We start from the raw sequence: 72,089 nt of genomic DNA, 5'->3' as shown, positions 1-72,089 counted from the left end.
AATACAGCTTTTTTTTCATCAGTCGACTGTCCAAAGACGTCGTAGAAACAAATTAGCTTAAATTAGGAATGAGGAAGGCATTTGGCAGATGGGTCTAAATGGGGTTAGAATGACTGTGGAAGATCACTTTAAAAGATTATTTCAGTTTGATGGTAATCGGGACTAGGGGATATCCTGGGCTGCCTGGAACCGATAGTAACGAGGGATATGAATGAAATTTTATGTGGTCCTATTTCTGAAGACGAGATAAAAGAGGCAGTTTTCAACATGTGTGGTTCAAAAGTGCCTGGACCTGATGGCTTTTAGGGTTTATTCTTCCAATCGTATTGGGATATTATTGCGGCAGATGTGAAAGGAATTGTTGCTGATTGTCTGGAAGGAGTTGGTTGTCCCTCTACTATAAATTCCACTCATATTGCCTTGATTCCCAAAGTCCCCAATCCTGAGGGAGTCAATCAGTTCAGGCCCATTAGTCTGTGCAATTATTCATATAAGGTGCTGTCAAAAATTTTGGCAAATCGGTTAAAGCCAATGTTGGAGAAAATCATTTTGCCAAGTCAAAATGCGTTCATTCAAGGACGTCAAATACAAGATAACATCATCTTGGCCCATGAAATTTTTCATTTTCTTAAGTTGAGGAAGGCTAAGACCAAATTTGAAATGGGGATCAAATTGGATATGAACAAGGCTTATGATCGGGTGGAATGGGACTTCCTGGAGACAGTTATGGAGCACTTGGGTTTCCAGCGAAGGTGGATTGCTATGGTTATGCGATGTGTTAAAACTGTGGAGTTTTCTATCTTAATAAATGGGAGGCCGGGGAGAGCTTTCAAACCATCTAGGGGTCTACGCCAAGGGGATCCAATATCTCCATATTTGTTTCTCATTATTAGTGAGGTTCTCTCTCTACTAATTAGCAAGGCGGTGCAGCAGGGGTTTTTGGAAGGACTCAAAATATCTGCTTTGGGACCGGTGATTTCGCATTTATTGTTCGCTGATGATACTCTAATATTTCTTATGGCTACAAAGCAGAATTGCATAAATTTATCCTCCCTTCTTCAGGTGTTTTGTCGTGCTTCGAGGTAGCAGGTTAGCCTTCAGAAATCGGTGATTTATTTCGAGGTAAATACCCCGACCCAGCTCGCTGCAGAGCTTTGTAACATTCTGGATATGCCTAAGGTGGATGACCCAGGAAAGTACTTGGGACTACCAACAATATGGGGAAGATCGAAGCGGGAGACCCTTCAGTTTATTAAGGACAGAATCTTGGCTAAGATTGCAGGCTGGAAACCAAGGTTTCTTACTCAAGCTGGAAAAGAAGTCCTCATTAAAGTGGTGACCCAGGCTATCCCTATGTACCCAATGTGTGTCTTCAGATTGCCGATGAGTTTGTGCAATGATATTGATGCCGCTGTGGCGCGTTTTTGGTGGGCGGGAGCTGATAAAGATCAAGGAATCCATTGGGTAAATTGGAAAGATTTGGGTCGAACAAAAAAGGAAGGTGGTATGGGTTTCCGTAATCTTTCTGATTTTAATATTGCCTTGCTTGCGAAACAATGCTGACGATTGATTCATGATCCTCACTCCTTGTGGGCTCGTGTTTTAAAAGAGTGATACTTCCCTAATGTATCTTTCCTTAAGGCTAAGAAGGACAGGAGAGCTTCGTGGACGTGGGCAAGCCTTCTTGAGGGGAGAGATCTTATTCTCAAGGGGGCTAGATGGCAGATTATGGGTGGGTAGGAAGTTCGATTTTGGGAGGACAATTGGGTCCCGAGTTTAGTAGGGGGGCACCCCACTCCTCTTCATCACTCGGGTCTAAATGGGGAGTGCAAAGTTGCGGATTTCATCGATCCAAGCTCGAGGGAATGGAAAGTTGACCTTCTTTCCAATCTTATCTCGGAGAATGAGAGGGAAGTCATCGCTCAATTATATGTGGGGCCGGCTATGGAACCCGATAAACTTATATGGTCGTTTGATCGAAAATGATGTTACTCTGTCAGGTCGGGATATTGGAGATGTCATAGTGGTCATCCAATTTTGAGAAGTGATCGCCCTTCCTCATCTACATTTGTTGATCCTAAGGTTTGGACGTGGATTTGGAGTTGTAAAGCCCCCTCCCCCGAAGATGAGAAACTTTATGTGGAGAGCTCTAAGGGATGCTTGTGCCAACAAGTTTAATCTGTTTCGACGTCGATGTGCTGCATTCCCTCTTTGCCCCATCTGTGTCGAGAGTGAGGAGACTATGAAGCATATTCTTTTCCTATGCCCTTGGGTTACTAATGTGTGGAAGGATGGTCCGTTGTGTATAAAAATTAATCGTAGTTCTATCACTACTCTGGCAGATTGGGTGTGTACTGTTGGGAGTCAAAACTTGGGTAATAAGGAGGTCTTCAATAAAACCATGGAGTATTTAGCTTTCACTTTCTGGTTTATTTGGAGGGCCCGGTGTGATGCCGTGTTTAACGAACTTAAACCATCTACTTCCAGGACTACCCACATCATCTTCCGTGCGTTGGATTCTTTTAAGCTGGCTTCATCTTCCTTGTGGGGATCACCTGCTACCCGAGGTATTATTTCTCCCAATGTGCATTGTTCCGTTGTGTGGTCTCCTCCCCCAGTTAATTTGGTTAAGGTTAATGTTGATGCATGTTGGAATCATGCCTCTCATTACGGTCAAGTCGGGATTGTGGTTAAAGATTGTTTTTCGGGTTGCCTTGCAGTGAGTAGTGTTTGGGGGCAGGCGTCCTCGGTGTTAATGGCAGAAGCTATCACTGTTTTGGAAGGTTGTTTATTGGCAAAGAATTTACATGTGCAGGAGGTGGTTATTGAGTCGGATGCATAATCTATTATGCGGTCCCTCAATGCCCGTGCACTGAGCAGTGATTAGGATCTTCTTCAATCCTTAGTCATGTTTTGGAGATGGGGAGAAGCTTTCAATCTTGCTCCTGGTCGTGGATTCCACGATCAGTAAATATGGCAGCAGATTTTGTCGTAAGGTCTATTTCTCCGGAGATGTGTGGCTTTGGCTAGGTTGACAGACCACCATCTTCGTTAGTTGGCATTCTGAACAAAGACGGGCTACCATGTCCTCATTCATAAGGGTTGAAGATTTTTTGCTTGGGTGGCGGTACGTTTAAGCCCTATGGATGGTGTCTTTAGGGTCTTGTTCTTTGTTTCTGTTTTTTATGGCTTGCGGGACTGTCCTCTGTGTGTTTGTTAGGCCTCTGTGCCTTTCTGGTTTCTATGAAGCTTTTCTTATCCAAAAAAATAAATAAATAATTTCTCCTTTTGCACGTGATAGGCACTTGAACACTATTAGCCTGACTTTTATAAAGGCTACAAAATGGCAAGCTCTTTAGCCCTTCAGCCTCTAAATCTCTTTTTGGAAATTCATTTTGTCCCTCTATTGTAAATGGGTATTTTATTTTATCAATGTGTGCTAACATTTAACACTCCATTGGACACTACATTGAAGATGGCCTAACATTTTATGCTTCTGTCATTTATAACTACAGTCTGTTGATATTTCTTTTCACTTGTGAGTAAGATGTCTTAGGTTTGAATCTCACATATGGTGCATAACTAATTTATTTATGAAATTACATCACAGGATTTCACTATTTAAATTTCGTATTTTATAGTTGTTATGACTCATCTTAATTTTTGGCGTAAATTTTTTTTCAAAATTTGCAAAAGAACAAAAATGCTCCAATTAGGCTAAGCGTAGTTCTACGTGGAAGTTTAAACTCCTTTATTGTTTTGCCTCATTTTTTTGGCATATTTGAGTACTACGTGTCGATACGAATGCGTGGGTGCAAGCAAAGCAAAATTTGGAGCTAAAGCGAAGATTCTACAAGACTCGGAAGTCAAGGATATTTTGGTAATTTTGCCAATAATTGGTCCCATTTTGTTTCTCCTTTCTAGCCTTAGCGTTTGCGCCACATGGGGACCATTCCCCATTTTTCTGGACTTTTCTTCTCTCTTTTCTCTCAATCTCACTTCTCTTTCTATCTCTTTCTATGTCCTTCTTCTTCCCGAGCTATACACGACGGCAAGCCGTCTTTTTGCAGGCGATTTGGAATGGAAACATCATCACCATGTTCACTCAGCACCCTGATCATCCCCACACTCGTTGTTTGCCTAGATTCATGGAGACGTTGTCTAGCCCACGAGCCCAATAACGTGCTAGTTTCTTCAACGAGGTTTCAACCTTTTCCCATTGGTTTTGAACAAGATCGTGGTCAAAAGTCGACCCATCATCATCCTAGAAGCAATATTAGAGTTTTAGGTCATCTTCAATCATTTTTTGGACACATGAATAAAAAATTTATGTATCTCTCTAGCGTCATTTTTATATAAGGATCATCAATTATGGTTGAGAATTGAGCAACTTATAGCTTCGTGAATTTTTTCGGCCATTTGTGCAGTTTTTTTTTTTTTGAGATTGATGGCAATGCCGGTGACTAGAGGAAAGTGGAAAAATGATAATATTTTGCTAACTGTAATAGAATATTCTAACGGCGTCAGGTAACGACTTTAACTTTTTTTTATTAAGTTTAATAGAATATTCTGTTACAATGATAGAATATTCCAGTTAATTCCTGCCCAAATGTATGGGCGTGTGGTCATTGCCTGTGGTGGCGCATGGTGGCGCTTAGCAATGGCCCCTGACCGGTGACCCAAAATGTCTTTCTATGCTAATTTCGATGCCTGAAATCCATTTTTGGCATCCATTTAGCGTAATTCCACTATTTTAGCCTAGTTTCTTAGATTGCCACCACTTATCTTACGACTTGCGGATCGTCATGAATTTCTGGTATGTTGTTGTGGAAGTATAATGAGGCTATTAAGAAGTTACGGATCACATATCTAATGTTCCAATCTTCTGGATTGATTTACTAAGGTTATGGACCCAACCATTAACTGCATTCACTGAGGATTGACTTTTGGTCAACATGTACTGAATCTATCTAGAATGTTGTAGACAACATGTACAACCTAGAATTGAATGTTTTATCACTATAATTCTAAGATAAAACTTGTTCTTTGTTTAGGCACTAATTGTGTAGGAGTGCTTTGATTTTTGTGTTAGGGTGTTGTTGCGTGGACTCTAGATGATTGATTTTAATATATGTGACATTGGTTATTACCCTGAAATTCCCATGTGAATATACTTAGTGGATATGGCATGGATTTACAAAATGTATCTTCTACTAAATATGGCTTTTTAAATTCAGTCATCGATCTATTTTTATGAACTGTGATTGCTATACACATTTCAAACTTTTATGATCATGAAGGCTAGTAGATGGTCTGTTAACTCATTGTTAGGGGGAGTTGTGACATCAAACTTGTATCATGTCTAGTTTCGTTAAGTGGTCTAGAACTGTCTTCCACTTGAATTTCGTTGAGTGGTCCGGAACCCTGCTATGTATGGATTTCGTTAAGTGATCTAGAATTCCTCTTCTTGCACAGTTTTGTTAAGTGGTCTGGAATTGTATTTCGTTTGATTTATGTTAAGTGGTCGTTAAGTGGCCCAGAATCCTATCTTCGTTGGATTTCATTTAGTGATTTGGAATCCTTTTTTAGTTTCAAGGCCGTTGAGTGGTCCATAATCCCTCTTCCTTTCCAAGTTCCTTTGAGTTGGTCTAGAATGTGAAAACTTATGAGTAAGTTTTAGCCGACCTATGTCATTCTAGCCCTAGTTTTCAGCGTATTTATGAACTATAGGTTTGAAAACCTTTATGGTTTGATTTAAAAAATCGGATGGGAATCTACGAGCTCCTTCGAGTTTTCTAGTAAATTGTTTCTAAATTGTGACCGATGAATTGTTTTATTAGTATCATGTACGTTGGATTATTGTCACTCATATGAGTTTCACATCTTATCTGGGTTATTGCTTTTCCCAATGCATGATTCTCACTGTGTAGGGGCGATTGTGCAAGTGACAGAGCTTAGTAGATGCGGGGAGCTGTTGGGTAACAGTCAAAGGTTAGAGTGTTGTGAGTGACTAGGTTAACCTTGTACATTTCCTTGTATTTCTTTTGGATTACCATTTTTGGGAGTCTACAAGCATTGTATCTAGTGAGGGTTATGAACTTTTGTTATATACCTTTCGTAAATCTTTATGGCAGAAACTCCACCATCTTACTTTATTGTGAATTTCATTATGGCTTCTTTTGCATATCTTGTTCGTATTTCCTTGCACCCACTACACACGAGCGTCGTGCGCCAATCTTGGACGTATGTCGGGATTGAGGTGTGACATTATTTTCCTCATACATTACATAAAAAAAAAAAAAATTGTGATATTAAGGAGTCACTTAAGAGGTATATGAAATAACACATTAGTTGGAAGAAAAATTCACTACCAGATATTTGCTCGATGAAACCAATTTTTGTGTAGTAAATGGACTTTACCCGATACATTTTTCAGTTGGAAGGGCAAAGATGGTCAACAGGGTTTACTTAAAACTTATATGCGATGGAAGGTAATCGTAGGCAAATCATAATTCGTCGGGCAACATTTTGGCTTGAACAGGGGAAATATGGCATGCAATATTAGGGGGTTTGCCTGATGAATCCGGTCTTCATCGACTAGGTAGGATTTTCCCAACAACAATGTTCATTGGCTAAGTCTATTGTCGGTGTCAAAAGCCCAGAATGACGTATAATAATTATCCACAGACACAATCTTTGCTCGACCTTTTCCTTGTACTTACCTAACGAAGTGATTCGTCGGTAAATCCCTATTCATCAATTATAAATATGTGCCTTCCTCTTTTGTTTTTTCCTCAATATTTTCCTTTGCCTCTTTCTCCTTCGTGCTTTCCTCTTTCTTTTTCTCCCCTCCTTCTTTGCTTCAATACCCATTTTTCCATTATCCAAACCCTACCCTTTTACCACTTTGCACAAAGTCCCCATGTATCCAAGAAAAACAGCAGTAGCAAAAGCATGACTATGGTGGCCTAAGTCCACAACCAGAAGATGATGATGCCTTGGCCCGAACGGCTAGTTAAGGATAGGAGGTGCACTGTCAATTATAGAGGTTTAGGGAGTAGTATTGGTGGTAAAACTTAGAGTAGTAAATACGATTAGAGTAAAGAGGGGAAGCTAATTGTGGGGGTTTGCATCAACTATAATAATTCTAGTATAATATTCAAACTAGTAGTTTGAAAGGATATAAGGATCATCATGTGGAGTATTTAGTAATTTCTCCGTGGCGAAGAAGATGATAACCAAAATTTAGTCAGATGTTTTGCATGTGGAAGTACAGGGAGAAAATACCACCGTCATGGGTTTCAAAGCTCTAAACCTTATGGCTGAGCCTTTTTTCATAAATGACTACATTGTACTTAATGAAACTATAGAATAAACTCTAAGCGTTTTGGAATCCCCAACAAATGTAGGAGGTAGTGCGAAATCGGGTTTGTCTTGTATCACATCATTAGCTGATATGATTTAAATTTCTCTTATTTTTTTAATTTTTTGTAATGGGTTCTAAAGCTCTAAACTTTATGGCTGAGCATTTATTCACAATAGATTACATTGTACTCAATGGAAGTATTAAATAAACTCTAAGTGTTTTGGAATCTATTCTTTACAAGGGGACACACATTCTACGAAACTAGTTTCCATGAACCTTCCGTCGGGCAAATGATTAAAATGTTATAACCTTAAAACCTTCTTCTTTCTTACACTTCACTCAGTGCAAAGTCTCTACAAGCTCTCTCTCTCTCTCTCTCTCTCTCTCTCTCTCCCCCTCATTCTTTCAAATCCTCTCGCTCAACCCTCTTTCTCTCTCCTATTTTTTTTTTCAATTCAAAGTTGTTGGAATTGTTAAGAAATTGTGATTAGCGGATTGATTATGTTAGAATTTCAGTTGAAATTGTGATTGTTTATTGTGTGATTTGATTTGAAATATTTTGTGATTTGTGGGTGGGGTGGGTATGGGGATGTGTACAGTGGTGAGGGTGAAGGCACGATGATGTTTGGCACGGGGTAGTCGTGGTGAATGGGCACAAAGGTAGTGGTGTGAACATGGGGTAGTGATGGTGATGGTGGTAGTGTGGTGGGGGGTGGGTTAGGTGAGGTGAGGTGGGGTGGGGTAGGGTGAAGTGGTGAGCAGGAATAAGAAGTTGACTACATAGACCGGGTGTGGAGCGAGTAAGACAAAGCTTATGTCGACTGCATAGACCGGGTGTGGAGCGGCTGGTATAAGAAGTTGAAGTACAAGCTGCACAAGTATTATGATAGTATTTCGACCCTTGAGGTAGCTCTTACAGAATCACCCCATGAGTTTTTGGAGAAGGTGGGCAAGTGGTAGTGGCTTTGCGAGCATTTTCGGGGTAAAAAATATTTAGGTAATCAAAATTTATTTATATTTTAATTTCAGTGTAGCTTTTATACTTTTTTGGTTAAGTTAAATTAATATATTTTAATGGCCATAAAAAGCTAGTAGCAAATAAAGGTAACCTGGATAAGAAGTCATATCTTAATTGTGACAACCCGTCCCAAATTTTACATTTATATTAATTCTAAAAGCATGATTTTACGAAAATGCCCTTAGAGGCAGGGGTATTGACTTTCGTTGATCAACGTATAGTGAGGTGTACGAATTAATCATTTAACGTTTTCTTAAAGTACTTGACATTAAGGAACTGTAAACTCGAGAAGTACTATTGTCTCAGTCACTAATTATATTTTATATGTATTTTATAATGTTGATATTATTTATCAATTAATTATTTTAAAGAGGAAGAGGAAGGCTACTTGATGGTAGCAAAATGGAGAGGAAGAAAAAGATGAAGGGCACTACCCAATCAGAAAGAAAGGAAAGAACAGGGGCCGAATCAGAGGGAAGGAGAAAGAGAAAGGGGACGAATCAAAGGGAGAGGGGTAGACTACCCGGGTCCCCCTCGACCCGTTTCTCCTTTGAAACTGGAACCTGCGAGAATACATGAAACCCGAGGCTTTCTTCGGTCAAATTCTGGTGAATTGCACCGGGCCAACAAATGGGAACTTGTCCTTGGTCCTTCTTCTTCAATTTCCTACACAAATTGGATGGGATTTGGCCCTGTTTCGTGGGATATGGCGATGGCGACTCCGAGGACACCCGACAGTGATTCACCATTTTCTACAACTCTTCCATTCGATTCCCACCATCAACCAACTTCCCTTGAGGCCTAGAACAATGCACAATCAATGGTTGGAGCGTCGGAGTTGAATTGAGGACAAATCAAGGTACACCCTTTATAGGGTTTCCCTGCCAAATTGGCCTTGGCCGCAGGTATAAAGTTTGCTCTACTCTTTAGATATTCATTTCTATAATTTTTGAGAATTTTTAGAAATAGTTGAATTTTCCGGCGTGTGGCCAGGGGGCTGTCGATGTTATTCTTAGGCCAATTAGATGCCTTAAGTTCAGTTTTGGTAGTTATATGACGTAGGTTGATTATTGGAATCTAAATTCTCTACATTAAGTTAATAGGTCGTTATATGAATTGACGATCTGACCGTTGGATCATCACCAAACTTTAGTACATTATAGTGCATAATATTTAAGGATCATAGGAACTTACGGATTGGGAATCCGACGTACGGATCTTCCCAAATTGGATTTGTAAGTTTATAAAATAAATGTTAACCGTCAATTAGTTTTGGGAAATTGACAAAAATCCGACTGTTAGATCGTAATGAAATTTTAGGATGTTGTTCTAGAAGCGTAATGTGGATCTTTGGAATTAACGGATCGGAGATCCGTAATGCGGATCTTTCGGATCAAATCTTAAGGGTGTGTTTTATGTAAATTATGTATTTGTATCGGTCAGAATTCTAAGATGTGATTTGATAATTGGCTGCAGGCGACGATGGTTCGTGATGTCTCGGTATGCATACTAGGGAGTCGTAGCGCAAGTGGGTTATATATATGTATGATTGACAATTCCATAAATCTTTATGAATTGATTATTGCTTATGATTACTGTGAATGCTTTGAAATACTATTGCGAACTACGAATGGCTTGATCCTTGTTTAGGGTACATAGGCAGTTTAACAAGATGTTAGATGCAGCCATATAATAAATGAGAACGAATAATCGAGACAATAGTCTAGTTTGGGAAATTGAGTAGTTTGAGGGACATTGGTGGAAAGATTATAAGATTTGACCCTATGACTTAGTGGTTAAATGTCGATCATAAATCATTGCATGAATAATCAAGAAATTGAAGTAAGGAAAGGGAATTAATTGATAGTTAATTTAACTAGTGTTTAATTAGGATTATCATCGATGATTACTCTCAAAAGTAAATAGTTTGGGAATGAGGCATTACAGTTTAGACATTCTAGACCATTTGTTTATATGTTTATATATCTGGAAATATTATGAAATGTTTTAAGTTTAGATTTCATCATGGCATATCCATACATATATTCCTTGCACATAATTATTGTGAACGCTCTGAAGTGCAAAGGTGAATGCAGGACACACAGGTAAGTTCAGGTAAGTTCAGGTAAGTTTAGGTAAGTTTAGGTAAGTTCAAGTAATTATATGATATTAGTTGAACTGATGGGGTTATGGTATGACTACATTTATGTCTTAGGTAACTCCGACTTATATGCTAGCCATGATTGATGAGATATGTGATGCGATATGAATATGTCGTATAGGTCACTAGAGGTGACTCCGACTTATATGTTAGCCATGATTAATGAGATATGTGATGAGATATGAATATGTCGTATAGGTCACTAGAGGTGACTCCGACTTCAATGCTAGCCTATATGTGATGAAGTGCTAGCATATATAATGAATAGATGTGATGAGCTAGCATGCGTGATGAATATGCGATAAGTTAGCATATGATTATAAATATGTGAAGCATGACTTGAACTGATATATATATATATATATATATGTATGTATGTATATTTTTATATTCTAATTCTGGAAATTATACAGGTGTTGTAGTGAGGGATTATAGAAATTTATATGGTTTCTATTAAAATTTTATTTACTGGGGCCACTCACCTTTGTCTTGTCTTCACCCTCTAGGTCTTCTTAGCTGAGCTTTCTTATCGTCAGGGAATCGTGGTGATTCTTAGTATTGGAGAATATTTCGAGGGTAAGATTCTTAATTCACTCTTCTGTACTTGCTTATGTTCTAACGTCATGTGTGAAGTGGGTTCATTCCCGTTCACCAGTGCACTCTGATATTTAGGCACTCTTAGGTTTAAATTTATTCACAATATTTCCACATCATCACACTTTATGGCTTCGTCACCTTCCAGGTGTCGGCCAGCACAGCTCGATTCGGAGTCCTAGTAGACATTCTGGGTCGGGGTGTGTCATTAACCATTCCGGTTCTCGACCCTATCTTATCGGGTCGAGGAACGGCAGGCTGTTGAGGAGCATTTCTTGGAGCTGGCAATTTGGGGGTGACAAACGCTAATTATGGCAACAAGGTCGCGAACAAAATTTATGTAGGCATTCATTTCCATGTTTTAATTGTAAATCTCATTACAATAAATAAGGTTTAAATTACGATCGATAATCTTACTTTGTTTCCCTTGTTTTTTTTTGTAGGCTTTTATGATTCAAAAGAAAGATGAGTACCTTGTCAACCTCTCCCAACAGCAACTAGGTGTGCTTATGGAGGAGTTAACACGTGATCTAGAGGTGTCTTTCCAGTAACCACCACAGTAGTTTACATTTTTTTTTTGTTGTAAATATTTTTTTTTTCATTTTTATTATAATTGTTGTTTTCTCAATTTAGAATTAAATATATTATTAATATAAACAGTGTTTTTAATTTTTTTTTATTTAAAAAAAAAGCCCGACAGACCTTTCGTCTCGCAAAAGATTTAACAGAATTTTAAATTTGATTCCATAGAGTTTGCCCAACAATTCGGCAGTCAGGTTAAGCTTAATACCTTATTTAATTATGTGCTAGCCAATGACATAACATTCTTCGGGCAAGAGGACTCCATCGGGTCAATTTGGTCAATGCACGTCGTTGGGTTAACGTATATTTGCCTGACGGAATTGTGTAATAGTCATATAAGGTTTCAAGTGACGATTTTTGCCCGACTATTCTTTCCCAATGAACCTCCATCGCCTAAACTCTCTAGTGATGAATGAAGCTTTTAGCTAACAAAGTTATTTCGTCTGCCTAAGGGCTGGTTTGGTATTGCTATGCTTTGAAAAAAAAATGTTTCTGATGTGTTGTGAGAATAAACTCATTTTTGCTGCTTCACATTTTCAGCTTTTTTTCACCCAAAAATATGAAAATAAGCTGTTTTTAAGTGTTTACCAAACACCTTTTTGAGTTCATCTTTTTTTGATACCCACTTTTTATAAAATCACCTTAGTATCAAACCAGTACTAAGTGTCTTTTTGGTGGTAGTGATTGTTTAGATTGACCTTAATTGTAAAGGAAAATTGTTTCCATAATTGATGCTATATTATTCTGAAATATAAAATTATTTATTAACCTATAAGGTTGTATTCAATTAGGATTAGGGAAATTTTATTTAAACCCTTGTAACCGATTTCAACACCCAACTTATTCTTTGCACCCATTTGATTTTTAACTAAACTATTAATATCTTTTTAAACCTAGATTTATTACCTATTATACCCCCATAAACCCAATTCAATATGTAGATATTACTTTATACCCATTTGATTTTTTAACTCTATATTTACGTCGTCTGGAAATGGACATTGAAAATTGGGGTGTGAATTCTGCCTTGGTTGACAACAAGACTAACACTTCTATAAATGTTGACAAAAATCATGTATCACCATCTCTCCCTTTGCATTATCGATCAACGGGTGCATTGTTCTGGTTTTGTTTTTCTCTTCAAGTCCCCCCCCCCTTTTTATTTTTTAATTCGATAAAAGGCCATATATGAAAGGAGATTGGAAGTTTGAATAAATTGATGAGCTTAAAATTTATTCATGATGATTTTTGGTTAATGGTTAATTAATAAATTAGGTAGGGTTTGAGGTGATTAGGTTGCGTTTTATCGAAGTTGTTTTTTTTTTTTTTTAATGATTGGGGGGTTTCACATAGTTGTAGGCAGCTACAGAAAAAAGAAAATCGGCGCAAAAGATGGAAAGGATGAGAGAGAATGTGGTGGTAGTGGTGGTAGAGATAGATCGCTGCACGTGAATCAAGAAGAAACATTGAATTGGAGCAGGAGCTACGCAGGGACTCCTCCTTCGATCAATTGATTTCAACATGACTTCTAATATTAATTGAAACACTTTCTTTTTTTTTTTCTTGAGCTACTGCACCAATTTGCTGTTGCAAAAAGATAAACAAATTATGCAGGGATTGATTGAAAAAAAAATTAAAACCAAAATACTCATCTTCTAAATTCTAAAAGATTGAAATCAAACGAACAAAAAATTCATAAATTGAGTCATATCTTGGTTGGAGGATTCAAAACTTCAAAATCACCATCCATCAATAAAAAAAACTTATTTTTCTCTATGAGAGCTATTAGGGTTTTAGCCGAAATGAACGTAGGATAAACAAAGAGTGATCGTACGGTTTAATTATAGTGTTTGGGTTTATTGATAAATTTAAGTTTTATTATTAATTTCATTTTGTACTTAATAATAATTATGCAATAGGGTAAAATAGACATTAAGTTGGGTGTAGAAAGAGATTACATGGTTTAAATAAAATTTCCCTTAGGATTATGTGAGATTTTAAAAGAGTTTGAAAATTTATGGTATTCAATTAAGATTTTAATTGAATCAATGAAATGTAGGTTGTATTCAATTTAGATTTATAAAGAGTTGGTGTCACATCTCGGCCCGGGCCCCCACCACATCCTGGGCTCGATTCCGCTGTAGCACGATATTATCCACTTTGGGCCTCGATCACGCCCTCACGATTTTGTTTCTAGGAACTCACACTAGAACTTCCCAGTGGGTCACCCATCATGGGATTGCTCTCGTTGGAACTCGCTTAACTTCAGAGTTCCGATGGAATCCGAAGCCAGTGAGCTCCCAAAAGGCCTCGTGCTAGGTAGAGATGAGAATATACATATAAGGCTTACATGATCCTCACCCTGAGGGGCCGGACATCCTCTTCGGCACGCATCCGGCCAGGGATTGGCTCTAATACCAAATTGTCACATCCTGGCCCGAGCCCCCACCACATTCCTGGCTCGACTCTGCCGTAGCACGATATTGTCCTCTTTGGGACCCGACCACACCCTCACGGTTTTGTTCCTGGGAACTCACAAGAAAACTTCTCAGTGGGTCACCCATCATGGGATTGCTTTCGCACGAACTCGCTTAACTTCGGAGTTCCGATGGAACCCGAAGCCAGTGAGCTCCCAAAAGACCTCGTGCTAGGTAGAGATGAGAATATACATATAAGGCTTACAAAATCCTCACCCCTAGGCGATGTGGGATCTTACAGTTAGTCAAAATCTGGTGGTATTTAATCTAGATTTTTAAAGTGATTTTCCAAATCAGAAAGTAATAAAAAAGTCAAAGAATTTGTAGGATTCAATATAATTGTTGATTTTGAATCATTTTACAATGCGAGGTATAAATACCAAAGGTCCTCACAAATCAGGCACCCACCCTTTATATTTCAATGTGATTCCTTATTTTCAAAGCTGACTACAAAATATGAACAACTTCTTCAGAAATCTTTCTCCAGGTACTATACACATAATATGCTACATGTTTGTGTCAATAATTTTTATTCTAAGTACGACAAATTTGATTACATAAATCTTTCTCTTTTTATTCTGCAATTTTATAGTTTGCAAGACAAGGACATGTAGTAAGCGATTTTATTAATGTTGTAATTCTGAAAAAATAACATCCTATTCATGTATTTTTCTTAGGTAGTTGTGTATGCAAACAAAGCCGCCCCCCCCCCTCCCTCTAAAAAAAAGAATTAAAAATGTGATGGCCTCCCCTTTATTGAGGATAGAGAATTAAATGCAGAAATAGGGGAAGGGATGTGATGGCCTCCCCTTTATTGAGGATAGAGAATTAAATGAAGAAATAGGGGAAGGGTTCCAAATCTTTTTTGGTTTAAAGGTAGCTCGCCTTATCGACGTACCAAAACTTCATAACAAAATTCATATAAAATTCTTTTATAATTAACCGGATTCTATATGAATAAATTAAAATTCATGAAATCCAGGAAATTTAATAATTATATTAAATTTCTAGTTGAATACACCCTCCTTAAACTAAAGTTCTTATTTTTTATTTATAGCAAGAAACCTTAACTTGAACGAATCCATATTTATGTACGACTAGGATTTTTTTCGAATTCTGCTCAATCCTCCTCCAATTATAACTTCTTACCTCTTTAACTCACATAAAATCCTCTTTAGAATCGTGCAAATCTGGTTCACTCATGAAATAAAGAAACCATGGCCTGGCTCATGCCTTATTTGTAGATTTTTGTTACAAATTTGCAAACAATAGTTAAAGAAACCACAATCTGTTGTCAAAATGTAACTTGATATTGCCTTTGGTGGCATGAGTGGTTTATTTCCTACTTCCGTTCAATCCTAGGAGGATGCACACACACTGATGTAGAATATATATAGCCTAAAAACCAAAGTAGGTAGAATTAATTGGTACCAAGTCGGTGGGTTAAAAATTGTAATGATGGTGACAGGTGTAATATGTGTTTTGACACATTGCGACCATGCAATACAACACATGAATAATGCCAGCACCAGTCCACTGTAGTCTGGATCACCGTTTCCAGAATCTCCGTTTCTTGCAAGAAAACAGAGGGATTTTAATTTCCAAGAGTTGAAGTGGTGAAACTGCAAAGAAAAAGACAGGTAACCACTTACAAATTCATCATCACCCTCGTCACTGATGAAACACAAGTATAACTGTGCATTCCTTTGAGTTTGAGTTCTCCATAATCCCTTGTTTGGTTGACAAGAAAATTAAAAAAAGAATGTAAAACATATTCCTATGATCTCCTATCTTTACCTAGCTTTTTCGGGGGAAAAAAATCCACAACTAGAATTTGGTGTATGTATAATCCAGTGAGGCATGGTTGTTTTTTAATTTATCATCTCGGTTTGTTCCATTTTTCCTAAGATTTCAGGTGTGGTGAGGAACTGAAAAAAATAATGGATGGAACGGAGAGAGTAAAGGACTCGCATGAAAGGCACCGTAGCTTCAGCAGAAGCGTGGAGGATGTGATTTTAAGTGCCACACACTCTCGTCGAAACAGTCGAATGGAAGAAGAAGAAGAAGCTCTGACATGGGCTGCCATTGAGAGACTGCCCACATATAATCGGCTAAGAACAAGCATCATCAAATCCTTTGTGGAAACCGATGCTCAAGGAAATAACAACAACAAAGTGGTGCGTAAGGAAGTAGATGTTCTGAAGCTCGACCTAATCGACCGTCAGAAATTCATCGACGGCACTTTTAAGATTGCCGAGGAAGACAATGAGAGGTTCTTGAAGAAGTTTAGAAGTAGAATTGATAAGTAAGTTCTTATTTTGTCTTTAGTAAAGATCAAATTATTTCATTTACAATGCTGCGCTCTTCCCACCCCTATTCCTATTTCCCACACCTATTACCTATAAATGCCCTCAAAGATCCTCGTCGGATTCTCTTTGTGAGGTTCTTGGGATTCTTCAATCACATTCATTCATCGTACATTGTGTAGTCATAAATAATTGGAAATATTTTTATTTAAAACTGAATATAAACCATACCAGACAAAAACTGACTACACGATGTATGATAAACGGATGTGATTAGAAGATTTCCATGATCCTCACAAAGAGGATCCGGCATGGATGCTCTCTCCAAAACCCTAATTAATAAAAGAAAAACTTTCTGTTGGTGTCATCTATATATCGCAGAGGGTTCATGCCTCCTAGAATTCTTCCAACGTAATATAAATCTACCTTTGTTATCGAATGCCCCGCAAATGCTTAGATTTGTCATTTTATGTAATTTTAAAGAATAAATGTGGTCGGTTTAAGTCTAACTAGGACTGCAGTTATTATATATGGCATTGCTATGGATGGTTGCTCAAATGCAGCTCAGTCCGACATTTTGTTGAATCAGTTACTATCAAAGTATTTCTTTTTTTAATTTCATTTATTTATATGGCTACTAGTCTACTACAAAATGTTGGGTGCTTTATTTGTTTCATTGTCCTTTCCTATTTTCTTTCTTCCCTCGTCTCTTTCTTAATTGTAATGACTCATGACCAATACACTCGTCCCGGTGTAATGACTCATGACCAATAGACTTGTCCCGGTGTTATGCGCAGGTCGAGCAAGCAAGTGTTTGGTACGCATAAAGAAATTTCATGGGAAATTATTTCTCAATGTCTTTTTGAGGGAATGAGAAATAGAAGAATTATGTCCTTTGTTATTGGTGCTTGGGTAATGCTAGGAAAAAAAAAACCAGGAAATATCATTTTATTTCCATTGTGATTGGCTTATTCACGAATGGGAAACAAACTTAGATATGCATCAAATACACTAAGTAGATTCGCACACAAACAAAAAATTTCCTCGTACTTAATTTGGTTTTATGTTTTTGTAGATGACGCTTTACTGCACTCACAGAAACCAAAAATAGCCTATGTACCCTTGTGCGGGTTTGATCCCTACCGATCCTCCTTCCTAACATTTACAAATTTAACACAGTAACACTATCATTTGTAAAAAAAAAAAAAAAGTTTTATATTTTAAGTTTGGTATTCTTGCAGCACTTAGTAATACAGTTTAGCAGCATTCATCTTTATTTGTAAGTGAGAAGTGTTTAACAAGAATCAAACCAAATTATTATGGTTGGCCCATTGTGTGGCTTAGCCCAAGTTCCCCACCCTTTAGTATACATATATCATTGTATTAAAAAACAATTTTTTACTCATTCTATTTAGTAAAATGACATGGCCCTGCACACCTTTTGTCCTTTTATTTAGTCAATACAAGAGTCGGAAGTAACTAGGGTGAACAGGGAGAGAAAAATGGTTTGTTCAAATCCTTTTTCTATTTTTCTCAAGTTTTATGGATCGACTTGCTTTTTTAGTAATTCCCTGTATCCAAGATTTTGGAGTTTTCGACCAGTTCCTATCACTTTATCACTCTATTGTTCTTTTATTTGTAGTATTTAAGGGTAGTATAGTCTGTTCTAGTTTCTTAAGAGCCAAAAACATTAGGTAAAAAAGAACTTTCAGACAACTCTTTTATTCTAAGGGGAATTAGAATGAGTTTCTCATTCACCCTACTAATTATGTTACATCAAATAGGACATGGAACATCCATTTGATACACGTACCTAATGAACTTTTGTCCTCATGTTGTAATTAATTTCAGGGTGGGTATCAAACTACCTACAGTGGAAGTTAGGTTTGAGCACTTGACAGTTGAAGCCGATAGCCATATTGGCAGCAGAGCTCTTCCCACTCTCCCAAATGTTACTCGGAACATTGCAGAATCAGCTCTTGGCTTAATTGGGATTAGATTAGCTAAAAAAACAAATCAAACAATTTTCAAAGATGCCTCTGGCATTGTTAAACCGTCGAGGTAAGCATAGTTGAACACTTGCTATAATTACCAAATCAAAGGTGGTGTCAAAACTTGTGTTCCGACAAGTTTAATTAATCTTTTTATTCAGCTATTAAGATATATTAATTAAATTATTCATGAGAATAACACTTTATGTAATTGTAATCCTTATAATTTTGTTTTAGGATGACCCTTTTATTAGGTCCTCCATCCTCTGGAAAAACAACACTTTTGCTGGCACTAGCTGGGAAATTGGAGCCAAGCTTGAAGGTCAGGGGTCATCTTAATTGTATGTTTTTGATCGATTAGCTGAACTTTTGATCAGAACTCAATGTGCTTTTATGGATCTGGAATAGGTCAAAGGAGATATCACTTACAATGGGTACAAGCTACATGATTTTGTGCCACAGAAGACATCTGCGTATATTAGCCAAAATGATGTTCATATAGGAGAAATGACAGTCAAAGAAACTCTAGATTTTTCCGCTAGGTGCCAAGGGGTTGGCACTAGATATGGTAACCACAGCTGAACCAAACCAAAACCATATCTTCCATTATATTGTCAAAATTAGTTTTCTCTTTTTGAGTTCGTTTGGTACACATGGTTGACATGGAATGTTTATTTCTCTAATTTCAACGCATATTGAAGGTGGTAGTATTTTTTATTTTGAGAGGCATTGGAATGGATATGTTTTCGTCATGAGTAATCCATCCTATCCTCTTGGTGGTCATAATTTTATAATTTCTCCCTTCAACATACCTTTACTGTAATGGGTTATCCATTTCAATCCAATCATGTATACCTAACGAGCCCTTTATTTTCATGTAATTTTGGAAATGAATTAACATTCTAATAAAAAAAAAACTTTGGGTCATAGAACTTCTTTGTGAGCTTGCTAGAAGAGAAAAGGACGCTGGTATATTTCCTGAGGCAGATGTTGACCTTTTCATGAAGGTAACATATATTCATGCCACATCCCTAAACTCTGCTTAAAAGCATGATTTATTTAGCTTATATTTCTGGATTTCTGGTTTATTTCAGGCTACATCAATGGGAGGAGTTGAGAGTAGTCTCATTACTGACTATACTCTCAGAGTAAGTAAATACCAAACTTCAAAATGAGATAATTAATCGTTTTAATTCTTTGTTTGGTATCCAACCATTCTCGATTTAATATTGTACAGATTTTGGGGCTCGATATATGCAAGGATACAATTGTTGGAGATGAGATGCAGAGAGGGATATCTGGTGGGCAGAAAAAACGAGTAACCACAGGTCCATTCCCACCCTTTCCTTGTGTTATGGCCACTAAAGAAAATTCTGATTGCGATGAACTTGTTAATAAATATAGGTTCAATATATAATACAGATTAGATATGAACTAATAGTGTCGCTGATGGAAAACAATGTTTTTTAATACAATAAAATCCCAAGTTAGATATATATGAGTCAATACAGGTGAGATGATTGTTGGGCCTACAAAAACATTGTTCATGGATGAGATATCAATGGGTCTAGATAGCTCTACGACATATCAAATAGTGAAGTGCTTGCAGCAAATCGTACACATTACCGAGGCCACAATTTTGATGTCCCTACTCCAACCTGGTCCTGAGACATTTGATCTCTTTGATGATATCATCCTTTTGTCAAAGGGCCATATTGTCTACCAGGGGCCACGCGAGCTTATATTGGAGTTCTTTGATAGTTGTGGATTTCGATGCCCTGAACGAAAGGGAACTGCTGAGTTCTTACAAGAGGTAATTTCTTGATAGGTCTCACTTTAAAATGGTACGTAGGTTGTGATACATCTTATTAGAAGTAACGAGGAGAGAAGGCCTGACATTTAAGACAGTTAAATTTGGCTGAGTTCGACTTGAGAAAATGTTAGACTGATTAAATTTTTTTGATCAACATTTTCAGGTAACCTCAAGGAAAGACCAAGAGCAATATTGGGCCGACAGAGGCAAGCCATACCAATACATATCAGTCACTGAATTCGCAAACCAGTTCAAGCGCTTCCATGTGGGAATGAGTATCCATAATGAGCTCTCAATCCCTTACAATAAGTCCCGAGGGCATAGAGCAGCCCTTGTTTTCACAAGATATTCAATACCCAAATTGGAACTTCTCAAGGCCTGTTTTGCCAAGGAATGGCTGCTGATAAAAAGAAACTCTTTTGTTTACATTTTCAAGATGGTTCAAATTAGTATAGTGGCAGTTGTAGCAACTACCGTATTCTTAAGGACCCAAATGCACACCCAAAATGAAAATGATGGTGCATTGTTTATCAGTGCAATTATATTTTCCCTGGTCACTAACTTGTTTAATGGTTTCTCTGAGCTCTCACTCACCATTGCAAGACTCCCTGTATTTTACAAGCACAGAGACCTTCTTTTCCACCCTGCTTGGACTTTCACTCTCCCATGTGTCCTACTCCGGATTCCTATATCCCTTTTAGAATCCACTATTTGGGTTGGCATTACATATTACACAATTGGGTTTGCACCTGAAGCTAGCAGGTACTACATTTTTTCCCTTAATTTCATCTCTGACTTGTTACTTTTCGAGATTCTGATCGCAGCTGTCACTTTTTTGCAGATTTTTCAACCAACTATTGCTGTTTTTTCTGATCCAACAAATGGCTGCTGGGATGTTTAGGCTTATCGCTGGAGTCTGCAGGACCATGATCATTTCCAACACAGGCGGGAGTATCAGTCTGATGATTGTTTTTATACTTGGAGGTTTCTTAATTCCTCGAGGTCAGTACCAAATTGAATACTATGAACCTTAGAAGACACTATGATTATACATTTTTGTTACTGTGGTCACACATGTGTGTGTGCGCGCGCACACGCTTATCTCTATTTTGTTTAATCAGAATTCTTGGTTTATTTCATATTAAAAAAAAAAGCTTTAAGTACATATAGGTAGCAGATTCGATATGAGTTGTGGCATCTAACAGGTGAAATGAAAATTTTAGTACCTCGTAGAATGGTCAAAGAGTTGTTTTATGTGTGACAGGTGAAATTCCAAAGTGGTGGATGTGGAGCTACTGGATTTCACCTATGGCATATGGCTTCAATGCTCTTACTGTAAACGAAATGTTTGCACCGAGGTGGATGAACAAACTGGTAACACTTAATTGCTCCCTGCCATACATCTATAATAAGCTGGATTGGTTTTATAAAAGGTAGCTCCTGAAATGAACTTTAATATGCTGCAGGCTTCAGATAATGCCACCAGATTGGGTGTGGCAGTGCTTGAGAACTTTGGTATTTTCCCTGATAGAAACTGGGTTTGGATTGGATCTGCAGCTCTTGTCGGATTTGCAGTTTTCTTCAACATCCTTTTCACACTCGTACTTATGTACCTGAATCGTAAGAGAGCACATTACTTTTTTTTATGTAATGGTGTAATGGTGTAACATTGACTTTCTGCTTTAATTGTAGTTTTGAGGTGACATTTTCTTATGCTCTTAATTATTTCAATAAGTTAGCTCTTGGAAAGCCACAGGCTATGATATCTGAAGAAGTAGCGGCTGAAATAAGAGCAGATGAAGAAGAATCGAAGGATGACCAGAATTTCAGAAGACCCAAATTAAAGACAGATTCAATTTTTCGATCATTTTCTTCTTCTGATGGAAACAATTCAGGTAAGAAACAAAACAATGCTCACAATTCTAGTTATGCAATGTGAACGCACTATTATCCATGGCACTGGGCCTAATAATCTTTTAGGAGAAATGCAAATATGGAGATTGGGCAGTCGATCAAATGCGAATAGACTTGGTAGAAATGCTAATTCGTCTCTTGAAGCAGGAAATGTTGTTACCCTAAAGAGAGGAATGGTTCTTCCCTATACTCCTCTTGCAATGTCCTTCGACAGTGTTAATTACTATGTGGACATGCCCCCCGTAATATTTCTTTCCCCAATGGCACTCTTTATTCATCTCAAATGATTAGTTGTGATTCTATACATTATTGGTGTAATTATCATTTGATTGACAGAAAATGAAGGAAGAAGAAGTAAAAGAGGACAGGCTTCAGCTACTTTGTGAAGTAACTGGTGCCTTTAGGCCTGGGGTCTTGACAGCTCTAATGGGAGTCAGCGGGGCGGGGAAGACAACTTTGATGGATGTCTTAGCAGGAAGAAAAACAGGTGGCTACATTGAAGGTGATATTAGAATTTCCGGGTACCCTAAGAAACAAGAAACCTTTGCCAGAATTTCTGGTTATTGTGAACAAAATGATATCCACTCACCCCAAGTCACTGTCAAGGATTCATTGATTTATTCAGCTTTCCTTCGGCTCCCTAAAGAAGTCACCAAAGAGGAAAAGATGGTAAAACTTATGACTTGGAATACTTTTCTGAACAATGTATAGCACGATTATTTGATTGCCAAAACTGCATTCCCTTTGTTTTGTTATGTTTTCAGACCTTTGTAGATGAAGTGATGGAACTGGTTGAGCTAGGTGGTCTCAAAGATGCTTTAGTGGGGCTTCCAGGAGTTACAGGGTTATCAACAGAACAGAGAAAGAGGTTGACAATTGCAGTAGAGCTCGTTGCTAATCCCTCGATCATTTTCATGGATGAGCCAACATCAGGTCTTGATGCAAGGGCAGCTGCCATTGTTATGAGGGTGGTTAGAAATACGGTGGACACTGGTAGAACAGTTGTCTGCACAATTCATCAGCCTAGCATAGATATCTTTGAGGCCTTTGATGAGCTGCTACTCATGAAGAGAGGAGGACAGTTGATATACTCCGGACCATTGGGCCGCAATTCTCACAAGGTCGTGGAATATTTTGAGGTATTTACCTGCCCAAAATATTTTTCTTCATCTTAATGTTGTACAAAAACAAAGAATGAATTACTACGTAAGGACACATTCATTGACCTATTGCAGGCAGTTCCTGGTGTTCCAAAAATTAAAGAAAAGTATAATCCAGCAACATGGATGCTTGAGGTGAGTTTGGCCGCAACTGAGCTCCGGCTTGAAATCAACTTTGCTCAACACTACAAGTCATCTTCCTTGTACCAGTAAGTCAAAAAGAAACCCTAGAGAAAAACAAAATGTGTAGATTTTAGGATTTGGCTGACTTTGGGCATATGACCAGGAGAAACAAAGCTTTAGTGACAGAGTTAGGCATACCACCACCAGGAGCAAATGATCTTTATTTTCCATCTCAGTATTCTCAATCAATGTGGGAGCAGTTCAAATGTTGCCTTTGGAAGCACTGGTGGACTTACTGGAGAAGTCCTGATTATATCCTTGTTAGGTTCTTTTTTACCTTTGCCTCTGCCCTCCTGGTTGGATCTATTTTCTGGAAGGTTGGCGCCAAAAGGTTTGTGATCGACTTGCTTCTCGTGAGTCGTGACTTTACAAATTCAAGAGTTTATCTAGACCCTCAATCAACTAGAATTGTCTTTTAACTTTCAGAGAAAGCTCAGCTGACCTGACCATGATTATTGGAGCCATGTATAATGCTGTACTTTCCATTGGAATTAATAACTGCTCAACAGTGCAGCCGGTGGTCGCCACTGAAAGAGTAGTATTTTATCGAGAACGAGCTGCTGGGATGTACTCTGCCATACCTTATGCACTAGCACAGGTACATTGAGGGGTTATAGTGTATATAAGTAGATATCCTTGCATCCGGTCACATTTAGATATCCGATGTCATTGATTTAAAAATCATCCCTATGGCATGCAGGTTGTTGTTGAAATACCGTATGTGTTTGTTCAAACTGTATATTATGTGCTGATTGTGTATGCTATGGTGAGCTTTCAATGGACGGCGGAAAAATTCTTCTGGTTCTTCTTTGTCAACTTCATCTCATTCCTTTATTTCACATATTACGGAATGATGACTGTCGCCATCTCACCAAACCACCAAGTAGCAGCCATATTGGCATCAACGTTTTATTCATTCTTCAACCTCTTCTCGGGTTTCTTCATACCAAGACCGGTAAGGGTATTCTTCTTCCTACAAGAAGCTATTTCAAATTTAGCTATAAATGATATGTTATGATCCCTTAGTCACCATTCACTGTGATATCCAGGATCAGCAACTGATTTGGATTTGGATCACATTAATTAATTCCAAAAGGCAATTAAAATACATTCTCGAGAACTAAATTGTGAATATCAAGTACTGAATCTTGATCCGACAGTTGATTACCATGGTTAGTTGTCGACCAAGTGATCATAACTCACTATAAACCTTGGTTAACACGACGGCTTGAACTTTTGAATTTGCAGAAAATACCCAAGTGGTGGATTTGGTATTACTGGATATGCCCGGTAGCGTGGACGGTGTATGGATTGATTGTGTCACAATATGGTGATGTTGAGGACACCATTAAAGCACCTGGGTTAACACCTGACCCAACTGTGAAATGGTATGTAGAAAACTATTTTGGATATAATCCAAATTTCATGGGACGAGTTGCTGGAGTTCTTGTTGGCTTCGCGCTCTTCTTTGCCTTCATGTTTGCCTGTTGTATAAAGATACTCAATTTCCAAATTAGATAGAGGAATTCTTGGTATACCCCATGTGTTCTATATACATATGTGTTACAGCAAGTGAGAAATGTGTACTCAATTGAGAATTTGAGGGACTTTAATGGATTTATAAATTCATGGATTTTTATGAAATTTAGGGGAGTGTATTCAATTAAGATTTTGAGGGATTTTAATTCTTTTAATGAATCTAGGGGTATTCAATCAGGAATTTAAGTGATTCTCTGAAATTCAATGTGTATTCAATCAAAATTTTAAGATAGATTATGAAAATCCTTAGAAATCCGGGTGTATTCAATTAGAATTTTAAAGAAGTTTATAACATTCCAGGTGTATTCAATTAGAATTTGATTTTAAAGAATTTGAGAAAGTTGAGGAATTAGAGGGAATTGAAGAGATTTCGTAGTGTATTTTGAGCATCCACAAATCTCACCTTCCCCCAAGAGATTTCGAAGGAATTGAATCAAAATTTTACATAGAATCTCTACAAATCAATTAAACTCCATAAAAATCCATGGATTTATAAATCCATTAAAATCTCTCAAATTCTCAATTGAATACACCCTCCTTAATTGATTTGTAGAGATTCTATATAAAATTTTGATTCAATTCTCTTGAAATCTCATGCGGAGATGTGAGATTTGTGGATGCTTAAAATACACTACAAAATCTCTCAAATTCCCTCTAATTCCTCAACTTTCTCAAATTCTTTAAAATCAATTTCTAATTGAATACACCTGGAATGTTATAAACTTCTTTAAAATCCTAATTAAATACACCCGGATTTCTAAGGATTTTAATAAACTATCTTAAAATTCTAATTGAATACATCTTGAATTTCAGATAATCACTTAAAATCCTGATTAAATACTCCTAGATTCATTAAAATAATTAAAATCTCTTAAAATCTCAATTGAATACATCCCCGGTAATGTTTGTAAGAAATATTGTACCCAACAAATGGAGGAGGCAATTTAAGAACGAATAATTCCTTTGAGAAAGTAAGTGGATTGTTGGTGTTAGGTCGATATTGTACATATATTTTACGACAATACTTGGGTCCTTACTATTCACCCATTTTACACACCAAACTATGTGGACCAATCATTTTAAGACACCTGTAAACTCAATGTTACCAAACAAAGATCTTCTCCCTTCTCTCCATCTGCCGTCCTCCACAAGACCACAACCATAGCATGTCCGAACTCGTCGACTCCATAAGCTTCAGACATCGTGGACGAGACTCTCTAGAACGACGGCATCCATCGCGGGAGACCGTCTTCAGCAATCGCCGTCACTCAAGAGAAGGACGACGATTCGTTCCTGTAGAAGAGGGTGAGTGGAGGTGGGTCGCCGGAGTAGAGTAGGATTGGTGGTGGGTCGCCGGAGGAGATAAGGCTTCGTGGCGGGTCGCAGTGAAATTTGGTTGTTTGTCCAGATTTGAAAAAAAAAAATTGGGTTTTCAAATGGGTAAATTATTGCTGAATTATTGTTTGTGTTCGTGCTAGTGTTTGAGTTTGAAAGGGAATGGTGATGATGAGAGCAATGGCAACCATGGTCCATGGCACACAAGACGTGCGGAGATGTTGGGGACGAAAGGAATAAATGGGTTGTTTGGATGTGTGTCTTTCTTAAGAGGTAAGAGTTTTGGTCGAGTCTCTTCAAGTATGTTGATTCACTTTACACCAAAGGAAGTTTGTGAATTCTTTTCTAATTGATTCTAAATGGCTTAGACTACGTGGTGGGATTGGTTGGAACTTTTGAAAAGGTGTTATGATTCTTAACATTTTCTATGGATTGCAACTTGAAAGTGAGAATTTTGTTTTAGTTGAGTTTTAGTTAAGTGTTTAGTTTGTTAGTTTTTATTTTTGTTTTCTAGTTTTATTTTGGTTGAGGACAAGCAAAAAGCTAAGTTTGGGGGTATTTTGATAAATGATTTATATATTATATATTTAACTCTATTTTTAGTATATTTTGGTTAATATTTTGGAAGAATTTTGATACTTTGAATTGTATTTTCAATATAGGACTTTCAACTTCCTCTGGAGTAAAACGTGGTCAAATGGAAGAATTTTGGAGTAATCCTAGTTGGAAGACGTTCATGAGTCAATCAGCTTGATCGTATCAAAATTTGGGATTTTTTCACCAAGCGGTTATTTTCTAGCGATAAAATAAAGGAGCGATATGCGGTGCTGGAAAATGACGTTTCTAGACTTAAATTACGTTTTTTGCAGCCTAAGATGACATCAGATGGTTTCATGGCCTTCTAGAGATATGTTCGGAATGTCCTGATCTTTAAAACAACCTATCTTGGGCCTGATTTGGAGGAGATCTGAGACTAAAACGTGGTTGGACAAGTACTTGTCAGATTCTCCTAGTTAATTAGGGTTTTATTTTCTAAGTTATTTTTATTATTTTTCTTAGTTTCCTAATTGGAATAAGAAACCTATGTCTTAGGGTTTGTAAGGGCTGAGCAAATATATTGCTTTGGCCGTCTACATTTTTTCCTACGCTTATTATTATTCAACTTCAGAGACAAAGAACTTGGTTAGGGTTCTTCGAGATTTTCTACTTTATGGTGCTTTCATTCCTTTTATTTTTAATAATATTTTCTATGATTTCAATTATGAATATGCATAACCAATTCCTTCTTACTAGGGTGAAACCTTGAGCCTTAGCACGAATATGTAATTTTTATTTAATTGCTTATGATTGATTGCATGCACACTTTGAATTATTGATCATTGTTTTAAACTATCTAATTATCTTGATGATTGGCCACCATTATGATGTTTAGACAAGTAATTGGATGCAATTTGGTCGGAATATCACAGGAGGATTGAGTATTACTTCTTATGATTGATAATTGTAATTTCATCTAAGGCGAACATCACGTTCTTAGGAGTTGCATGATTCTTCAAAAGGTTTTCATAAAACTTAATGAGTCTTGCATGTTCATATTTGATCTGAATATCACAGACGGATTGCATGTTAGAAATATGTTCTTGCTTGAATATCATGAGGAGAATATATATTAGGAAAACCTAACATTTGAAGTGGCATGTGTAAATCATAAGTAATTGGTAAAAATACATAGAATTGCTAGGTGATGGTGGAACCCTAGTGCCTTAATAAATTGGTATTTAAAACTCTTTTCTTCGATTATTTTAGTTTTTGTTTAAAATTCGTTTTTAATATCACCCACTCTCAAACTCTCTTTTCTCAAGTTTTAATTCTAAGTATTTAATTAGAAATTGTTTCCACATAAATTATCCAAATAGTCCTTAAAGAAAACAACCTTGCATGAGCATCTATACTACAACATCCTTGTATTCTTGCAAGTATTTCATGTGATTTTGACCCTATTTGCATAGACGTTAAAAATCCTATCACCTTTGATGAATCCTTCCTTCATCTGGGAGACACAGGCTGCATTATCTTCATGAATGACAATTGGAGTGTCTGTCTTTGAAGGTAGACCACATGAATTCCGAATGTGATAGATCATTGATCTTAACCAAGAACATCCACGACTTGCTTCATGTAAAGCAATTATTTCCGAGTGATTGGAAGATGTAGCAACTAGCGTTTGCTTCGTTGATCGCCATGAAATTGCAGTATCTCCATAAGTGAACACATATCCATTTTGTGAGCGGGCTTTATGCGGATCGGAGAGAAAACAAGCATCTGCGTATCTAACAAGGATCTGTTCATTTGTGGGCTTGTCTGAGTAGAAAAGACCCATATCTGTTATCCCAGGAAGGTATTGTAGAACATCTTTGACTCCCTTCCAATGACAAATTGTTGGAGCAGAGCTGTACCTGGTTAACAAGTTAACTGAAAAAGCTATATCTGGTTTAGTACATTGTGCTAAATACAATAAAGCACCCATTGCGCTTAAATATGGTACTTATGGACCAAGACCAGTTCATCATCTTCTTTTGGACGAAATGGATCTTTCTTAATGTCCAAAGAACGAACTACCATTGGGGTGCTAAGTGGATAAGTCTTGTCCATGCCAAATCGCTTCAGTATTTTTTCAATGTAAGCTGATTGATGGACCAAAATTCTATTAACACAATGCTCGATCTGCAGGCCGAGACAATATTTGGTTTTTCCAAGGTCTTTCATTTCAAATTCGCTTTTTAGATAGTTAGCAGTTTTGTTGAGTTCTTCAGGGGTTCCAACTAGGTTCATATCATCGACGTATACTGCCACTACAGCAAATCCAGTATTTGATTTCTTAATGAACACACAAGGGCAGATGACATTGTTTGCATATCCTTCTTTAATCAAATACTCATTGAGACGATTATACCACATTCACCCAGATTGTTTCAGCCCATATAGTGATCGCCTTAATTTGATTGAGAACATACCTCGTGGTTTGTTAGTTGCTTCAGGCAACTTAAGTCATTATAGGACTTTCATATATATGTCTGTATCTAATTCTCCATATAAATACGCGGTGATGACATCCATAAGTCACATGTCAAGTTTTTCTGAAATCACCAAACTTATTAAGTAACGGAACATAATTGCGTCCATTACAGGTGAGTATGTCTCTTCATAATCAATTCCAGGTCTTTGTGAAAAACCTTGTGCAACAAGGCGTGCTTTATATCTTGCAATCTTGTTTTTCTCGTTGCGTTTCCTTGTGAATACCCATTTATAACCTACGGGGTTCACATCAGGTGGGGTTTGGACTACTGGTCCAAAAACATTTCGTCTTTCCAAGAAATTTAATTCTACCTGGATTGCATCTTTCCACTTAGGCCAATCTTGTCTCTGTCTGCATTCATCAACAGAGCGGGGAATATAATTTCAGTAGCTATTGCAAATGTAAACATGTCGTCAATGATTATTTCATTTTGATCCCACAATTCATTAGTATATGCATAATTTATGGATATTTCTTTGCTTTCATGTACTTCTGTCTCTTCAAGGACAGGTGTCTCATCAAGGACATTTTCTTTTTCTGGAAGTACAGAATCGTGAATTGTGGATTTATCATTCATTTTCTTTCCATGAATGATTTCATTTGGGTTCAAATGTGCCCTCATCTTTCTCTTTCGATGGGCTGAATCTTTTGAACCTGGGGGTCTACCACGCTTCAAGCGTGCACTGGATGAATCATTCGCTGCCACTTTATTTTGTCCAACAGGGACATCAATTCTTGCAGGTGCGTTTGCAGCTGGTATATGTGACTTTGTCACTTTCGAAGCATCATTAAATGCATCTAGCATTTGATTAGCAATACCTTGAAGATGAATGATCCTTTTCACTTCATTTTCACATTGAGTGCTTCGTGGATCAAAATGAGATAAGGTGGGAACAACCCATGTCAGCTCTTGCCGTTCTTCTGGAACGGTCTTTTCTCCCCCTAACGACGGGAAAACTATCTCATCAAAATGACAATCAGCAAAATGAGCTGTAAACATATCACCAGTCAAAGGTTCTAAATATCTAATGATACATGGTGAATCAAAACCCACATAAATTCCTAGTCAGCGCTGAGGTCCCATTTTAGTTTGTTGTGGCGGTGCAATAGGCACATAAACAGCACAACCAAAAACTCGTAAATGTGAAATGTTTAGCTGATGTCCAAACACGAGTTGTATTGATGAGTATTGGTGGTTGGCTATGGGTCTTAGTCGAACCAATGATGTTGTATGTTCCCCATGCAGAGACTGGCAATTTCGTTCTCATAAGCAGAGTGCGGGCTATTAGTTGAAGCCGCTTGATAAATGTCTCTACTAAACCATTTTGGGTATGGACATGAGGAACATGATGTTCAACATCAATGCCCAGTGCCATGCAGTAATCATTAAAGGTTTGAGACATAAATTCACCAGCGTTATCAAGTCGAATGGACTTAATGGGATGATCTGGGAACTGTACTCGCAGCTTAATTATCTGAGTAAGAAGTCTTGCAAAAGCTACATTTCGAGTAAACAATAGGAAAACATATGACCATCGGGTAGATGCATCAACCAAAACCATAAAATGTCGAAATGGTCCTCAAGGTGGTTGAATAGGTCCACAAATATCCCCTTGAATTCTTTGCAAAAATGATGGGGATTCATCATCAACCTTTAGTTGTGATGGTCTAATTACCAACTTCCCTTGGGAACAAGCCTTGCAAAGGTTATCATTTGAGACATCAATGTGTCTGCTCAATAATAGATGTCTATTAGAGTTGGTAATGATTATACGCATCATGGTAGATCCTGGATGACCCAGACGGTTATGCCAAAGCATGTAAACCTTTGAATCCATGAACTTCTGGTTCATGACAGCATGTGTCTCAACTGTCTTTATGTATGTATAATACAATCCACTCGATAAACCATGCAACTTCTCCAATATACGCTTTTGGGTATCATTGGAGGTAATGCATAAATATTCCACATTTTTTACACCTTTCGTTTCAATGTGGTATCCATTTAGACGTATGTCTTTAAAACTCAACAAATTTCGAATGGATTGAGTAGCATATAATGCATTCTGTATGGACAACATTGTTCTATTTGGTAACATAATCTGGGTTTTTCCTGAGCCTTCAATTACATTTGATTGCCCTGATATTGTTGTTACCTTTACTTTTGCAAGTACCAAATTCGAGAAACTTTCGATCTTGAAGTATTGAATGCGTGGTTGCGCTGTTTGCAAGACAAAAGGCTCCACCATTGCTCTTGTTTTGAGAATAACCATAATTTTTATCCATGTTATCTGAGTAAAGAAAAAGCAGTTTATTCATACTGGAATACTACTTTTATTGAATTGAAAATGCGAGCATTAAACCACAAGTACAAATAACAGGAGTACTTAAACATAAATAATTCAATCGGACCCATAAACTTCATTCCCTCTTTCATTAATAAAGTTTGTAGCATCCAGGTGAGTTTGTGTTTAACTGTCCTGATAAATTGGTCACTGGATCAAGTGTTTCCATTGGTTGAGCCTGGTCGAAGAAATTGATCTCGACACCATTTTCCTTGAAGGAGGCTTGATACAGATCCACAGATGCTTTGGGGTGCGACAAGTGCGCGCCCATTGTCCGTTGCCACCACACCTATGGCAAACTCCTTCAGGATTTCTAGGAGTGTTCATATGAGCTTTTCCTTTATGGCAATTTGCATTTTTAAAGCTTGTGCCTGAATTATGCCTTGGAACCTGGTTGTGAAACTGGACACCATGGTTCTTGCCTTTCCCTTTCCACCGGCCTTGTTTGTGGCCACGTCCTCGTTTGTAATTATTGTCACGGGAGGATATGGTATTCCTTTCAAAGGAAGCAGCATTCACTTCTGGGAACGGTGTTGATCCAGTAGGTCGGGAATTATGGTTTTTCATCAGGAACTCATTGTTCTGTTCAGTTACCAGAAGAACAGATATCAGCTGGTTATATTCAGTGAAGCCTCGCGCTCTATACTGCTGCTGCAGGAACATTTTAGAGGCATGGAATGTGCTGAAAGTCTTTTCCAATAACATCTCCTCAGTAATAGTATCCCCACAGAGCTTCATCTGAGAGGTAATTCTGAACAACGCCGAATTGTACTCAGCCACTGACTTGAAATCCTGGATCCTTAGGTGAGTCCAGTCATAGCGAACTCTTGGAAGAATCACCATTGTCTGGTGATTGTATCTGTTTCTCAAGGCCTTCCAGAGGGCTAAAGAATCTTCAACCGTTAAGTACTCGCTCTTTAGTGCCTTATCAAGATGGCAACGAATAAAAATCATGGCCTTCGCCCGATCTTGAGAGGATGAGCTGCTCTCTTCCCTGGTGGTATCTTTAAGATTCGCTGCTTCCAGATGGATCTTGGTATCCAGTACCCAGGTAAAGTAATTCTTTCCAATAATTTCCAGGGCAGCAAAATCAAGCTTTACCAAGTTTGCCATTTTCTTTTCTGAAAGAAAAATGAGGTGTGTAAGAACTTGCAATAATATGTGTTATGGAGGAATATATTGTTAGAACTTCTGGTTCTTACAAATTTTTTATCTTCAGGCCAAAATGTTAAGTACTCGAAACTTCAGGCTCGAGATTTACATGATTAATGAGAAGGGCAATTGTACCACACTATTCTCATCGAAACAAGTATAGGATGGACGATTATTCCGCATCACTTTAAACAACAGAAAATTTAAATTTGTAGAGTAAGGTGGACGATTATACTGCACCATCTAAAATTGCAATAAAATTAAATATGTAAAGCAGGGTGGACGATTATACCGCACCACCTAAAATTGCGATAAAATTTAAATTTGCAGAGCAGAGTGGGTGATTATTCCACACCACCTAAAATTGCAATAAAATTTAAATATGTAAAGCAGGTAAATTTAAATATGCAAGATAGGGTAGGCGATTATACCGCTCAACTTAAAATTTGCAGTAAAACTAGATCTGCAGTCCAAGATAGGCGATGATATTGTACCATCTTGGATTGCATAAATAAACACTGGGTTAGTATTCAAGAGTTACACCAAACAAAAAATCAAAGATATAAGTAACTGTTAGGTTGAGAACTAGAAGTAAACATGGTCGAAACAGTTCTTCGCAAGGGTATATCTAGCAATTGAGGTAGAGGAAGAAGAAGAACAGTAAAAACCTTAGAGGAAGCATTCTTTTTTTCTTTTCTTCTTTCGGTGAAGGGAAATGAGAAATAATTAGAGAGTCGTGCTGATAACGTGTTATAAATAGACAAAAGTAGAGAAATAACCTTTGCTAAGAGCGAGGACGAAGTGGTGCAAAATATCACACTGACAAAAGTATTGCAGATATTAGAAAATGAGAGATACAGAGAGTATTATATTTCTTCATTTTCTCTTCTTGATGTTCTTTTTCATTGAACAACCGAAGTGCTCTATTTATAAAGCCACGTCAACGAAAACTTACTATTCAGATGTGATACTTTATTATATACATTACTATACACATGTGGGTAACCCACTATTTACAACAATTTTGGTTTTATTTGACTTTTTAGGCTCGATGGCAATTTCATAAATAATAGAAAGTTGTGTTAACAGATTTTGATTAATTTTTGTTAAGGGGCAAAGTTGGAAAAAAATTTTGATGTTGCATGCTGGGTTTTGCTTCTGCCCGTGGGACTTTTTTTTTGTGGTCTTTTGTATGTTATTTTTGTCCTTTTTATTAAATCTCAAACCTTTTTTATTAAATAAAAGTTGTACATGGTTTTTGGTTAAGAAAAAATTGGTCCAAACCATTTCATTAAAACTCCCTTTTATTAATCCATCTCGTCAAAATTCACTCTTTTATATTTATCTTCAATCTCCATTTTAATTATTCAATGATTTATATGTAGAATTTCTTTCTGAGCTTGCTAGAAGAGAAAAGGAAGCTGGGATATATCCAGAGCCAGAAGTAGACCTTTTCATGAAGGTAATATTTTATATTTACATATGTAATATTATATATATATTTCACACACAAACCCCTCGTATATACATTTAGTTATATCTAAATTTCAGGGTTGTTTTTTCTTTTTCAGGCTACTTCAATGGGAGGACTTGAGAGCAGTCTCATTACTGATTATACTCTCAAAGTAAGTAATTTGAAAAAAAAGCTTTACCCTAAACTAAAATGGTCCATCTTATCTTAATTTGCAAATTAATTGTCAATTAGTTATGGTTCAAGTATGTTATTCATCTAAACTATCTATTAGCAAACTCTCTTTGTGAATTAAAAAGGGTGTAAAGACAATTTGGTTTTTCCATCACCAGCATATAACTATATCATATCTCTTATTTTAAATTTTAAAAACTTTCAATTTAAATTTCTGTTAGATCCCACGTTCTCTCTTTCACATTTCTCTCCAAAAATAGAAGAAAAAAAAAATTGCTTCACTTACAAAACTTGCGGGCTTAGACTAGTATATAACAGCTCGATCGAGAAGAAGGCAGGCATTGGTTAGTCTGTCAGTCTCATAAACATGCACGTCTTAGTATTCTTAATTATTTAGATGGCAGATTTGGCTTTTTAGCTAAAATGGTCCTAAAGAATTGCATAACACATCACTTTGGTATCTGAGATTGAAAATCAATAGAAATGATTAATGAGATTGTCCACCATCCATTATTTTGATCATTCCGTTAAAAACTCCGTTATGTAGGCGTTACTTAACGTTACTTAATAGTCAAATTATTTTTGGGGTATGATATCCACACACATCTTTTTACTTCTCACACACCTCTTGTTAATTTATGTCCTTTGATCTTCTCCAATTCATTTGATCTGACAACCGAAAATTAAAAGGGTATGTGAGAAGTAAAACAAGGTGTGGGGATATCACACCATTATCCTTCCCAACCTACTTTGATGACTGCTTTGTGAGCTAGAGAAGTAGCCGCTACTTAACGTTACTTAATAGTCAAATTATCCTTCCCAGCCTACTTTGATGACTGCTTTGTTCTAAACACATTGCTGGATAGGGAAGCCCATGCTTACACTTTGGTTGTTGACAACCATGCTTTTGCAAGCAATTTACTAAAACACCCTTTAGAATTATTCTTTTTATTGTAATTTTTTTTAATGAAATGGTGATGAAGCATGAGCTCATCTTCTTGTAATTGCTAAGTAACATGATTTTTTATTGAATGGTACAGATTTTGGGGCTTGATATATGTAAGGACACAATTGTTGGAGATGACATGCAGAGAGTGGCCAGAAAAACCGAGAAACCACAGGTCAATTCCCACCTTTTGTCTTTCAGACTGTTTTTAGAATTTTAGAATAAAAAGGAATATATTTTTATCATCACTCTCAAGCATGGTATAAAATATCGATGATATCAGAAATATCGGTAGTAAAAAAACATGGAAATTTCGATAGAAATATTGGGATATTATCGATATCGAAAAAAATTGAATAAAAACTATGGAAATTGTAAGAAACACTTGGAAATTTTTATCGAAACTTTGGAGAATGTTTATTTAGTCAATTATCTATTAGTTTATCAAAAAAAAAATTAGAAGGAAATGCATTACATGATGGATTTAACTGATTTAAGTTGATTATATAGCGAGCAGGCAAACACTGTGAGTGTAAAAAATATGTAGTAATTAATGAAAAAAAGATTAAACACACCATAATCATTTATATATAATGATTTACTACAATATTTTACACTTTATACATTGCATGGTAAGATGCATGAGTGATTTAGTACCACATAAAGTTCTTATGAGGTTCAAAATTTTCACTATCTTCATCATCTCTATGTGTAGAGTAAGTTTATTGTGAAGAGTATTCATCAAATGATAAATTCCCAAAATAGTTTTGCATGTAATTGTTAACATGTCACTCATATAAATATAAATATTTTAGCATATTATCACTAAAACATAAGTGATGTATGGTGGTTACGGTGTTGGAGGAGTAAAATGAGAGGGGTTCAAATCCCCTTTGTGTTTTTTTTTCCTCCCTTTTTGCCATTTTTTTCTTTTTTTTCAATTTTTTTTTCAATTTTTTTTTCCTTCCTTTACATCGATATTTTCGATATTTTAGCGATATTACACCGATATTTTGACAAAATATTGCTGAAGTGTGAGCGAAATTATCGACATCGATATTTTCCGATATTATCGTCGATATTGTTGAAATTTGTACGATATGTACATGGATATGTTCCGAAATATCCGTGATTTGAAAAAACCGAAATATCCTTGATATTTCGTCAATATTTTTTTTCTTCTTTTTCTTTTTTTTTCCTTCCTTTACATCGATATTTTCGATATTTTAGCGATATTACACCGATATTTTGACAAAATATTGCTGAAATGTGAGCGAAATTATTGACATCGATATTTTCCGATATTATCGTCGATATTGTCGATATTTGTACGATATATACATGGATATGTTCCGAAATATCCGTGATCGAAAAAACCGAAATATCCTCGATATTTTGTCGATATTATCGATATTTCAGACTATGCTCTCAAGTGATGGTAAGAGTCATTTCCTTAATTATTATTATTTGGTAAGTTTAAATTTTGAGATTTGTGTTTATCCAGCATATGTATCTTGAAATTTAAACTTATTCAACAATGATAAATAAAATAGTTAGCATCATTGTCACTTCAAATTGGCGATCAATAGGGTCGTTGATCATATGATCTCATGTTGTAGACCAAAGATACTTGTGGATGGTTCACCAAAAACAAAAAAAAGATACTTGTGGATGGTGTCACACTTTGAATTTTCTTTGCAAAGTCGTCTTACGCACAGTAAGAACTGGAATTTTGATGCACTTTGAAAAACAAATGTCTTTGCAATATTCAAAAGGATTTTTTAATATTGTTTGATAAGCAATGACTAAATTTAACTGAATAATAGTATGGTAAATACCGTTTAAATAATTTTACACACGTCATTCTAAATCGCAAGTTAATTGCTATATTCTTGTATTTAAAAAAAGGTTGTATTATATATGAACGTCAAAAGTGCAAATGTTAAATTTTATACATTGCCGTACATGTACAATATTTTGAGAAAGTAATTAATACGATTAAATACAGGTGATATGATTGTTGGACCTACTAAAACATTGTTCATGGATGAGATCTCAACAAACCTTGATAACTCCATGACATTCCAAATCGTGAAGTGCCTACGACAAATTGTACATATCACTGAGGCTACGATCTTGGTATCTCTACTTCAATATGCTCCTAAGACATTTGATCTTTTTGATATATCATTTTATTATCAGAATGCTAGATCGTCTATCAGGGACCACGTGAGAACATATTAGAGTTCTTTGAGACATGTGGATTTCGATGCCTTGAGAGAAAGGGAATTGCCGATTTTTTACAAGAGGTATAATCATGATAAAATCTCACTTTAATATAAATATGTTGTGACACATCTTATTATAAATTAGGAGCAAGTGACATATTGCTTAAGACCCTCTTCCCAGAAAAACTTCCCTACCACCAGTTGCACACATTTACCTATATGTTTCTGTTTATCTTTTATCACGTGACTAGTCATGATAAAAGAGATGAACATATAATTGTATATAACTTGTTTGGTTGTACCTAATAATGCTTTCTCCCAACTTCTAGTCCAAAACAAGGAGTTGTAGCCCAATTGTTTAAAAGCATTTGTCATTCCACCGGAAGTCTCGAGTTCGACTTCCAGCCCTACCCTAATATCACTTATATAAAAACTATTGTTATATGCCTTTACATCCCATAACTCTGTCCAACCTTTTCAGGTTACCTCAAGAAAAGACCAAGAGCAGTATTGGGCAGACAGGACTCCATACAGATATGTATCGGTCAAGGAATTTGCAAACCGGTTCAAGCGTTTCCATGTCGGCATGAGGATAGCGAATGAGCTCTCAGTCCCATTCGACAAGGCTCAAAGCCACAAGGCAGCCTTTGTATTCAAAACATATTCAATACCCAAAATGCAGCTTCTCAAGGCATGTTTTGATAAAGAATGGCTGCTCATGCAAACGAACTCATTTATTTACATTTTCAAGACTGTCCAAATTATAATAGGGGCATTCATAGCGTTGAGGCTGAACTGAACACTAGAAATGAAGATGATGGAGCACTCTATGTTGGTGCACTTATCTTTGTCCTAATCGTAAACATGTTTAATGGGTTTGCTGAGCTTTCATTGACCATTGCAAGACTTCCTGTGTTTTACAAGCATAGAGACCTTCTTTTCCACCCTGCTTGGACTTTCACTCTTCCATCTGTCCTGCTTGGGATTCCTATATCCATCATCGAATCTACTGTTTGGACGGCCTTTACATAATACGTCATTGGATTTGCACCGGAAGCTAGCAGGTACCACATTTGTCTCTGTTTAATTTCATTTCTATGTATTTTGTTCGTAAATTAGATTTCCATCATTGAATAAGATAGTTTGTTCACCAACCAAATGTTTGATTGAATTTTTATGTTGGTCCTTTCGTCGGTAGGTAAACTATTTCATGTTATTTTGTATAGATACGTAGGCACAAAATTCTTGTTACTTTGATTAGGTACAATATTATACACACGTGTATGTAAGTCAATAAAATTGCAATTTACTCTTTTTCGCTTACTTCTGTATCATACCAGCATATGTGGGTTGAAAAGTTTCATGTCGTTGAGATACTAATTGCAGATATCAAAATATTTGCAGGTTTTTCAAGCAATTATTATTGGTATTTCTGATCCAACAAATGGCATCATCGCTATTTAGGCTTATTGCTGAAGTTAGCAGGACCATGATCATATCAAACACTGGCGGGACTCTCACTCTTCTAGTTTCATGCTTGGAGGTTTCATAATTCCAAATGGTTAGTTTGAGTTGCAAATTTACAACAACAACAACAAAGCCTTTTCTTACTAAGTGGGGTCAGCTGTATGAATCCCAGAATGTCATTGTGCTCGGTTCTGTGCCACGTCTTCCATTAGATCCAAGTACTCTACATCTTTATTGCAAATGTAGTTTTCAAAAATTAGTCAAAAACTAACAATAAGGGACCAAATTAGTATTTCACTGAATATTCAATGAGTTGCTTCATCTGTGACAGGTCAAATTCCAGATTGGTGGACGTGGGCATACTGGATTGCACCTTTGTCATATGGCTTCAATGCTATCTCAGTAAATGAAATGTATGCTCCGAGGTGGATGAACAAACGGGTACGCTAAACTTAAGCTCTTCCTTGCACATGTCGTTTATGAGATACATTTGTTTAACGTAACAAAAAGGCTAAACTTCTGCATTGAACTTCCTTGTGCTGCAGGCTTTAGATAATGTTACCAGCGTGGGTGAGGCAGTGCTTAATAACTTTGATGTTTACCACAACAAAACTGGTTTTGGATTGGTTCTGGCGCTCTTCTGGGGTTTATTGTTCTATTCAACTCCCTTTATACGCTCTCTCTTATGTACCTAAATGGTAAGAGTCAATATTCCTTTTTATGTCTAACATGGAATTTCTTCTTTCATTTAAACTTTTAAAGTGACAGTTTTTCATGGTTTTGTTTCAATAAATTAGCTCCTGGAAAGCCACAAGCCATCATATCTGAAGAAGCAGCAAACAAAATGGAGCTAGACCAAGAAGAATCAAAGGAAGAGCCAAGACTGAGAAGACCCCCATCCAAGAAAGTTTCATTGCCTCAATCATTATCATCTACTGATGGAAACAATACAAGTAGGAAACAGAAAAATATTGTCAATTGTAAAGGAACACATTGTTATCCGAGTTTCTTATTGGATTAAACTTTTCGTAGGAGAAATGAAAGTCAGACAAATGAGCAGTCGTTCTAGCTCTAGTGGACTGGATAGAAATGCTGATTCGTCTCTCAGAAGTCTCCAGTGGCGTTACCCCCAAGAGAGGAATGGTTCTACCTTTCACTCCTCTTGCAATGTCCTTCGACAGTGTTAATTATTTTGTGGACATGCCCTCTGTAATCTTTCTTTTTTTCTATATTTCACTCTTTGTTTATCTGAAACATTTTATTGTAGTCCAACTTCACTATTTAATTAGCTAACTTAGTTCACTATAACAGGAAATGAAGGAGGAAGGAGTAACAGAGGACAGGCTGGAACTACTTCGTGAAGTAACTGGTGCATTTAGGCCTGGGATCTTGACTGCCCTAATGGGCGTCAGTGGGGCTGGGAAAACAACTTTGATGGATGTCTTAGCAGGAAGAAAGACTGGAGGTTACATTGAAGGTGACATTAGAATTTCCGGGTACCCTAAGAAGCAAGAAACCTTTGCAAGAATTTCTGGTTACTGTGAACAAGCTGATATCCACTCACCCCAAGTTACTATAAAAGAATCGTTGATTTACTCAGCTTTCCTTAGACTCCCTAAAGAAGTCAACAACAAGGAAAAGATGGTAAAACCATGATTTGCACTGCTTCTCTGAACAACGCGTAGCACAATTATTTAAATGCTGAACTGCATATACTATATATATTTGCAGATTTTTGTAGGTCAAGTGATGCAACTGGTTGAGCTAGACAATCTCAAAGATGCTTTAGTAGCGCTTCCCGGAGTTTCGGGGTTGTTAACAGAACAAAGAAAGAGTTTAACGATTGCTGTTGAGCTTGATGCCAATCCCTCAATCATTTTCATGGATGAACCAACATCAGGTCTTGATGCAAGGGCAGCTGCCATTGTTATGAGGACTGTTAGAAATACAGTGGACACTGGGAGAACAGTTGTTTGCACAATTCATCAGCCTAGCATAGATATATTTGAGGCATTTGATGAGCTGCTACTGATGAAGAGAGAAGGACAAATTATCTACTTAGGAGGACAAGTTATCTACTTAGGACCACTGGGCCGCAATTATCACAAGATTGTTGAATATTTTGTGGTATTTTATCTGCGTGCAACTTTTTTCATATCTTAATTTTGTAAAAAGAAATCAAAGGATTGTCATCTAAGTCTATACTTACCGACTTAATTCCAGGCGGTTCCTGGTGTGCCAAAAATCAAAGAGAAGTATAATCCAGCTACATGGATGCTTGAGGCGAGCTCAACGTCAATTGAGGTCCGGCTTGGAATGGACTTTGCTCAATACTACAAATCATCTGGCTAGTATCAGTAAGTAGAAAAAAAAATTGTAAATAATACTATTTAGTTGCAGGGTTCGGAATTGGCTAGTTTTTTGGAAAATATAAAACTTATATTCCAATATTTATGACCAGGAGAAACAAAGCCTTAGTAAATGAGTTGAGCACACCACCAGCAGGAGCAAACGACCTCTATTCCCCCACTCAGTTTTCTCAGTCGTCATGGAAGCAATTCCAGTCTTGCCTCTGGAAGCAGTGGTGGACATATTGGAGAAGTCCTGACTATAACCTTGTCAGATTCTTTTTTACCTTGGCAGCTGCCCTTCTCCTAGGAAGTATTTTCTGGGATGTTGTATGTGCTATGTACTCATTTTTTTAACTATTTAAAATTTTTTGTTCAAGAGTTTTCCAAACACGAATTACTTGCTCATTATAATTTTTTCCTTATCCAGGGAAAGCAGTTCTGATTTGACCATGATTATCGGGGCTATGTACGCTGCTGTTCTTTTTGTTGGAGTTGATAACTGCGCAATGGTGCAGCCAATTGTCGCCATTGAAAGAACAGTTTTCTACTGGGATGTAATCTGCATTACCTTGTGCACTGGCACAGGTGAGGGGCAAATAAATACTTACGTTAACTCACATTTTGATCGTATATAGTATTGATCCTAGTTTCACATAACACACTTATTGTGGAGCCAAAAATAATCACAAGGCGACACGTGGATTTTTTAGTAAAAGAGGACCAAACCACCCTTGAGGCACACCGGGATTCCTACACACGAGCAGCTCAAAAATGCTCCAAAGAGGTAACAATTCAATATTCATCTCATCAAATTCCCTTTTTTGCAAAGTAACCTCTAAAATAATATTAATTGGTAAATTAATAGATTAATTACCCAATTAATCCATTAATTACCTATTAAATTATACAATTTAACCTAAAAATTGTTAAAGGGCCGGCCACTTCCTTTTCATCCTCACCTTACTTTTCTCCATTTTATTACCCCATTTATACAAATAAATAATTTTGTAACCTCTCATTTACTTCTTTCATACTTAATTAGCCAATAAATTGGCTAATTAAGCCAAAACCATAACAACAAAATCCCTTCAAAAACCGGCCACTCCTAGCCCTATAAATAGGCTCCTATTTTCACCAAACACTCATTCCAACATTTTGGCAAAAATCTCAAAAAACTCTCCAAATACATTTCTCTAAATTCTAACTTTGACATAGGAGGTTCTTCGGCCAAAGCCCCCCCCATTCATCGTGGGCACGTGAGGCTCTTGGCCTTGACCAAAGGTGTTAATTGTTTTGTAGGTGCAATTTTGTCCAAGAAGAAGAAGGCGGAAATTTGCATCCACAAATTGGTACTTTCATTGAGAGTTGAGATTCACACTCGTAGAAGACTCAAGCAAAAAGGTTTTTTCTCTATTTTCTCTATTTTCTAGTCCACTTGTATTTTTCGTACGTTCTTATTATTAGAATTTTTTATTTGCCAAAATTCTTTGATAAAACATAAAAGAGAAATACAATGGCTAGAAATTTAGAAAATTCCACAAGTGAAAATTCCAATATTCAAGAAATGGGACCGCGGTGATCTACGAGACTAAACGTGATCTTAGGGGGAGCGGCGCCACCACCACAAGGCTCCACCATGGCAACCACCGAGGTGGCCACCATGGCAATCACCCGCGGCGAGGTCCATGGCTCCACCACTACGGCCCAAGCTGTGTTATCCAAGGCCCATGCCACCAAAGCCACGGCCTAAACCATGTCACTTCATGCCCAACGTGAGCCCAGTGCGTTTCCAATTCGAGCCCAAGCCTCGCATTCGCATGCATCACGCATTAAGCAGCCTGCTTCCGTGACCCAACCTGTTTCCATAATCCAACCTGCTTCTGCAGCCCTACCTGCTTCCGCGACCCAGCTTGCTTCCGCGACCCAGCCTGCTCCCGTAATTTAGCTTGCTCCTGCAGCCCTGCTTGCTCCTGCAGCCCTGCCTCCCATGGTTTCCAAAGCAGCTCAAGTTGGACCGAGAATATCTCAACTATTTGGAGCAACCATTAAGCCGGGGGCATTTTCACCATATTTCTCCGCGGATTTGACATTTCCCAATTCAAATCTTGCACCCGGAGTCTACCACACTTCTATTGCTCAAGGAGGCACATTCCTTCCAAGCTCTTCCATTCCAAATGGTGAACAACACTTGTCACGACAAGTCATAAAGTTGACGAGCACCCTTGCACAATAGACAACCTTGGTGAATCAACTCTTACAACGCACCGAGATCCAACGTGCCCTAGATGAGGTGTCCCTAAGTAGGACAAGGGCAAATGAACCTCTCCACCAGCGTCCCAGTAAGTAGCCTATCAACCAGCCACGATCCGAAAGTTCTGGTAGTTTACGTTCCCGCTTAGGTCCTTGGGATAGCGTATACTCTCATCTTAGCGCGCGGAGGAGTGTGCATTCCCAATCAAGCCCACGGACGAGCATACGTTCACGGTTGAGGTCACACTCCGATTATCAACATGGACAACCTTCCAGGCGAATTGTTCATTCACAATTAGGCTCGCAAGGAGCATTCTCTACCTCGCATCGGAGTAGGCAGCACGGCAGACGGAGAGAAGTAGTTGATGAGTAGATTTTATATTATATATTTTACCCTAATCTTAGTATATTTTGGTTAATATATTGGAAGAATTTTGATACTTTGAATTGTATTTTCAATATAGGACTTCCGACTTCCTCTGGAGCAAAACAGGATCAAATGGACGAATTTTGGAGTAATTCCAGTTGGATGACGTTCGTGAGTCACTTAGCTTGATCGTATCAAAATTTGGGATTTTTCTACCAAGCGGGTATTTTCTGGCGATGAAATAAAGAAGCAGTGCGCAGTGCTGGAAAATGACGTTTTTGGGCTTAAATTGCGTTTTTGGAGCCCAAGATGACCTCGGATGGGTTCGTGGCCTTCTGGAAAAGTGTTCCGAATATTCCAAACATTAAATCCAGCTATATTGGGCCTGTTTTGGAGCAGCTTATGGGCCAAAACGTGGCTGTTCAGATTTTAGACGAATTTTACTATTTTTATTTAGGGTTTTTATTAATTTTAGTTGGCTAGGGTTTGTGTGGTGGCTTAGCAAATATATTGCTTGGCCGTCTACAGTTTTTTAAAAACGCTTTCTTTTATGCAATTTTGGAGACAGAGAATTGTTAGGGTTTTGAAGACTTTTTACTTGAAGGTGCTTTCAATCCTTTTCTTAATAGATATTTCTATGATTTCAATTATGAATATGCGGAACTAATTTCTTTTGCTAGGGCGAAGCCTTGAACCTTAGCATGAATATGTGATTTTTATTTAATTGCTTATGATTGATTGCATGCATATTTTGAATTGTTAATCACCGGGATAAAAACTATCTAATTGTCTTAATGCCTGATCACCATTAGGATCTTTAGAAAAGTAATTTGATGCAATTTTGGTCGGAAGGTTCCCTGAAATTGACGCTGGCTTCTTGTGATTAATAATTGTAATTTCACTTAGGATGAATATCACGTCTTAAGGATTGCATGGTTTTTCAAAGGATTTTCATAAAGCATAATGAGTCTTTCATGTTCAGATTTGATCTGAACGTCCGGACGGATTGCATGTTAGATATACGTTCTATGTTGGAGTTTCCAAGTAGAATATGAATTAGGAAAATCTAACCTTCAAAGTAGCATGTATAGATCATAAGTAATGGGTAAAAATTCATAGGATTGCTAGGTGATGGTGGAACCCTAGTGCTTTCTTAATTTGATTTTCTCAGAACTGTTTTCTTCTCTAGTCCTAATATTGCAGATTGTTTATTTTAATTCATTAAATTCGTTTTTATTTTAATTAGGTTATAAAATCAATCACTTCAATTTTTACTTTACAATAATTAAATGGAATCTGATTAGTTCGAATTATTTAATAATCCATGTGGAGATGACCTTGCGAAATCCGTTTATACTACAATAACCTTGTGATTCTTGCAAGTAAAATAGGAGATTTAAGCCCGTTCACATAAGTAGTAAAAATCCCTATCAAGAAAATGGCGCCGTTGCCGGGGATTATTTAAAATAATTCCTACTAATCAGATTTTCAATTCGTTATTGCTGTTTATACATATCTAAAAAAAAGAAAAATTTTAATTTTCGTTTTTGTTTTATTTTTCTCAGATTACAACTCTTGGTTAATTATTTTTGTATATATCTTTTTATTTAATTGCTGATTTTGTTTGGTTGGTAAGTTACAATTTGTTTTTTTTTTAGCAATGCAACAATGGAATTTGCAGTGCCCCCTGAATTCAATCTAACACCCGGTGGACCACCTCTTTGGGTGTCATTAGCAGAAAAGGGTTATTATGGATTTAAGCCTACAGTTTGTGCTCTTTGCAACTCAAGGACCCATGATATTTTACAATGTCCTGAGAGGAAATATTTTCCAGATTATGTCCACATGCACCGCAGCTGCGGCATGGAGGAGTCGAGCATAGGAAAGAGCAGCCCAAACCCATAGGTCACGACCGGGGGCAGTCGAAAATTCCATTGCCCCAGCAGAGGCAAATTCAAGAAGTTGATAGGCTCATAACTGAATGACTGTGCAATTTCCAACGAAACAAGGCTGCTGACGATGCGCTTCGACGAGACATGACCAACATAAGCATGTCACCATTCACGAATGAGATCGAGTGGATAGATCCACCTCGCGGGTTCACTATGCCTCACTTCATTCCATACAAGGGAGACGAAGATCCGGATCGACATCTCAAGTATTACCGCAGTACCATGATCCTCTACAGGAACAACGATGCGCTTATGTACAAAATTTTTGACAACTCTACAAGGCGAGGCGTAAGACTGGTTTCACACTTTACCGCCGCAGTCGATCCGGAGTTTTAACGAACTTTCCTTTGTTTTCACTAAGGAGTATTCGTCTAACCGCTTAATCAAAAGGACATCCGACCATCTCTTCAGCATCGTAAAAGACCCTCAGGAAACAATTCGCGACTATGTCAAGAGGTTCAAAGTGGAGAAGGCCAAGATTGTTGGCTACAACGAAGACATAGCAACGACATCATTCAGAAATGGGCTTCCCACCGAACATCCTTTATTCGGAAAATTGATCATGGGAGAAAAATTAACCCTAGCAGCTTCGTATGCTTTGGCAGAAAAGCATGCATTATGGGACGAGGCCAAACAGTCTAACAAAAACGAGTAGGAAAAGAAGCACATGGAATGTTCCCCGACCAGAGAAGACTCAGTGCTTGAAACATTCACCAAGTTCACAGTTTCAATAGGCCAAATTCTCCGCAAGCTCAAGAATGAACCTTGGTTCAAATAGCCGCCACCCATGAAAGGCGATCTTACTAAGCTAGATCATACAAAATATTACGCATTCCATCAAGGACCAGGTCACACTACCAACATCTGCCTGAAGTGGAAGCAGTACCTTGAGAAGCTGACAAATGAGGGCCGATGCGACGAGTATCTTGACAGGTCAACAAAACGGCCTACACAAGCAGGGGAAGTTCCTATCACCCCCTGAACCACGTTTGGATTTTTTCCAAATAAGTTCAAAGACTCAAGCAGCTCGACGAACAAGGCTTCACAAGCCGAAGAATATCCAGTTTGTTATGCAGTTTTCTACCTTCCAGCATAGTTGATTTATTTCTTTATTCTCAATGAAGATTCAAGAAGTTATTCATAAGTCTAGCTTAACTGATGTCCACAACAACTGCTCAAAACCCTTTATAGGTCTGCTCTCCAGTGCGAGAGGTTAAACTAATTGCTCTCCAGTGCGAGAGGGTAAACCAAATCCTTGACACCCAAAAGGGTATGCTCTCCAGTGTGAGAGGTTAAACTAATTGCTTCGACACTTCATCTTTAGCAACTCCGATCTTGGCAGCTTTATCCTTGACTGCTCCATTTACGATAGCTGAGAAATCAAACTCAAGCAGTTTCCTCATTTTTGGCAAGCAGCCCAGACGTGGCAGCCCAAACTGTTGTCCATGCCACGCCACTTCCTCGGCCCATGCCGAGCTAATCCTTGGCTTCAATCAAGCCGAGCAACACAAACAATGGCCCCTACCACACGACATCCTTGGCCATGCCAAGCCGACTTCTGGTCCTTTCCAGCCGACGTGCCGCACCGCCCCGACGGTTGCCCTGTGGCAGCACCTCCCAAGATTTTCCTTACATCGGTGCGGCGCAGAAAAGGCAAAGAAAGCAACGAAAGACGGTCCTTTGCACGAACAAGATGTAGAAGATTGCTAGATGAGAGGGAACAAATATCCTCTAAGCTTTCTCTCTCTTATAGGGTAAAATAAATCACTCTCCAAAGTTGATTTAACAACCCACTTAAGGTGGACTTAAATAGGCTTTGAGAGAAATTTATTTCCCTTTCCTAGAAGTATCTAATTTCACATTAAAGAGGGAATCTACATCAAAATAGGAAGCAGTCCTAAGTTTCCTAGAGCAAGAAGATTTCTACACCTGCTGCCCTTTCCTACGAGCAGCCCAGCAGGTGTGGGGGCATTTGTGGAGCCACAAATAATCAAAAGGCGACACGTGGATTGTTTAGTAAAAGAGGACCAAACTACCCTTGAGGCACACCAGGATTCCTGCACACGAACAGCTCAAAAATGCTCTAAAGAGGTAACAATTCAATATTCATCTCATCAAATTCCCTTTTTTGCAAAGTAACCTCCAAAATAATATTAATTGGTAAATTAATAGATTAATAACCCAATTAATTCATTAATTACCTATTAAATTATACAATTTAACCTAAAAATTGTTAAAGGGCCGGCCACTTCCTTTTCATCCTCACATTTCTCACTTTTCTCCATTTTATTACCCCATTTATACAAATAAATAATTTTGTAACCTCCCATTTACTTCTTTCATACTTAATTAACCAATAAATTGGCTAATTAAGCCAAAACCATAACCACAAAATCCCTTCACAAACCGGCCACTCCTAGCCCTATAAATAGGCTCCTATTTTCACCAAACACTCATTCCAACATTTTGGCAAAAATCCCAAAAAACTCTCCAAATACTTTTCTCTCTAAATTCTAACTTTGGCATCGAAGGTTCTTCGGCCAAAGCCCCCCCCCATTCTTCGTGGGTGCGTGAGGCTCTTGGCCTTGACATAAGGTATTAATTGTTTTGTAGGTACAATTTTGTCCAAAAAGAAGAAGGCGGAAATTTGCATCCACACTTATAAGTCCGATTTTTGTTGCTATATAAAAAATTGTCATCTGACTCAAATAAACCATTTGTATGACATGCAGGTCATTATTGAAATACCATATGTGTTTATTCAGACCACTTATCATACACTGATAGTATATGCTATGGTGAGCTTCCAATGGAAAGTAGAAAATTTCTTCTGGTTCTTCTTTATCAACTTCTTCTCCTTCCTTTACTTCACATACTCCGGCATGATGACTGTTTCCATCACACCGAACCACCAAGTAGCAGCCATATTTGCCGCAGCTTGCTATTCAGTCTTCAATCTCTTCTCCGGTTTCTTCATTCCAAGACCAGTAAGTACTAGTATTCTTCTTCCCACAACCATATACTTTAATTTAAATTGGATTATAAATGATGCTGGGATTTATTGGTCCACATTGATCAACAAAATCACAGCGACCATTTTCCAACTGATTAAAATCCAATGGTTTAAGTTTTCTGAATTGTGTTTGAATCTCAACTATTGGATTTTGATTTAACAGTTGGTGACTCCGGATTTTCGTCCCCAATGGTGATCAAGTGATTAAAACTCGTTATATATGTATGTTAACACGAATTATTTATCTTTTGAATTTTCAGAAAATACCCAAATGGTGGGTTTGGTACTACTTGATATGTCCCGTTGCATGGACGGTGTATGGATTGATTGTGTCACAGTATAGAGACATTGAGGAGACCTTTACAGCACCAGGGATAACACCTGGCACAACTGTGATACATAGAAGACCACTTCGGATTTAAATCAAATTTCATGGGACCAGTGGCTGGAGTTCTAGTTGGATTCGCAGTCTTCTTTGCCTTCATGTTTGCTTTCTGTGTTAGGACACTCGACTTCCAAGTTAGGTAGAGGAACTCTTTGTATACCTTATACCTGTTATATAACTATATATGTGGTTGTGTTACAAAAGTGAGATATGTAATATATGTAAGAATGTACCAAGAAGAATACAGGAGGTCGTTCCTTAAACATGAATTGTTCCCTTGAGAGAGTAATTGTGATCCCTAGTGTTATTTTTGTTATAAATGATGAATTTAGTTAACGTCTCGTTGAGATTGTATCTGAAAGGCTCATGCATATTTTTCTGAAGCTACCACGGTGAAAGATGAGTTAGTTAATATGGCAAAAGCTATTACAAGGACATAACTAATAAAAAAAAGAAAAGATCAATTGCACACAAGCGACATTGGAATCGAATCACGCTGCTAGAATATATATTTATAATGGTAAAGTCAGAATTGGGACCTAACCCTGGATTTTCATGTTCTCACTCTCTTAGATGAGAGATTTTTTAGTGTGACGAAACAAGGAGTGATGCACTCCGTGTCACTATACAAATTGTGGGATATGTGTGTTAAAAAATTAATAACTTAAAAAAAATATTTCCATCACTTGTATAAAAACACGTGGTGTACCACCTGTGTTTCGATCACAATGAAAAATTTCTCCTCTCACACAATAGCTTTCACGTTCTTCTTACTTAATTTATGGTTTGAAAGGAATGATGGGCTATGCTAGCACTTGCGATGTCACCGTCGTAGGTTGAATGCAGTTAGCGGCGGATCCAAGAAAAAATATTTGGAGGGGTCACATGTAAAGCTCACAAACATTTCTTAGACATATAATAACTTTAAAAATTAAGCCATAATTCCATCATTCATAATTTATAGAACAAGTTACAATTGTCCACAATGTGTTTTCATATTTTGAAAACACGCATCATAGCTTCATTACCGATGGAAGAAAAAATATTGCTCTCGGTATAAACCACAATGCTATCACTCAACTATTGATCTCTCATTCGGTTATGCAATGAACATTTTACAATATTCATGGCGGAAAAGACTCTCTCCACTGAAGCAATAGCAACATATAGAATTAAAGCCAATGTAATTAGCAAGTAAACATGATTATATACTATGTTCCTCGCCATCTCCACCATTTTTTTTTTGCTAGACTACCAATTCCTTTCAATTGAGAAAATTTACTCTTTCAACGCATAACAAGAATATAATGGTCAAGTTATATTTAAAAACAAAATTAGAACAACAACTCCTCTTTGGCATTTTACCAAGCAGTTAGAGGGCATATATGAAGGACAACTCAAACCTTCAAATAAGCAGCACCCAAGTCATATCCATGGAGATTCATCGTAATTTGGAGGGTCAGTTGACCCTTCTTACCCCTTAATGGATCTGCCAGTGAACACAGTTAAACACTGTTAAAATGAAATCCTGTTACTAGTGAGTTTGTAGCTTTCTAAAGAGAAAGCTCCTCTTTCTCTCTAAAAACAATCCCACCTTGTTCCGCCCTTAGTCGCTCCTCTGGTTGCCTTTTTGAGAGTCCTTTTTTGCTGTTTTAATTTCGTTACTTTTTCACCCTTCCTATCATTTTGTCATCATTTTTTTAAACTCAAACTTCCATCCTCCAATATACCTTCCCTCTACCTCCCATCTTCATAATACATCCCACCCTGACCCTTGATCATATATATGAGCAACGAACCGAAGATGGATGCCAGATTCATTTCTTTTTATCAATGCCCCTCCCCCGACAGACATTGTCCGATTTTCCTTGAGGCCAAATGTTATGAGGGTTTTGCCAAGGTAAAGGTTTTTTACATACTCCTTAGCCTCGTCATTTTCCATCTGTTACTGTATTGGTATATCCTTTCAGGGGTTGGTGAAAGTGATTTGGATCCATTAACTATCTCTTAGTTCGACGTTTCTGATGGCATAGTCCGGTTGTGTTGTACTTTTGGTTGCGGGTTTGTAGTTTTTGGGTTGCAAAGTTTGGGTCCATTTGACCACTTGATCGTTTTCTTCAGCGTGGCTGCCTTGTGACTGCTAACAAGTCATTTGCACCGGTGGCAATAATTGTTTACTGCATTTAGATGATAAAGATGAGGGTTTTGTTAGTTTTTGTCTGTTTTCTTATTAGGTTTGGCTGTATGTGTATTTGGATTTCCCCATTATGTTTTGGGTTGTTTTACCGTTCTTTGTGTTTGCCTGGTTTTTTTTTTTTCCTTAATGAATGATACTTTTTGACAAATGTAAATTAGAAACTTGATCTTTGGTATCTGAAAATCTAATATCTAGGTATCCTAAATTAGTATCTACATATCCTAAATCTAAACCCTAAATCCTAAAAAACTAAATGGTGATGTAACCTTTGTCAAAGTGTGGAGTATGCAATCACAAGCATTGGCATAATTTTTTTCACATTTTTTGCACTTGTAAATTAATTATTTTGAATTATCACACATTCTCAACTCCATCTAAAAGCACCGTTCACTAGGGTTTGGATGGTTTTAAAAATCCAATTGTTGATGTATCCATCATCAAAGCGTAGAGCATGCAATCACAAATGTTTACATATTTGTTTCCCATTTTTCACATTTGTAGATTAATTATTATGATTTTTTTAATGTATTTTGATTTTTCTTACAAAAGACCAAAGCACATTAAAAAATTTATAATAATTAATTTGAAAGTGTGAATAATGTGAAAAAAAAATGTAAACGCTCATAATCGCAACCTCTACGCTTTGACAATGGTATATCTCGTTTGCGTTTTTAACACCCTCCAAACCCTCATGGACTCCATTTTTAGGACGAGTTCGAAATATACAAAAATTTATAATAATTAATGTACAATTGTGAAAAGTTTGAAAACATATTCATGTCATAACCCATACATTAATAATGTATTGTACTCCTGATAAGTGTGAAATGATCAAAATGCCCTTGGTGTGCGTATCTTGAATAACTATGGATGTTTAAGGGTTAGTTTGGAGTTGTTGTGCTGTGAAAAAAAGTGTTGTTTTCAGAAGTAGGGGTAGAGCTGCTTCTGGTTTCTGCTGTTTTGGACCCATGATTTTGATAAAAAGAACTTCTTCTTCTTTTTTCCACCGAACACAATTTTAGCCCCAAATTTCTTTTTTTAAAAAAGCTACTTTTAAAATAATTTCAGTAATGCCAAACCAGTCATAAGTTTAATTCCAATTTCTCATGCTTTCTAATTTTGTTAAATTAGTTTTCATACTCATGAGTTCGTGGGCGAAAGCGGAATAGAATTCGGAACTACAAAGATTGAGTTATAATTTTTTAGTGAAGAAGGGCAATCTAGTAATTTCAATTGAATAATTTTAAGTGGGTCTTAACCCCACTCTCCTTTCTTCTTTCTCATTCCTGTAATTATCCCTTTCTCGAACTCTCAACTCTCTTACACGCTCTCTAAACCATCGTGAAGAACCACCCAAACCACCACCAACTCCGACCAAATTCCACCTTGAAACCACCATATTTAGGCTGTGAGTGACTTGGGGATCACGAGAGTGGTCTTGCATGTGAGAAATGGGGTCGGGGAAGGGACGAACTCATTCACTGAGGCTCTCCCGACAAGCTCGAGTTTGAACCCTACGAATCCGAGGTCTCGTTGCTGATCCCTCGATCATTTTCATGGATGAGCCAACATCATGTCTTGATGTAAAGGCAGCTGCCATTGTTATAAGGGTGGTTAGAAATGCGCTAAACAGTGGTAGAACGGTTGTCTGCACAATTCATCAGCCTAGTATAGATATTTTTGAGTCCTTTGATAAACTCAAGTGAAGCATCCAGAAGTATACTCATTTGATCTTAATGTATTTTTTTTTTCCTACGATTAGGAGCATTTTTCCTGCTGGGTTTTTACTACCCAAATAGGTTTTAACGAGACACCCATCCTAGGCTGATCATACCTTTGTGAGTTTGCTACTTGCGTCAAGAAGACATATTGTTTTGATTTAATGCAATTTCTCACGTTTCTCCTTAGACTATGAATTTTCATCCCACTTTAGGTTTTACCATAGTGAGGTTTTGTGAGTTTTACCTTTTATGCATTCTTTCGTTAATTTGAGACTTGCATTCGTTCATTGTGCTAACAACTCCATCAACTGAACTTATTTCATCGTTGAAGACCTGATGCGTCCTTTACTTGAGTATTTACACACTCAAGGGGGAGTGTTACAGTCCTAATTAGGTTAGGAATGTAATTGTGTAAATCCTAGGAAATCCTTATGGGATTCCATCATATGTTACACTTTAGATATTATCTTATTAGAGTTGTAATCCTATTGGGGGTAATGAATTAACCTTCCCTACTACTATAAATAAAGGCACAATGGGGGTGAGAAAACACACCTCAGAGATCACCCAATTCTCTCTATGCTTGCCGCAACCTCTCTCTCAATCTCTCTATAATTCTTTAGTTAAATAGGCCTACAATAGTAGTCGATTTTGAAGTAATAAAGTGTGAGAAATATTAGTGTTAAGTTTTCATCTATTACAATGAAGTTCACGAGGCTTTGGAGAGTTTTACAAATGAAGTTCACAAGGGTTTGGAGGGTTTTTTCTTATACATATTCTACTTTTGACATTTAAGCTTATATCTAACATGCAATCTGTTTGTGAAATTCTGATCAAATATAAACATGTGAGACAAGTTAAGTTTTGTGAAAACCTTTTGAAAAACCATGCAAACCTTAAGATTGTGATATTTAACTTCAGTGAACTTACAATTTCCAACCACAACCAATTTCAGGGTAACATTCCAACAGAAATTGCATCCAATTACTTGTCTAAGCATTCTAATGTTACCAAAGCATTAAGATACATAGATAGCTTAAAATCAATGATCGAAAAGAAACTACATATTTATACTAACCCTCCCTAGCAAAATAGAAATAATTAGACATCATCATAATTGAATATCAAAATATTATTAAGAAAAAAAAAAGAGAGAAAACACCCTTAGTACAAATTGCAAATCGCCAAAAGCTACTAGACCGAATTCCAAAGTTGCGTGAGAACCCTAAAGCTTCAAAGCTCGGTTATATATTTTAGAAGTAATTCAAATCCTACCTAAAATATAAAATAATATAATTTAAAGGGTACAGTCCTATTCTTATTTGGAAAACTGGGTAGTCAAAAACCAATTTGCATCTTGACCAAATCTGCATAAAATCAAGCATGCAAGGTGCTGTTGGAAAGCGTAGGACGTCTCCTACAAATTTGCACAAGGGAAGTTTATCCAAAAATGTTATATTGACTGACTTTAACATCAAAACGATCCAAAAACGTCAATGATTTCAACACACTCATCTGCCTTCGTTTAATTGCCTTGATCAAATGGTTTAGAATTAAGGGCTGAGATTTTGATGTAATCATCTTCACTCCATTAGAAATCGGCTCCAATTAGAATCACTCCAAAATTTCATCATTTACTTTTTGACACTGGTAGAAAAAACAGCTCGGTTATATATTTTAGAAGTAATTCAAATCCTACCTAAAATATAAACTAATATAATTTAAAGAGTATTCTTATTTGGAAAACTGGGTAGTCAAAAACCAATTTGCATCTTGATCAAATCTGCATAAAATCAAGCATGCAAGGTGCTGTTGGAAAGCATAGGATGTCTTGTCACGCCTCGATCCCGACATACGTCTAGTATCGACACGTGACGTCACGAAATATCCGTATCTCTAACATACTCCGTCTTCCGGATATGTGCAAACACAACTCACGATCCAACTACATAGTAATTTTTCGTACACTTTATGGCTGCATCTACCCTAAATAGGGATCAAGCCATTCATGGTTCATTATTTCACTACACTCGAATATTTATGTCCCAACAATGTACCACAATGCATATCATGCAATATTTCAAAGAACAAACGACGAAGCACAATCATATTCTCTAGCCATATTTATCAACAAGGCTAATCATAACAATAACAATGACATCCAACATAACAATCTCACATGACGTTTAACATTTCCACTTCATCCATCACATAAATCATCATGTTTCCCACATAAAATCCCAATTGATAGTGTGTAACATCTTAAAGAATTAACAATGCACAATATTATTCTCTAGAAGCACTGATCAACTAAAATAATCATAATAACAACACTCATATCCAGCGTCATTCCACAATCCCGTCAATTAATCAATTCATGAATCAAAGATGCACGATCTTAGCATTTAATTATGTTAATCAAACAATGTGATAACATATCAATTCACGAATTTAACCAAGGAACTCTATATAATTCCCTACTTGGATTATGAATAATAACATGGTAATTCTAATTTTTATTCACAAGGTCTATTGTGGGTAATTCCCATTCACTCGAATCTAGGGTTCTAGACTAACCTTATGGAAATGAACAAGAGCAAGGATTCTCGACAGTCAACAGAATCCAAAATATATAGCGGTTCTCGTAGTCTACCCAAATATATGACATGTATAGTCAGTGCCTACATCAGGGGAATGGTGCACTGGCCAACCAGAACTCGGATAAACTGCGAAGCACGGTTGAGTGACAATAATACAAGTATGTGATATTCAATAAAAGAAAGACCATCAATCAAAGTTTATAAACCTCGAATATAAATCATATTTTTACAAAATCATGGTTAAGTCACTGGAAACTCTGAAGGAGTCACCCAGACATCCAACGGTTTTTCTAATTCAAATACAAGATTCTCAAAAACTATTGTTCATATATACATTAAAAACTAGGGCTAGATGGACGCAGTTCGGCCGAAGCCTACATAAGTAACCAAACAAGAAGTGGCCTCCCAAAGCGGATTAACCAAGCAGAGCCACCCCTGAGAACGTAACCAAGTAGGTAGTGACCCCTCGATGTGGATTAACCAAGCGGAGTCACTCTTACAACTGTTAGAAAGTGATCACCCAAAGTGGATTAACCAAGCATGATCACTCCTAAGCAAACATGACCATAAGGATCGCCCAACGCATATTAACCAAGCACGATCCATATATAGTATGGTCGCCCAATGCGGAACAACCAAGCAGGACCACCCCAATGTGGATTAACCAAGCAGGGTCATAGTCCTCTACTAGCCCTCAATTTACAAAACATTTCAATATGCAATTCGAATCACTTTTCCACAAATATTACCAATCCATGAATCAAATCACATTTAATAAAAATAGATCGATGGCTAATTATAAAAGAATCACAAAGGATATTAATATAAAGAATCGGGTAATCATCATATCACATATGTTAAAGTCACTCACTGAGACAAGTCAACAAAGCTTCACTAAGTCTCTAGTAATACTAATTTTTGTAATTCAAATGGTTCATGACCTGTTGACCAAAATCAATGGTGGGGTCCACACCCTAGCAATTTAATCCGGAAGATCCAGGCATCATAATCTAGATCCATAACTTCCTAAGGTCCACATTATGCTCAAAGAACAACATACTAAAATCTCATCGCGATTCGACGGTCGGATCTCTGCCAATTGCTAGAATTAGGTGGCGGTTAACAATTAATTTTACTAACTTAGAAATCCAATTCAGGAAGATCCATACGTTGGATTCCCAATCTGTTAGTTCCAGCTATCCTCAAATATTACGTTCTATAATGCATGAAAGTTTGGTGACAATCCAACGGTCGGATCGTTGATTCAAATTTTGATCAAGTGATGTATCATAATGAAACTAAGTTCAAACAATCAAACCACTTCATAAGGATATCAATTATGAAATTCAGGGCATCTAATTGGACTTAGAAAGACATCGTCACCCCACTGGCCACGCACTGCCGCGGGTGGCAGTCGGCCGCCCCGACTCGCCAAAAAATTCAACTATTTCCAAAAATTACCAAATTTTACAGAAAAATATATCTCAGTGAGTGGAGCAAGTTTCATACCTGTGGCCTGGTCCAATTTGGTCGGGAAAAGCTCCAATTTCCCTTGAACCAGCCGAAAAACCTAGAAATGGGTGTTCCTCGATTCATCACCAAAACGAACTTCGACGCCTTATCCAATGCTTGGGTCTTGCTCCAGGGGTTGAGGGGAGTCTATTGGTGGTGGTGATCGACGGTAATTGTTGTTGGAATCACCGTAACATGAGAAAACTCTCCAGAAACCCTTGGTACTTTGTGGCTTCGACCTAGAAAAATAGAAATCTAACACTACAAGGATGTAGGACTCGTCAAGATCTTTCCATGGACACCAAGAACACCAAAAACGGAAGTCAGATGAAGGAGATATGGCTGAGTCAAAAATGATTGTTCGCGGGTCAAAAATAACCCAACTCGGGTCTCTCTCCTTTCCTCTGCTTGCTCTCCCTTCTGATTGGGTTGCTCATCTCCCTTTCTCTCCCACACTCTCCTTTCTCCCCTCTCCCTTGTTGCCACTTGGTAGCTTCTAAACATTTATTTATTTATTTCCCAACAACTAAAACATCTCTAATTTATTCGTTATAACTCCATTTAAAGAACGGTTTTCGCCTATGTGTTCGTAAGATCAAGCTCTTTTCGAAAATATAAATATGACCTCGAAAGGACTACAAAATTTAAATAATTAATTTTGAAACTTCAACCCTCATAACTAGTTTAATTAAAACCTAAATTCAAATAAATTAATATAAATTCCAGAAAAATAATATAAAATCTCAATAATACAAATACGTAGATTATAGCAGTGAAATCCAGGAACGGGATTTCACATGTCTCCTCCAAATTTGTAGAAGGGAAGTTTATCCAAAAATGTCATATTGACTTACTTTAACATCCAAACGATCCAAAAACGTCAATGATTCCAACACAACCCATATGCCTTCATTTAATTTCCTTGATCAAATGGTTTATAATTGAGGGCTGAGATTTTTGATGTAAACATCTTCACTCCATTAGAAATCAACTCCAATTAGAATCATTCCAAAATTTCATCATTTCGTTACTTTTTGACACTAGTAGAAAAAGCAGCTTGTGCGTCGAACAATATTTCGTCGCACAAGACCTACTTGCGCGATGAAAAAAAACTTCGTCGCGCAAGAATACTTAGCATGACGAATAATTGTTGGCGTCGCGTAAAGTCAGCAAGAAACGCAGGGTAATTTATTTGGCACGAAAAACTTGTAAAATGAAAAGAGGGCATTTGCACGACCAATGGCTCGTCACACAATTTCCTATCGGTTTTGACCATTTACTGCAGGTGAATCAGAGGAATCAATACCGCATTTAATACAGATGTTTGCGTGACAAAGCCTTTGTCACGCAAATGTCCTAACCTTTCTATAAATATACGCTTATGCTATCCTTATTCTTCACAATTCTATTCTCCTTTCGTGCTGGGATGGCAGATAAAAACAAAAATGAGAGTGTGCGCGACGCCAACCCACATGATTTGAGGGACCATTTTGAGTTTGCACATGCGATTGTTGTAGCCATAGGGAATAATTGTCCCACTGCTGGGTGGTGTTCTTGGGAAGATGTGCCTGGGAATGTGAAGAAGGCTGTGATGGATGAACTATTAGTAAGTATATTGTTGATGGATCAATAATTAAGTTTGTGAAATTTTTAGTTATATGTTGGAATTAATTATTTGCATATATTTGTAACAGTGTAAGTATACTCTTGATGATTATACGAACGAACAGTTGATGAAGTTGATGGATGATGTGTTGGAGGGAGGTTACAATCGGTGTCTTGTGGAATGGACCAGGACCATCCTAATAGTAGTTTTAAATTTATGTTTTATATGACAATATTTAAATTTAAGGTTTTTTTTTATAAGCTATGTATTTGGACTTAATTAGGTTTCAATTCTTGTTGGGTTTTTTTTATTGAGACCTAATGTAAGCACCCTATCCTCGGTTTATGTGTTTTCAATCTTCAATGAATATCGTACTTATGTTGAAAATAATTGTACGGATTAAGACATTAATTATATATAGAATAAATATTTAAGGTATTAATTATTTATAGAATAATATTTTAGGTATTAATTATTTTTAGAATAAATATTTTTGGTATTAAATATTTTTAGAATAAATATTTAAGGTATTAATTATTTTCTGAATATTTGTTTGTAATTATAAAGTTTACATAAACATAGATATCTATGTTTACATAAACTTTATAATTACAATTATTTTATTCGTCACGCAATATATTGAGTGACATTACGTTCGTCGCTTAAGACAGCTTTGTGCTACGAATATCGTATGTTTATCACGCAAGGCACGGTCAGACTGCGTTCAAACCTTCCCATTTATTGCGCATTTATGACGTGTTTTGAGCAACAAACATGGAGATTTGCACGACGAATGGGTTTGTCAAACAAAGGTGTCTTGGTGCTATATAAACATAGTTTCAGAGCCCTAGTTTCAAATTATTTTTGTTTAAAAGACAATGGCCAATTTTGGAGAAGGTTCTAGCAAAAAGAAACTTGTAGTGTGATCAGAGAGGTATCGACGGAAGCAAGTGCCGTACTTTGAAGGAAAAATATGGTTGAGGCATACGCCGAATTTAGGTATGACATTGGAAATTTGGTGTAAAGGGATTGTTTTGCCGAGTTTGAGTCTTGGAAAAAGGTCCCTGAGGAGTTGAAGAAGTCCATGCTGGGAGAGTTATCGGTAAGTTTGTGGTAAATAATGAACAATTATTTTTGTTAAAACATAATATTTTTAAATTACTAATTTATTGTTATTGGCATCAATGTAGGTTCATTGGGATGTTGATGAAACCGATGAGAAGTAACATATTTATGTGGATGGGCTTTTCAAGCAAAGTTTCGGGCAGTGGAAGTTTGATGTGTTGTGGGTGAGGGATAATTGAAGTTGATGAGGGTTGTTTTTTTTATATTTATTTATTTATTTATTTTAAAATAATATTTTGTGGACTTTATATTTAATTCAATTAATAAATATATGTTATGTGGATGAGTATTAATATTTACATTAATTATAATTTCTATTTGGGATAGAAAATTAGTTTTGTTAATTAATTTAATGTTTAATTAGGTTTTATTTTTTAATTTATAATAAAATAAAAAATTTACAATAGAAAAACATAAAAAAAAATTAAAAAATATGCATTGCGCGATGATACATGTTTTCGTCGCGCAATTTGTTGAAAAGAATAAATTGTAAAGGAAATAAAATAAAAAAATGGTAAACTTGCGCGATGAATGTTTATTTTTTTTGTCGCACAAATGTCATTTGCACAATGAAGACCATCTTAGTTGCTTACAGGGTATTTGTGCGGTGAAGACCTTGTTCGTCACACAAAATCATTCATCCAAAAGTGAACTTTTTAATCTGGATTTAGCCATGTGCAGAGGCCAATTGCAAAAAAAAATTGCAGATTGTGCCTCTGCACTTATCCTTCGATTTTGCTCAATCCAGCATCCGTCATTTCCATTTAATCTCAATTTCATCATCTAATACTCCCTCCATCTTCTTCTCTAGGTTGATCAAGCTATCCTGGTTTGTCTGGTAAGCGTTTTTTGTCGTTAGGGTAAAAGTATTAATTTAAATTCATACTAACGCCATTAATTTTGTTGTCTATAAGGATATTGTGAGTGATTAGCGATTGGTGGAGAACGATTGAGAATGTATTTTCTTCGTTTTATTTTTTAAAATATAAAATTAATTAAATTATGTTGAACTTAGTTTGTTGTCACATCCGTCGTAGCACTATATTGTCCGCTTTGAGCTTACCATTCCCTCACGGATTTGTTTCTGGGAACTCATACGAGAACTTCCTAGTGGGTCACCCATCCTAGGACCGCTCTCTACCGAACTCGCTTAACTTCGGAGTTCCGATGGAACCCGAAGCCATTGAGTTCCCAAAATGCCTCGTGCTAAATGGAGATGGGCATGTACATATAAGGCACATCACCCTCTCTCCATTGGTTGATGTGGGATGTTACATTGTTATATTTATTGTGTTGTGAAATCATATATATATTATGTTGTTAAATTTGTACGTGACGTACAAATATATGTTGTGATGTACGGACTTAATTGAAATTAACTTGGTACTTGGTTTTTTATTTTTAGTAAAACTTAGTTTCCCGTTTAAGGATCAGTTAGATTTCACGCATGGATGCGAAAGCATGATTGCGGTCCAATAAATTATTGAATTGTCCCATTATTTGGATAGTTTGGGAATGCATAATTATAACACACAGTTTATGGTTGAAGGATTAGGTTTTGGTTGTGGAGATTTCAGTATCATCTCTATAGGTTCTTCGGGTGGTACATAGGTATTTTATATCTACGTCGTACACCTGAAGAACTGTATCGAGATGCTGCCAAAATTCATCCACGTTGAAATCTAATCTGATATAGCCGTAAATTACGTGACATGACTATGCATTATTGAATGGGATAGGGCCTTTACTGGAGACATAAGGTGACATTATCATTTTGTATGAAGTTGTTGTGATTGTTGTATTGTTATTGTGGTTTCTGGAATTATGAACAGGACGTGGATACAGAACTTGAATAGATGTGCGAACGAATATTTAGATGAAATCGAGGATTTTATTGACTTTGCACATACACATAACCCGGGTGCAACTAGAATCCAGTGTCATTGTAGGAGGTGTAACAACATGTTAAGGGAGATAATTGAAAATGTTCGATTTCATTTAGTAAGGTTTCGATTTCAAATTGAAAATCTTGTAGGAGGTGTAACAATATATAACACTTGGAACCATCATGGGGAACAATTAGACAATGCTTCGTCTTCAAACACCACAAGAGTGGACAATGTTGAACTTACTGTGGATCCTAATGAACAAGTCATGGATATTATAAATGATGCTTTTCCATTTGCATTGACAAACACCAATTAGGAAGGGGAAGATGACATGCTTACACCAATGGACAGTGCAGAGTTCGAACAATATGAAAAGCTATTAAAAAATGCCAACCAAGATTTATACCCGGGGTGCGAGAGCTTTTCCGTTCTCATGACCATTGTGGAACTAATGCACAGAAAAATAAAGTATCATATGTCGAATCAGTGTTTCAATTACTTTTTGGGGGTTTTCAAGAGAATGCCTTCGAATGACAATTGTTTGTCGAAAGACCATAAACATGCGCAAAAGGTGTTGAATGTTTTTAGATTGGGTTATGAAAAAAATTCACGCTTACAAAAACAATTGTATTTTATTCTACTAAGAGAAGCATTGGATAAATCCCCTATATGCAATAAGTCGAGGTTCAAAATGACATCTCAGAATAGAACGACTAAGATCCCACAAAAAGTCATGCGTTATCTGCCTCTGAAACTTATGTTGCTGTAATTGTATATGTTGACGTATACTGCCACAAACATAAGATGACATAAGGAAAAATGGGTAGACGAAGATGTGATGAGGCATCCTGCAGATGGGGAGGCATGGAAATAGTTCGATTGAACGTTCCCTGAGTTTGCTGCTAATCCTCGGAATGTTAGATTGGGACTTGTCATTGACGGATTCAATCCATTCTGGGTTCTAAACCAACACCACAACTTTTGACCTATTTTCATATTACCATATAATTTGCCTCGGAAATGTATGAAAAAAAAATACATGATGATGACTCTTTTGATAACTAAGGATCCTGGCAGGTCAATCAATGTTTACTTAAGGTCGTTGGTTGATAAGCTAAAGGATTTATGGACAAACGGTTTGTGCACGTACGATAAGTCGACTAGGAAGATGTTCACTTTGTAGGCAGCAGTTATGTGGACTGTGAATGATTTTCCCGCATTTGCAATGGTTTATTGGTGGAGCATTAAGGGTTATATGGCATGCCTTGTATGTAAGGATGATGTAACATTTGGTTGGCACGCCGTAAAAGTTTGTTATCTTGGTCATCGAAGATAGTTGCCATAGGATCACGAGTGGCGGAAAAAGGATAAAGAGTTTGATGGGAACACAGAGCATTGCCTCAGACCTAGAGAATGGTTCTTTAATCAGATTTTGGAACAGCTTAACCGTTTGGATTTTGCTCTATTCGGGAAAATAGTGAGTCGGACCAGACCTTCTAAACATATGAACTGGACGCACAAGCCTAAGTTTTTTTAGCTCCCGTATTGGTCGAAACTAAAATTAAGACACAACCTTGACGTTATGCATGTTGAGAAAAATGTCTTTGACATATTGGTGTGCACCATTCTAGATATCGAGGGCAAGACAAAGGACACGATCAAAGCTTGTCTTGATTTGGAAAGAATGGGCATATAGAGGGGTTTATGGATGAATACGGACAGTGATAAAGCCAGAAGGGATCTTGCGTTTTTTTCCATGAAACCGAATGACAAAAAAAAGTTTTTCAAGTTTGTATCGTCTGTTAAGTTTCCCAGTGGGTATGCTTCTAATATCGCGCGATGCATGAATGTTGATAGGGGTAAATTTATTGGACTAAAGAGCCATGACTGCCATGTGTTTATGCAACGCTTACTTCCTGTGGGTATTTGACACATATTGCTTGAAGATGTAATGAAGCCAATCACGTTGTTGTCCAGATTTTTTTCCCAACTGACGGCAAAAGACTGACATTAATCAATTGTGCCATGACATTGTCCATGTCCTATGCAAGTTTGAGATGATATTCTCTCAAGCTTTCTTCACAAGTATGCTCTACGTGATGGTTTACTTACCCGAAGAGGCATTGCTTGCTGGTCCTGTCAACTATCACTGGATCTATCTAATAAAAAGGTATATAATCATCATCATTTGTTTATGCATCATTAGCCCATGCTTACTAATTTGTATTGTATCATTTTATTTTAGCAGGCTTTTCGAGGAGCTGAAAAAAAGTGTACTCAACAGGGCGAAGCCCAAACGATCAATTATAGAGGCTTGGGTTAAATATGAGTCGCTTACTTTATGTGGAATGTATTTAAAATATGTGGAGATGGCTTTCAATCATCCTTAGCGCAATAATGATGTGAGTGTGAGAAAGGAGAAACTTTTAATTTTTGCCCAAAACGCATAACCCCTTGGAGATCCTGTATGAAGAGAGTCGTTTTCCAGAAATGACATGGAGGTAGCGCATTGGTTCGTACTGAACAATTGTGATGAGATAATGGCATACTTAGATGAGCATAAAGAGATGATGAAACGAGAACATCCATCACATTTGTATGCCAAAAAACACTGAGAATTGTTTCCACAATGGTTTCTCGAATATGTAAGTTATAAGTGTTTTGTATTTGATATATATATATATATATATATATATATATATATATATATATATATATATATTGTAGTATTTAATTTTCTCAAACTAACATGTGTATGTTTTTGTATAATATTAGGTGAATAAATTGAAAGCATCGAATTCCCCCACTTACAGTGAAGAGTTATATAACTTGGCGTTCGGCCCGATTCGCGCTGAATTATTCTCGAGTTGCCATGTTAACAGTGTCAAGTTTTTGGGGACTGCACGAGATGACAAGTTGTGTATGCAAAATAGCGATGTCCATGGCCTAAGTAGAGGCGAAAGTACGGACAATGATTTCTATGGCAAACTAACAATTGTCATGCAATTGCTTTACAAAGACCGATACCAAGTGATCATGTTTAAGTGTCGATGGTTTGATACAAACCTAAATAGGCAGGGAAGTGTTAAAATCGACCATGGCTTACTATCTGTGAACATTAACAGAACTTGGTATGATGACAACCCTTACATTTTGGCAAACATGGAAAAACAGATTGTGTATCTAGATGACCCTAAAGCCGGGAGAGGTTGGAAAGTTGTTCAGAAGATGGATCGGAGGAATGTGTATGCTATACTAGAACAAGACCCAACTGACTACATGTCGACAACGTCGCTGACCAATGTTTATAATCTTCAATGGAAAATGATGTGGAAACACTTCAAGATACAAATCTTATCCAAGAACCGTTTCAGATACAAGGATTGTCTTCAATCGAAATACTGATTCAATCAATTACAATTGACCTCAGTGATCTTCTGCGATACGATGTTGTAGTGGGCCCGAATGATGACAGTGATGTAGTTATGTGGGAAGAGGATTGGGAGATCGAAAGTGATGATAGCGACGATAGTGAAATTTATTATCGTTCAGATGATGAATAATGCAATTTCTTTGCGACTTGCCATGTAAAACATAGTAAATGATGTTTTTTTGTAATTTGATTATCTTATGTCATAAATAAATTGGTTTTATTTGAATAAATATAAATTTTAAAAATTTTAGCCAGGTAAATTAAATTTTCAGCTCATTGCTCGACGAACAAAATATTATTCGTCGCACGAATGACATTTGCGCGACAATTAATTACTATTCATCATGCAATGAACTGAAAATTGGGCGCGCACAAAAATAATTTCGTGAAATTTGAATTTATTACGCGACGAATATCTTCTGTTCGTCGCACAATAACCTCGGGATTAAACTGAAATCGCAAACACTTTCCTACTTTCCCCGCACCTCTCCTCTCTGTAAACTCTCCCTCTGATGACCATCTCCCTCAGCTCTCCCTCGCACTGTCTCTTCCTCCTCCGGCAACCCTCTCTCTTCCTCCTCCCACACCCCTATTTCTCTTCCTCCCCCGACAACCTTCTCTCTTCCTCCACCGACAACCCTCTCTCTTCCTCCTCCGACAACGCTTTCCCTCTTAGGTAAATTTCAATTTACTTAACTCTAGTCAAATTAGAAATTAGGGTTCTACAATTAGGGTTCTAATGTTTTGAATAATTGCTTTGATTTGATGATTGCTTTGAATTAGGGTTCTAGAACTAGGGTTTTAATACGCTTTTGGTTCGTGGGTTGGGACTGAATGGTTGGAATTTGCTGATTTTAAGATCCTTTTTGTCTTATTCCCAATTTATTATTTGGGGCCTTGGTTGTGATTGTGGATGTTTGGTTAATTAGGACTGTTTAGGACTAGGAAATGTGTGATGAAAGAGGCTTGGGTTCACATTGGTTAGTGATTGAATGGCTTGAATTGTACTTTGTTCTTTTACGGATGGGAAAAAAAATATCGAATTTAACCGATACAATCACACTTTTAGGGTGTTTGGCTGAATAAAAAGTAAAAGGTAGCTTTTTAAGAATAAAGAAGTGACTTTTCCAACAATTTAGGGAATCTATGGCTTTAAAAGACCAACGGCTTGTGCTATAGGATTTGAGTGTAATACATTTGTGGGACGAGCATAATTTGTTCACTAACTTCAAGTTTTCGTGAAGCCACTGTGAGAGCGATAACACATGAACATGTTAGTTTGTTTTGATCACTCAAAACCTTTTTCTATGAATTGTAACTTTAGTGTATGAGATTTGCTGAGCACTAGTGTTGGTTGGAGTTGTGAGGGTCTGAGGTTATTTTCTACTGAGAGAAAAAGTTAACTTCGGTGGTGGGATTTATACTTTAACGAGGTGACAGTTTGTTCTTGCAATGAGGGTTCTTGATGAAAAGTGGTACACATATATGCGTATATTCATGCAATTCCATATAAAGGTTTTACAGTTACATTTAAGCAATGGCCTTTACATGGACAACTGGACCATTTTTTGAAAGACTGTTTACAGAAGGCTTCATGGGCTTGGTTTATATTATGGATTCATTATGTGAGCATCTATTATGTGTATGAGGTCAGAAATCTTTGGTCATAATTTTATATATTTTTGGTCTGTTGGAAGCGACAGAGTTTAGAAATGTATTGGATGTTTGTATCATGATCTTTCTTTCTATTGTGTAATGTTTACTTTGTCGTATGCAAGGGTTTGTATTGTTTATTCATTTTTAGATTTGGTCATGTGGTATGGTTGCTCATATATTTTATGAAGTGTAACCTAACTGAAATTGTCCTACACAAGTAGTCTCACCACGAAATAACAGATGGATAACACAAATTAAACAGAAAGTTCTTAATAGCATACATAAATTGTTTAAAGTCACACATGCGAGAGTCTCGATTATAGAAAAATATGAAGTACATGCTACATAAAACTGGAATGAGAAATTATGTACCTAAGTCGATCTACTAATTGAAGCACTGTCGTGGTTGAAATCATGGAACCACTTAGCTGATTGATTAGGGTGGCGCTTGTAGTTGTCATCAAAATCAACGTAATAGAGTATAACTTGCTGAGACAACCCTATACCCCATTCAAAGTCATCGAACAGAGCCCAACAAAAGTATCCTTTGACATTTGCTTCGTTCCTACGATAAATAGGATAAGAATGTGATTATACATTGAGTCAATTTAATTGAATGGGGAAATACATATAGGTAACTGGATTGGTTTTTTGTTTCTCCTTTAATGAAATGCATATAGGTAAGTGGGTTGCTTTTTGGTTTCTCCTTGAATGAAATGCATATAGGTAAGTGGATTGGTTTTTTGTTCCTCCTTTAATGAAATGCATATAGGTCTAGATGCTTTTATGATTTAATTGTCTGTTTTATGTTTAACGGTATATATATGGTTCAAATGCTTGATTTAGTTATGCGTGGGGTTGGTGTGAGTGATATGCCACATAATTTGGCACGTGATGCGATTTATGTATACTTACTGAATTTTTTCTTTCTTTCTAATTGTATAGATGTCAAACCTTATTAGAAGTCGTAAGGCGGTGACGACTGCACCCCGTTCGCCTCCCCCGACTCATCCGTCAGTTGCCACTACTCCTGCACAAATGGACCACTTGTCGGTTGGTCCCGGGGTGTCCCAGGCGCCAGCGTCATCAGCCTCATCAGTGGTGCTACCTATTAGTGTCAGGCATGGTCACTGCCACCCTCACACGCCCGACACACCATCGGCATCTACTACTGATGCCTTGGGGTCACAACAAGGTAAAGTTTAATAATGCCCCGCACATTGATAACTGTTTTTTTTTTCCTATAGAGCCTTTGTGTTTTCTCCATATAGATTGTTGAACATGATATTGGATTGCTTAATGATGCTAGGAGGGTGGTCATTATTTCTTTGTAGAGAACAACGTGTCTCTAAAAAATTTTGTTCAATTTTGTTCAAAAATTTGAGCCCCAGTTGCTCTAAGTTCGATTTTTAGTTATTTAGGTAAGTAGAAAGAAAATGTGTAAAGCGGACGTATCATTGTGCTTTTCAAATGCATATGCTTCCTTGAACTAAAAGTAATTGTTGTTTACTTATGCAAATCGCGGAGTTGGATTGTATTTACATTTTGTAATAGTGCATACAATGTTGTCAAAAATACAAACCTTATAAGGAATACCAAATATGAAATATTATAAGAATTTGGTTGACTTAGTTTTGTTACTTTAGGTTCAGCTTGTAAAGTTATGTCATTTAAGGGTTAAACAGTTATTATATATATTGTTTATTGTTGTCATCGTTCTGAACCTATCATTTAACAGTTGTGATCATTCTGTTGGATACATATATTGTTTATGTTATTTTCAGGTTTTTGGGAAATGTTTTAATTAAAGGGAGGTTATGCCAAAATTTTAGTAGGATTTGTTATTAGTTTTGGATTAATGTTAACTTTATATTTCTTTGTAGTCAAGAAAAACATATGGGGACCTTGTTGCCAGTTAAAGATGGCGAAGATCACCCGAGTGACCAACGGACATATCATTATTGGATTCGACGAGTGGCATCGAGTTGCACTAACGGCAGAGCGACATAGCGCATTGGCCCACAACATTGGTCACATCGTTTGGACCTATTGCCCTATGCAATGGAAGTCTTGGAAGGTAATGCCATATGAGGTGAGGACGAAGGTGTGTGCATAGTTATCGGTAAGTATCCTAACTTTTAATTGTTTTTCCTTCAAATTTTATATATTTATATTACTTAATGTATGTAATTAATTTGTTACATTTCAGACGAACTACAATTTCGAGGACATCAACGACGATATGTTGGCGTACGCCAACAAGCTCTTCTCTGAACGGTACAACCGTAAAAGATCGATATGCACCAATATTTTGACACATTTGATGATCCGCATGTCGCTCTTGAGGAGGGTTGCCTGAAGGAGTTTGAGGGTTGGGAGGATAATTAGGCATGGCTCTGCAGTCATTTTCAGGAGCCTAACTATGTGGTATTTTTTTATATTAAGTTTAAAATTGTTATACCTTTCTTACTAATGTTTATTGATTTTTTTTTATATTTCATTTAAATTTGAACTAATACGTTTATTTTTTGTATAACAGAAGAAGTCGAAAGCCAACAAGAGCAATAGGTACAAGAAGACTCTTCTCCACCATTTCGGTTCGAGGGCCTTCTCATATAGGATGGAGGCGTGACGGCGGGTAATAATAAATTTTTTCATATTCAATTTTTAGTATGTCATTAATATTAATTTTTTTTTCATACTAACATTTTTCTTCTCTTGTTCTATTCAGGGGGGTTCAAAATTCCCGAAGATTGATGTCTTTAGCGACGTTTATGTTCGACCTAGGGATGAGTTGGCCGAGTCCCTTCATGTAAGTATTCTTCAATTTTAATTATTATCTTATGCATTCAAGTTTCATGGTTATTATATGAATGTTATAATTAATATGTTATATTACACAGGCCACGATGATGGACAAGAGGCAGTTGATCCCCCAGAGGATGCGGGGTTTCAGATCCTTACGGAGACCTTGGATTAAACTCTCGGGCAGAGGCCGAGGACATATTGTAAGGGTATGGGGAATGCCCGACGGCGAGAACCTAGAGCCCCTTCATCATCGCAGTCAAATAGTTAGGTGACAACTTTGACAACAAAGGTGGCTGACCTTAGGACTGAGCTCGCCTCGTATAGGAGATATCATAGATTGCACAGGCCCCTAGTCACTCCGGTGTTCGTTTCTTGGATCTTCATCCTTCGTGGACCTTCGAACCCCTCCAACCCGAGCATGGCCACACCTCTGCCCCTTCGACGTCTGAGCCTGTCGACAGCCGCCTTTGCAAGACGACCACATAGATTACGCCGCGTTATTTTCTTAGTTTTTTACTTCCTTACTTTTTAAACATTTTTCTTGTACATAGTACATACATTTATATTAATTTAAATATATTATTTTTCTCTTCATTACATTTTTTAATTGCAATTTAATTTTATTACCAAAAAAAATGTAATTTATTTTTATTACAAAATTAAAAAAAAAAACAGAATGTAAAACTAAATTTAAAAAAAAATTATTTTTGCACGACGAAAACCTTTGTCTCGCAAAGCTCAAGTGACAAACTAGGTTTCGTCATGCAATAATAAATTGTCATTGCGCAAAGTTTAGAGAGACGAATAATAGTCATCCCACGTATGTATCCTAGTATTTTGTGTGACAAAAACATTCGTTTCTATAAATTTTGTGCGACGAAGGGTAAACTGTCGCACTGTGTTTTTGCGACCGATGATGTTTTTCGTTGCACAAAGTCTTTCTTCACGATCTTTGCACGATGGATTCTGTGTGACGAAGTTTCTGTCGCGCCGAAATTTGTGCGACGGAAATACACTTTGCGCGACCAACTTTGGTTCGTCGCGCAAATAGTAAAATGTAGTAGTGTGAGTAAATAATAAGTAGCGTAAAATAATAAATAAAATATATCTAAGAATAAAGTAGAATATAGTATAATAAATTAATGACTCATCAGCACGTGAGACCTCATGAAGAAAAACGTATAAATGCAAGAGCATAGGTCTCTTACTAACCAAAATGCATCGCGCGACTCCCCGAAGAAAAACGTAGTTTCCTACTTACCAAAATGCATCGCGTGACTCCCAGAAAAACGTAGAGCTACAAGAACATAGTTGTTAAGTCCCATCACATTACTAACCAAAATGCATTGCACACGACGGTTGACAAAAATCTAATCTCGTCTAATCCGTTTCTATAAAAAAAATTATTAAAAAAGTAAAAAAATAAAAAAAAGAACAATACAATTTTTTTTTTGTCAAACCATAGATTATGTTAGATTAGTGCCCGACGGGGTTTGAACCCATACCGTCACGCAAGGACACAACACCTTTCCACCATTGTAACTAGTGACGCTCTATCCTAAATTTCTAATATACTCGTGTCTTATATCAATAAGAGAAATGCTAAGGTGACTCTTGAAGTGTGGTTTTCCATGAACTTTCCGCCACCTCATATTTTTGCACAATATTTATAATATTGACATGAGAATTATGCCAAAAACATGAGGTGGCGAAAACGAGCTCTAACAAGTGAGTAGCTAAGGATATTTTGTCAGCCATGTGTTCGCAGCAATTTCGGCGCAGTACTAGATAATAAATAACTGAAGTCCTTTAAATTTATGAACGTTGGATCTAGATTAAAACTTGAAGTAGTGGTTGAAATTCCTTCAAATTTATGAACGTTTGATTAGATGCACCAAGCTAGATCAAAAGCTTCAGATATATGAC

At 37.0% G+C, this 72,089-nt stretch overlaps 1 protein-coding gene and 1 pseudogene across 1 annotated transcript; both read left to right on the top strand.

The window, feature by feature from the left end:
• Positions 1-16,159: 16,159 nt before the first annotated feature.
• LOC126581966 (ABC transporter G family member 35-like) lies at positions 16,160-25,209 on the top strand. Its single transcript, XM_050245912.1, has 21 exons — positions 16,160-16,503; positions 18,356-18,565; positions 18,733-18,817; positions 18,904-19,063; positions 19,426-19,502; positions 19,590-19,643; positions 19,733-19,823; positions 20,007-20,308; positions 20,472-21,070; positions 21,150-21,310; positions 21,573-21,682; positions 21,775-21,928; positions 22,048-22,081; positions 22,341-22,464; positions 22,559-22,891; positions 22,987-23,361; positions 23,458-23,591; positions 23,669-23,896; positions 23,992-24,163; positions 24,266-24,520; positions 24,814-25,209. The coding sequence occupies exons 1-21, from the start codon at positions 16,247-16,249 to the stop codon at positions 25,084-25,086; spliced, it is 4,188 nt and encodes a 1,395-aa protein (XP_050101869.1). The 5' UTR covers positions 16,160-16,246; the 3' UTR covers positions 25,087-25,209.
• An 8,400-nt stretch (positions 25,210-33,609) lies between these two features.
• On the top strand, positions 33,610-49,759 carry LOC126633859 (ABC transporter G family member 36-like; annotated as a pseudogene).
• Positions 49,760-72,089: the final 22,330 nt, after the last annotated feature.

This window comes from Malus sylvestris, chromosome 9 (assembly GCF_916048215.2).
Source record: "Malus sylvestris chromosome 9, drMalSylv7.2, whole genome shotgun sequence".
Taxonomy (NCBI): Eukaryota; Viridiplantae; Streptophyta; class Magnoliopsida; order Rosales; family Rosaceae; genus Malus; species Malus sylvestris.
Note: the sequence above shows the minus strand (reverse complement) of the source record. Positions and strands in the feature narration are given on the sequence as shown.

Coding starts and splice junctions, on each gene's coding strand:
- LOC126581966 (XM_050245912.1), top strand. CDS start 16,247: ATGGAAGAAGAAGAAGAAGCTCTGACATGGGCTGCCATTGAGAGACTG. Junction 21,311..21,572: donor AGGTTTCTTAATTCCTCGAG/GTCAGTACCAAA, acceptor TATGTGTGACAG/GTGAAATTCCAAAGTGGTGG. Junction 23,897..23,991: donor TGGAAGGTTGGCGCCAAAAG/GTTTGTGATCGA, acceptor TTTAACTTTCAG/AGAAAGCTCAGCTGACCTGA.